The sequence below is a fragment of the Nuphar pumila genome, chromosome 5 (assembly GCF_984573655.1).
Source record: "Nuphar pumila chromosome 5, dmNupPumi1.hap1.1, whole genome shotgun sequence".
In the NCBI taxonomy this organism is placed as follows: Eukaryota; Viridiplantae; Streptophyta; class Magnoliopsida; order Nymphaeales; family Nymphaeaceae; genus Nuphar; species Nuphar pumila.
In genome coordinates, this window is record NC_143253.1 from 48,278,489 (window position 1) to 48,345,678 (window position 67,190).

The 67,190-nt window shown below is 35.6% G+C and overlaps 1 protein-coding gene across 1 annotated transcript; it reads right to left on the reverse strand.

Moving 5' to 3' along the window:
• Positions 1-22,631: 22,631 nt before the first annotated feature.
• On the reverse strand, positions 22,632-57,306 carry LOC149837530 (uncharacterized). Its single transcript, XM_090007410.1, has 2 exons — positions 55,964-57,306; positions 22,632-23,021 (listed from the first exon to the last, which is right to left on the reverse strand). The coding sequence occupies exons 1-2, from the start codon at positions 57,302-57,304 to the stop codon at positions 22,992-22,994; spliced, it is 1,371 nt and encodes a 456-aa protein (XP_089863536.1). The 5' UTR covers positions 57,305-57,306; the 3' UTR covers positions 22,632-22,991.
• Positions 57,307-67,190: the final 9,884 nt, after the last annotated feature.

Below are 67,190 nucleotides of genomic sequence, written 5' to 3' on the forward strand. Positions count from 1 at the left end.
CAGACACAAAACAGATGTAAAAATCTACTACGACATGTGAAACTTAACCAAATTACTATTAAAAACAGAAACTACACAGTGAAATCAAAGCCATTAAAAATGATGAACAGGAACTAAAAGATGCATAGAGCAGGAAATGAAGGAACGATGTAAAAATCCAAATTCTATTTATACTTTCTTTTATTTTTCTTTTTTAAAACTAATTACACTAATCTAAACTGCAACATCAAAGAGAAGAAAATAGAAGAGAAGAAGAGGTTAAGAAGAAGAGGAAGAAGGATCTTACTCCTTGCTTTGGTTGAGAAGAGAGGTTGGAATCCTCTCTCTTGCTTCAGCCATTGCCGAAATTCTCCATCGGGAAGAGGATGAGAAAAAGAGGGGAAAAGAGGGAGAAGGAGAAGAAAAGGCAAGAAGAGGTGGAGAGTAAGGGGAAGAAGAGAAGGCTTAGTCAAGAAAGAGAAGACAAGCTTTTCTTCCCCCTACGTAGCCTATTTATAAATTTGAACTTTTGTCCATAAGTCCATCTTCTTTTTAAAATTGCATTTCAAAATCTCTCTTCAAAAAGTTATTTACAAAATAACTCAAAATGACTATGTTTTAGAAAATACAAAACTAAGTTTATTTTAACTCTAATTTTTTTATTATTTTCAAAAACTAAACTACTACAATTATGTCAAAAACTAAAATATGCATTAAAATGTAAAATAAAGTTATTTTCATATATTTTCTATTTTTAAATAATTTTAGCTCATTTACTCAAAACTAGCATAAAATTTGGTTTTTAAATTATTTTCTCATGAAATCATGCATATTTTTATCTGAAATATCCCTAAAATATATTCATGATTAATTAGTTTGTTAGATTCTTGTTTCTTGTTTTAGATTTGACTAACATTAGATTTTGGTATAGTTTATGTGGTTTGTTTTGTTTTGTCTTTTTGTGATTGCAGGGAATGGTTGTGTTTGTGATAAGCTCTCAAAAATACCCTCAAAGGTCCCCTAAAGGTCCCTAAAGAGAGCCCTTATCAAGTGAGCAAAGAGTACCAGAGCCTACAGATCAAAAGCTAGTAGTTCTGGGTTTTAGGGGCATTTTTAATTAATTGGGTTTATAATAAGGCTTGTTTATTATTTTTTATCCCTCTGTTAAAGGATAACTCATTGTAATTAGTTAGTTATTTTTATTTTTATTTTAAGGCAATAAAGATTGCATTCCTATATAATACAAAGTTGTTTCATTCTGTTCCCTGAGTTTGACCCGAATCTCACCTTAATGTGAGCCAGTTTTTATTATTTGTGTTTGGCTTTCACAAAACATTTTTATCAAAATATATCTTTAAAATTCATTTCATAAAACTTACACCAAGATGCATTCTTTAGTTCCCTCTCTCTTTCTCTCTCCGCCAACATTTTTAAGTTTCATCATTTCTCTCAACTCAAGTATAGTACGGGGTACCTTAGAGGGACTCCATCCTACACAAGTGTGGTAGTAGAATGTGTTTTTGAGAGATCAAGCTCCACTACAACAAAGAAAAAAAATGTAAGTTAATCTCTATTTATTGTATATTGAGTTTTATTTAAAGCTTCTCTCCTTCCATTCCATATAAAAATGCATTCTTGTAATGCATGTTGGTATGAACAAGGATTCTCATGGATGAAACCACGAATATGTATATATTCTATATGATTTTTTTTATTTTTGATAGAAATGCATAGTTGATGGAGATGTATACCAATACTAATGGTGTTTTAGCATTTTGACCCATGATTCATGTTAGAAACATGGTTCATATGTGATTCATGTTGCTTTACCATGTTTAAAATATTGTTTGTGCATAATGTAGGGTGTGTTGTCATTTTTGAAATACATTCATTGTTGAAAACCTTGTTTATGCAAAACGCATGGTGTGTTGTCATTTTTGAAACACATCTATTGTTAAAAAACTTTGTTTGTGCAAAATGTATGGTGTATTATCATTTTTGAAAAACATTAATAGTTGAATACCATGTTTATGCAAAATGTATGGTATGTTGTCATTTTTAAAATACATTCATGGTTGAAAACCTTGTTTATAAAAAAGGTATGGTGTGTTATCATTTCTAAAACACATTCATGATCAAAAACCTTGTTTATGCAAACGTATGGTGTGCTATCATTTTTTGAACACCTTCATGGTTAAATGTCATGTTTATGCATTATTGATAGTGTGTTGTCATTTTTGAAATACATTCATGGTTGAATATCTTGTCTATGAAATTTAGATAATGTGTTGTCATTTTTTAAATACATTCACAGTTAAATATCATGTTTATGCATTATTGATAATGTGTTGTTTTTTTAGAAACACATTCGTGGTTGAATATCTTGTCTATGCAATATGGATATTATGTTGTTATTTTTTAAACACATTTATGGTTAAATATCATGTTTATGCATTATTGATAGTGTTGTCATATTTAAAACATATTCATGGTTGAATATCTTGTTTATGCATTATGGATAATGTGTTATCGTTTTTTGAAACATATTCATGGTCAATATCTTGCTTATGCATTAATTGATAATGTGTTATCATTTTAGAAATACATTCATGGTTAAATAGTTTGTCTATGCATTTTGAGTAATATGTGAGCATTCATCTTTAAAACTTTGTTTATGTATTATACATCAAATGTTACCATTTTTTAAACCCCTTCATGGTTCAAAAACTTGATTCATACATAAGACATGGTTTTCTCAACTATGATTTAGAGACAAAGAAAACTTTCAAAACAAAAACTGGTTTTTGACATGAAGCAAGGGCTCACCTTGTTGGCCAAACCGACCTAAACCATGCCACGATTCAAACCTGGTCTGGACCAACCTAGCTAGGTCTACTGTGCCACGGTTCAGACCAAGTCTTTGGTTAGGCCAAGGCCGGCCTGAACCAACACACTCGGTTCATGCTCGGCTTGCGCCTAACCGGTGTTAGACCAGCCTAAATCGAGGACCTCGGTTTGGCCTGGGTCAGAACCTAGTCACATGGTTGGTTTGTCCCAGACCAGGGTTGTGTTGGCTGGGGCAAACCGATTAGTCGACCCTACTACTACCTGCAAAAAAAAGAGAAGTTAAACAGTCACTGAAAAAGGGTTTAGAAAAAAATACACATGCTTATAAATAATTTCAATCTATGCTTACATGAATATAGATTTTCTTACCTACTCGCAAGAGTTCATTTCATGGGGCGCAGGTAATGAATGAGGAAGCAGTGCGAGGGCGCGATGTGGCGGTAAGTCTGAGAACCATTCTTCTAACCATCTTAGTGATCCTATGAACTATTTAGGGATATCTTAATTTATTTGAGACGTTTTTAAAGTATCTTGCAAAAACTTGTACTTACAGTTCTAAACTTTATTATGGATTTGGAATGAACTTGTTCTTTTTCTTATTGTGTGATTAGGGATGGATCCGGTTATAATGGAATGGGGTCCAGATCACTTTCATTTACTTTATTTCTGTAACCTAATAAAATTGTCCAACTTTTAATCTCAACTATAAATGTTGTGCTATTTCTAAAACTCATATTTCAAAAAAAAAAATTGGGTGAAATTTTCATATATTCTAAGTTGGGAATTTTGGGGCGTTACATAAACACAATAGTATACTCATCATGTGCCAATATGTGTAGTTAATCATATACATCGTAATAACAATTTAAATAATACAATCACATAATTTTCACAAATATAATGCACTAGCACACAATCTCAATAGGCCCACGTTGTTCACCAACATGCCATAATTCATATTTGTGCACTTATGACACCTCATTGGTTATGATAAACCACAAGTTCATTCATGAGCATTCATATGTGCATGCGTGGATTTTATGTCTTAAGCATATCATAACATCATGTTGCATATCATATCATACTGCATATCATAACATCATGTTTTATATAATCACATCATGTTGCATATCATCACATCATGTTTCATATTGACACATCATGCAACCCATTATAGCATTATGATATAAATTTATAATATAGCATTAAAAATATGTTTACAAATGATGGGACAACTTTAGAGCCTCATTAGGCCTATATACAAATCACCAACAAGTCATGTGTCTATCTGGTTCATCTCTAAAATCAAGTCATGTTCATTTTGTTCACTTTTAAAACCATGATACATGCATTCAAACACAAGTTCTCAATTCGAAATTATTATGATAAAATTTCTCAATCATTAGAAATTTCATCATAAATTATATAAAAAGATTTTGGCTTTGATATTTTTACTATAAATTCATATGCATGTTAGTTGTGTACATAAAAAAACTCAGACCTAAACTTATTCTATATCAGGAAATAAAAATTCTGAGAACACCAAATATTTTTTGTTCCTATAACACTCCAGGCTGATTCGATCTTTCCAATAAAAAATCAGTCATACATTACATAAAATGAAATAAATTTTGGGGTTTTTATTGTAGGTGGCTTGATGTGTCTGACACAAGTCCCCAAAAAACCCAAACCTAAATTAATTTTCCATAAAAAATTAAAAAATTTATGATACAGGCTATTTATGTTATTTAATAGACTATTTTTCAAAAATTATAAGTTCTGGATCGAACTTCTATGATTTTTAATTTTCAAACGTGAAGAATCAACCTATAAAATTTTTATCGTGTGTTCTTCAATATATAAACTAACACATAAAAATCTCAGACATAAATCCTGAATATTTTGGGAGGTAAGATTTTTACAAAAGTGTGTAGCCTACAAAGATTTTTGGTTAGGATAGGAATTTGTGCCAACTTGCAGAGAGCAAACCTCCCAAACCATAGCTCCTCTAAGCATGGATTTTTTTTTTTGATTGCTTTCATATGTATGGAATATCTCTATAATTTTATAGGATTTATGGGTTCACCATTTAGGAGAACAAGATTTTTCTTTAAGGTGACTCAGAATAAATAAACAAAACAACATGCAGTTTTCAAGAAACACATTAAGAACTTTATATTTTTCATAAAAAAAAACACCAAAAACATGCATCAAATGATTTTAATCCATCAAATCATATCATATTCATGCATCTACACATTTAATCATGTTATAATCACAAAAATATAATACATGCTTATAATCTATATCTGAAATCAAATATTATCCTGTAGAGAATATATTTTCTCAAAAACAGATTTCGAAAAAAGGATTTTGGTTTATCAAAAAACCCCATGCTCAAAACCATATCAGTATTTAGGTGAATCTAGGCTGATATGCATGTACACATCTGGGAATCATTCACAGTATATTCATGTAGCTAACCCCATACACATGCAAGATTGTGGTGCACCTCCCTTGAAACCAAAAAATCTAACAGAAGCAACTTCCCTATAAGTGAAATCACCAATCAGATCCTTCTTCGTATGCACCACCAATGTGCAGCCACACTTCCAACCAGCACCTGCAAAGCAAGCTCCTCCAAAGTGGGCATGTAGGAGAAAAAAGGAAGAGAGATAGGAGGTAGAGAACAAAAAAGAGGCATGTGGGAAGAGGTAGGAAGGCCTTTTTACAGCCTCCAATGTGAAGTTTTCTAATATCCTAAGAAAACTCCCTCTAACTCTTATCTAATTTAATTTTGTTTACATTATATGTAAATTTATGAAATCCTAGGCTAATTAGGAGTCTTACTCATTATAGAAACTATTAAACTCATTAGCTAATTAGGCATATACATGAAATAAGGAAACTAATTAAATATTTTGACATAAACCAAGTAGAGGCAACATACATCTAAAGAATATCATTTACATAATATTCAACAATTCACACATATGTACTTATATCACATTTATGCATGAACAGTTAATCAATGCATGAACTTACCAGAATAATTGAAACATTTTTTTTTATACATGTGTTGTTTTTTATCTTTATTATTATATTTTTTGCTTAAATGATGCATGCAATGCTTTAACTACATGCACAACATAAGATTGTTTCTCTATCATAAACTTTTGTGGGTCTACACAGTCCTTACCGAATCAGAGGCAATAGCCCAAGGATATTTTCAAATAATTTGTGACTTATTAAACCTGACCTTGCACATCTGCACCTGTTTGGGGTGTGGGGTGACCTTTATCGAGAGAGTCCCCAACCCTCCAACCTGATATATATCAGAATTCCTTTAATTGAAGCACTATATATCACCTTGTGACTACAGTGGTAGTCTAATACTCTCTCTTTGTGGTTGGAGAAAAGCAATATTTTATACTATAAAACAAATCTCGCAGATTATAGAGTATCACTTACCCTCTTTTGGTAAACCTCAAGAGAATTAATACATATTTTATTTTTATTTAGTTAATTAGCTTAAAATTCATACATAATCACAATTAACCACTCATAGAGTTAATAGCTACCAATTTGGGCACAGGCACAGCCACCTTTTGGGCATAAACATAGCCACCTTTCGGGCACAAGCATGCATAAATTCAATTAGGCTTCATTCAACTATTAATTAGGTTCAACCGAATTCTCATAAATGCAATTCACATATGCTCATGATTTGATAGGCCACACAATAATTTCTTACACATGCAAAAATTATAAACTTCACATCAACATGTAAGTCACCTTGTGTGCATGCATTCCAGCATACATTCAATCATGCATTCAATACGCATGCATATTATCATGCTTCACATATTTCATAGCATGTTGCATAAAAGCATATCATAACATCATATTGCATACCATAACATCATGCAATCATATTAGCATATCATGCAGTCTATTTTAGCATTATAAAAAAAATACAGCATAGCAATCAAAATATGTTCGCAAGTGATGGCACAACCACACAACCTTAATACTATACACTAATAGGTTGTATACCCATCAAGTTTACCTTTGAAACCAAGTTATGTTCATCTGGTTAACTTTTAAAACCATGACAAGCATGCAATCTTGACATTCCAATTCAAGACTGTATGGACAGAATTTTCTCAGACAATAGAAATTCTGCCATGACCCATATAAAATGATTTTAGTTTTAGGATTTTTATTGTAGATTCATATATATGTTAGTTGTCTAAAGAAAAAAAAAACTAGAGTTAAACTCATTCTAGATCAAAGAATAAAAATTCCAGAACCACTGACTGTTTTTTATTCACAAAACAGTCTAAGTTCAGTTCAGTCTTTTCAAAGAAACATCAACCATGCATGACATATAATGAAATAAATTCTGAGATTTTTACTAAGAGTGACTTGATATGTCTAACACAAGTCTCCAAAAACCTTGATTAAAAATCATTACCTATAAAAAATTAAATTCATGCAATGCAGGTTATTTCTGTTATTTAACAGACTATTTTTTATAAATTATAAGTTTTGGTCTGAACTTCTGAGAATTTTAATTTTCAAAACATAAAAAATCAGACTACAAGATTTTTATCGTGTGTTATTTAATATACAAACTAACATATAAAGATATCAATCATAAATCCAGAATATATTGGGAGCTATGATTTTTATAAAAATGTATAACTACACAAATTTCCTGTTGGGATAGAAATTTTGTATTGACTTGCAGAGGTCATATCTATAAACTCGAAACTCCTTTGAACTAATTTTTTTTTATATTGTCTCCTTATGTTTGGAACATCTTTAGAATTTTTTAGGATTTATGGGCTCACCGTTTTAGAGAACCATATTTTTCTTTAAGGTTGGTCAAAATAAATAAACAAGACAACGTGTAGTTTTCAACAAAGTATATCAAAAACTTTATATTTTTCATAAAAAAATACTAAAAACATGCATCCAACGATTTTGATTCTTCAAACACCATCATAATCATGCATATACACATCTAAGTATATTTTGCATTATAAATTCAACATATAACATGCTACACACATAAATTCATAGCATACATATACTACGAATTCAAGAAATCAATTTTCATACAAAAAATGATTTTTAAGATTTTCTTTTTGTGGTTCAAAACCTTCATAGATGCAATCATATTAGATCTTCCATGGATCGTATTCTTACATGATAATCTAACCATCTAGCATACTAAGCACATAAAAAATGCAAGATTCGAAGTTGGGTTAATCCAAAATTTTAAACTACATACCTTCACGGTGTTGTTTTATATAGTCTCATAGAAAACCAATGCAAAACTCATTCACAGACTCAATCAATGGTTTTAAACCATTAACTTGAATTAAGATCTAGATTCACGTGATTTAATCCTATATCTGAACCTATTTGGTAAAGATCTCCCATACCTTTTTCGTAAAAATCCTGCGTCCTACGATTTTACACGTCTGAAACAACTCTTAAAAATAACTCATGGCCAAACTAAGGCTACAAATTCAGAAAACACCCAATCTAATTTCAAACTCAAATCTAGAACTAAGGTTGAAACTCAAAATACAAGAGATTACAACTAGGGTACTCACCTATATTGATTCAATCTCGTATTTTCTTTCGGATACACCATCAATGTGCATCCATCACAAAGACGGGCTTCCTCTTCCAAAGAGAGGAGCGTGTGGCAAAGAGAGAGAAGTAGAGAATATGGGTTAGAGGGAAATAAACTCCAAGTGGGGTGTATGGGAGGAATAGAGATAAGAGCGCTTTTATAGCTTCATGTGGGGTTTCCTAATTTCATATGAAAACTCCTTCCAAGATTACCTACTTTCAATATACCGTACATTTTATATTAATTTATGCTAATTAGGACTTATACATGTAATAGAAAACTAATGGACTTATTAGTTAATTAGGACAACTAATCTAGTTGGTTTAACTTTTGGTAAAGTAGGACTTTTAGGTAATTAGGAGGGGCCTACATAGTCCCACCTATGGCTCCTACTTTCTTAATTGATTCAAATTAATTCTTAATTAAGTCTCCAAAGTAAAATTCAATCATAATTAAATTTCAAATTCACATTCACATTTAATTAAAATCCAAATTAAATTCACATTGTAATCAAATTCAAATTAGAATTAAATCTCAAATGAAATTTAACTCTAAATTTGAGACAAAATTCATCTTTATTTATTAAATAATTATGAAGAATTTGCAGGTATTACAAGGGGTGTCTCTTATTCCTTTTATTGAAAAGAGTGAGAAGTCATGCATGAAAAAACATAAAGTCTTTATCTATGGCAAGACTTCATTTGGTTGGGTCATACGATTACCCACTTTGCATTTTTTGCATCATATTTGGAACCGAGTACACATGTTTCCTATTACATGTAATTTTATAGGAAGGCAATTTATGAGGAGAGGTTGTTTCAAGAAAGGAGATTTGAAACTCTCTTAGAGTAGATGTGCCCCACAATTGATCGTATAAACTAATTTGGAGGACGGGAGTTATACCTAGGGCGTGCTGGGTTGTTTACTTGGCATGTTTTCAGTGGTTGTTGACCCAAGATATGTTGAAGCGATTTGAGGTTAAATTTCCTAGTAGGTGCTATTTTTATTGCAAGGAGAAAGAGGACCACTCACATTTGTTCTTATCTTGTCATGTTTCACAAGTGTTGGGATTTGTTTGTATAATATTTGGGAGGACTCCTCACTCTTTCGTTATAGCGGAGCTCTAGTGGTGGGAGACAGCCTTGGGTTCAAAAATGTTGGGACCTAGTTTTTCATATTGCTTTATGGAAGCTATGGATAATAAGAAATAATATCCTTCATTATAACACAGCATACTCTAAAGATCATATTATCTGTAGTGTGTGAAATGCATGTGCCAAAGGTTTTATGATTCATCGATGGCTTGCAGAGATGATCCCAATGATCAACTTTTTTACTGTTGGTGGTCCTATGGTGCAGCCGAATGTTATAGCATATTCAAATGCTATCATGTTCAGTGTTGCTTCTTCTCATTATGGTCAATCTTCCTTGGTGGCATTTGCGGCATATAGTTCCTCTTTGATCTTCATTGGTGGCCTTAAAAGGCCTATGCATATAGACATGGCGGAGACCAAATGTCGTCAGCTTTTTATAGAATGTTTTTCAAAGGATATAGAGGCAATAATCTTGTTCAACAACAAAAAGTGGTGCACTTGCATCAAAGCTGCTTTGGATGGTCGTGGAAGGCAACAAGTTGTTCTGGGTTTTGTTTCTTGGTTCAACATTGGACTTGTTATGAATATCCAAAGTTTTGAAAACAAAAAAAAAGGGTTTTCAAGAGAAATTTTTTAAAAAGGGTCTGAACTCCGGATCTGAATTTAAGAGTTTGTGGGTTCCGTTCTTCAAGGTTGCACACATTTCCTCCGCAATTGAGCAAGGATAAGGCAAACCAAGAGCTCAAAATCTTTATTTTTGAGTATGCGACTTGTGATTATACGTACCTCATACGCAGGTTATAAAAAAATGAACTCGGTGGCATGAGCTACCAAGACTCAGGAAAAAAGTGATACAAGCACAATATACCAATATTAGAGAATTCAATACTTGTAAAAATATAATAAATAAACAAAAATAAATATCAAAATGAACTAAATCTCATTTCAGGCTTAGGTAGCCCTTTTTACATTGTTGACGAGAATGGTAGAGCATGAACGATACTTTGGCTAGGCATTGGCTTCTAAAAAGGGTGAGATAATGGATTTTGATCCTAGGCTAGACTAGGTAGGCTCAACAAGGCTAGGTCTAATTATGCTGAGATTTTGGTAGAATAGGGCTATAGATAAAGATGTGAACCATAGATCCAAAAATAGAGAGGGGGTGGAATCCTATTTATAGTTTTTCTGGCAGATCCAGACACATTTCTTGCATATTTGGGATTTGTCTTCTTGTATATGACCTTGATTAGGAGGGAAAACTCCTATTGGGTAGTTTTTGAATGAAGTGTTGTGATTAATCCAAGTTGGGTTGCCATAGATAAGGGTGGAGTTTTGGAAAAAGGTTTTGGACTTCAAATATTCCATTCCAAGTTTGAAAGGTATGCAGGCGAGAAATGCTGATGACAAACAAGTGTCGTTAGCAAAAAGAGTTGAAAACACTTCATGGGGTTGGCTAACTAAAGACGATAAACATGTGTCGTTAAAAAAACTCTAACAACAAACACAAAAAAGGCCAATTGTTGATTACAGAAAGAAAAATTACCGACAACATTGCATATATCGTCAACTCCTATCAAATTATTTTGGCCATAACTTATGATCATGATGTCAGATTGACATGTTTTTTGGTTCGTTTGAAAGTCGGCATTCTCTACTTTAATTCTCTTTTTGGTAAAAAAAAACTAAGTGATTTTAAAGGCCAAAAAGAGGATTAAAGTTAACTTTATCTTGGGAGTAAGCCAAAAACCTGAATTCTTTGGTATGTAAAATGTCTTGGTAAAAAATGAGGTGTCTACAAATGCTCCTCTTTATTGTCGAGTGTATGAAGCTCGATCGATAACAAAAAAAAAAAAAAGACACACCAATTTTATAAAAAAATGAATGGTTGGCTCTAGCAAAGTACGTTTGAAAGAGGTTTTTGTAAAAGACAAAGACATAGACGACTGACGATGCAAGATAATAACTAAAGGTGCGTATGTAGCTCAACATGAGGGCCTCTCTGTAATGCATGTCTATATAGGCAGAGAGGTCTTGCCAAACAAGGTTAGATAAAAAAAACTAAGCTAATACCTTGTTTTTCACGAGGGCTTTTCCATAAACTTTGTAAAGACAAAAACTTGTTTCAAATAGACAAACACAAAGATAAGCTTGTTTGGCAAAAAGTATCGGGAAGATGAAGACATTTTGAAAATGGTGCGTATTTCAAAGACACTCTTTTAGAGAAATGGGGTTTGGGCAAGGATGTTTTATGTGCTTGTTAAATCGGCTTCAAATTGCTCCTTCAATCCAAGGGATATCCTACAAACCTAATGTCCATCTATACTATAATTAAGACTAGGTAGGATTTTCTAAGGGTTAACTGGTTCCTGCAAAAAAACTAGTTAAAAGATGCAAAATACAATGCATAAAATGCATGGGATGTATATAAGAAATGCATGGGAAACATGAAGAAAATATTGGGAATGCATGTAATGCATGAAATGACCACTAAAGAGATTCCTTTTGGGGGGAAGAGACATCATGAGAAAACAACTGTTGATGACACATCGTGTGTCGTTAAAGACCTGTTGACAACAATCCTTGTGTAGTTAAGAAAATTTCTTCTTTTGCTAATGACACATCAGTGTGTCGTTAGAAAGACTTCCTCTTTTATTGACGACACATCAATACATTGTTAGAAAGACTTCCGCTTTTGCTGATGACCCATCATGACCTCATAGACCTCTTTAGGAATCTTTCCTTTTTATTGTTGTCTCCATACCATTAGAAAGCCTTGTTTTCTTTAAATTTTCTATTGTTTGTGCTCATTTTTTGCCTTCCACTATGGTGAAGATCGAGAAAGACAATGTTTTGCTGCACTTCGACATCTTGGGGTTGGTTCATAAGTACCACCACATTGAAGAGGGTGACTTTGGTAAAGCATGTTCCCTATCTTTTTCATTTTTTCCCTGATTTCTTGAAGTATATTGATCCCTTTTCTTTTCATGGTAGAATAAGAAGAATATCATGTCCTTCGGACCTCCTTATGATTGCTTTGTCCTTTGGCTTAGAAAGTTTGAGGCTCACCATGAAGAGTATTTAGTTGAGTATCACCTTTTCAGGCTGCTCAACTATGTGACTTTGTGGTCAACGACTATTACATAGAGGTGAAATCTAACACTAACACTTTCTGGCTTTCGATAGAAGAAATGACAATAAGTTTGGATGAATGCATCAAAATCTTGAGGTTGCTCTCTCCACCACAGAATACCTTCATTCAGAATCAATTCTTTTTTAACTACAAACCATATGACAAATAGATGGCTCTATAAAACTTAATTGGTGGGGCGCAATGGTCGAGGATGACCCATCATGAGGTCCCTTGCTTGGTTCTTAGGTCTTTGTGGGTAGGGATGGCAGTGGACCGGGGGAAAGCGGGGCCCCGCCCCGCCTCGCCCCGTTTGAATTGGGGATGGAGGCGGGGATGAAGGTTAAAATTCATCCCCGTGCGGGGATGGAGGTGGGGATGGACTGCCATGTTCCCCCGCCCCGCCCCATCCCCGCCCCCAACCCTTTATATTTTTCTCTTAATGTTTACTAACCCTAACTCCCTAAGTTCCTAACCCTGGAGCCGCCGAGCCGGGTCGTTGCCTCTCTTCCCCTTCCCCATCTCATCTGCATTATCGTTGGAGTCGAGCCGTCGCCGACCACTGTTTGCTGACACCGACCACCGTTGGCCGACACCATCTCTCCCTCCTTCCATCTCTGTCGTTGCCTTGTGCCACTGCCATGAGCCTCCTCTGTGGTGCCATCTCCTCCCTCTCTTTTTTTCCTTTCCTGCTTTGATGATTTAAACGCTTTGCGCGTTCGCCCTCTTTGCCCTATTGCAACTGTTTCATTGAGCCCTTTTGAGAAGAAGTCAGATGAGGGTAGGTTTTTATAAGGTTTGAAAATCGATAGTCTACAATATTCAATCTGAAATTTTCAGCAAAAAATGTGATCCAAGTATCGTTTTTTATCAAATCGACTATGTTGAACATGTCTGTGAGGTCAGGTGTGTGAAAACTCCCTGAAAGCCTCTGCTTGCTCACGGGTAGGCTCCTAACTTTTGTGTGGAAGCATATCTCGATAGACTTGCATATAAACATGGTTTTTATGGTCTGGCTTATTGATCTCCATTATATTGCACCTGTGGTTTTTATGGTTTGGCTTATTGATATCCATTATATTGTACACGAGCATGAATCCTCTTAAGAATTAAAGCTAAGTCCTTGTTGTGCACTAGACAATTGAACCTCATAGATTACCTCTTATCTTTGTTGGTACCAAAAGGGGTATCTAGGATAAGCTTGGCTGGGTTTTGAAATTTTAGTTGGTTCTATATCAAGGGTGGACCAGGCTCGCCCTTATTTAGATGTTGTCATCCAAAATTGGCATTGGTCTATCCAGATAACACTAAGGTTGATGATGACTTGCAGTGAAGGACCGCCATAGGTTTGCTTCCTCTTTCAGCCTCCTTATCATATCTAAGATTTGTGCATGGCATTTCTGTTTCTGTATGAAATTTTAATTATGGAGAAATTAATTAAAGTTCATATCTGATAAGCAGTCTGGAAATTTGTTGATAGTCTCTTTTTTGTGAATGTTTTGTAGATCTATAAGTTGGTGGCCAGTAATTTGATATGGAAGAGGAAGAACCAATAACCAATAAATTAAGTTCTCAACCTTCCAGTTCACATAGTATGTCTCAAGCTCTGGTTACACCAGTTGATAGCAACCATGTTTCAATGGAAGATAATGAAGATCAATCAACTGATTGAGGTAGATTTGCACTTGAACAGACAAGTAAGCATAAATCAGTTGTATGGAAACATTTCACTAGGAAAAAGATTGGTGGAACGGATAAGTCAGAGTGCAATCATTGTCATAAATGTCTTGCTGGTGGTGCCAAGGATGGAACTACTCATTTGCATGATCATATTAAGATTTGTCCTAGGCTTAAGCATAATAATATGAAGCAATATATTTTGGCTACAAACAAAGCTACAGTGAATGCCGAGAAAACAATAGAGAATTGGCAATTTATTCAAGATGCTGGAAGAAGGGATCTTGCTATGATGATTATTTTACATGAATATCCTCTTAGTATGGTTGATCATTATGGGTTTAGAAAATATTCTAATACTCTTCAACCTTTGTTCAAAATGATTACTCGAAACACTGTAAAGAAAGATATTCACAAAATTTATAATGTGGAATGAGACAAGACAATAAAGTTGTTGGAAAAAACTAAGAGTAGAATTGTCATCACTACAGACATGTGGACATCTTCCAATCAAAAGAAGGGATACATGGCTATCACTGCACACTTCATTGATAATTCTTGGAGATTGCAAAGTCGAATCATAAGGTAATTGTCAAATGTCAATCATTTTTTTTTCAATTCTTACTAACATGTTTTTGCAATATCAATATTTAATCACCTTATTAAATTATGTTCAGGTTTTTATATGTACCTTATCGACATACCAAAGAAGTTCTTGCTGAGTGTTTGATGGATTGTTTATTTGAGTGGAACCTTGATAGAAAGTTGATAAGTTTGACAATGGATAATTGCACCACTAATGATGCAATTGTAGATATTTTATTGGATAAACTTCCATTTGGTTCATTAATATTACATGGACGGTTGTTTCATATGCGTTGTTGTGCCCATATTCTCAACTTGATTGTCCAAGATGGTTTGACTGTGATTGGGAAAAGAATTGAAAGAATTTGTGATAGTGTTGCTTATTGGACATCATCTCCCATGAGAATACAAAAATTTGAAGAGTCTGCTCATCAAATGCATATTTCAATTACCAAAAAACTTGCTCTTAATGTTAAAACTCGATGGAACTCAACTTTTATCATGATTCAAACTGCTTTGCTTTATAAAGATGTTTTTACTCATTTGACATATCGAGATCCCCACTACAAGCGTTGTTCGCTGGAAGAGGATTGGGATGTAGCACAAGACAACTGTGAGAAATTAGAGTTATTTCATCGTGCAACAGAATTATTTTCAGGTACAAAGTATCCTACAGCAAATGTCTACTTTCCAACTATTTGTGGGATTAGAGTTGAGATGACTAAGTGGCTAACTGATCCAAAAGATGTGGTGAAAAACATGGTGCTTATAATGCTAGAAAATTTTAATAAGTATTGGAGTGTGATCCATGGTATTATGGGAGTGGCCATAGTTTTAGATCCAAGATACAAGTTGAGCATGTTGGAATATTATTACAAGAAGATTTATGGAGACAATGAGGCTTTAAATGAAATTATGAGGATTAAGAATCTTTGTGTGGAGTTGATTAGTGAATATGAAAAACAAGAAAACAACTTCAATGAACCTGAACTTTTTCCTCCTCCTCCTCAATCAAGTATTGGATCCAAATGTCTACTAATTGATGATCTTTCAGACTTTGATAAGTTTATACAATCTAAAGATATTGAAAAAGCATGTGGGAGATCAGAATTGGAACATTACTTAGAAGATGGGATGATGCCAAGGACTCCAGATTTTGATATACTATCATTTTGGAAGTCAAGTGGTCACAAGTATCCTCTTCTACAAATGATTGCAAAGGATATATTTGCCATTCTTGTCTCCTCAGTTGCTTCAGAGTCTGCTTTTAGTACAGGCGGAAGGGTGATCAGTCCACATCGTAGTAAACTTCTTCCAACTACAGTAGAGGCTTTGATGTGCTCTCAAAATTGGTTGTGGGCTGTAGCACGAGGTAATGAAAGTTCATTTTTTTATAATTAGTGAATGCTTATGTTATAATGTATAACTATTGCCTTATTTTTTTATTTATAGGTTCATCATCATCGAAGGATCCACAATGTTACACATTCTTAGAAGATATGGATGTGGTAAAGTTTATTCTTTTACTCACTTCTTTTATCTGCTACTATTATTTGTTAACAAAATTTATTTTGTTTGGTTCATAGGAAAGTGAAGTAGAAGATATAAATGCTATCAATGCTGATGATATTTAGAGTTTAATGAGCTAATAGTAATTCTTTGATGTTCAACAAAATCACTTAATGTTGTATTCCAGCTAATGATATAGTGCATTTGACTATTCCACAGGTCATGGTTGTAAGAAATGACTTGAAGATGGGGAAAGGGAAGATTGTTGCTCAATGCAGGTAATGTAATACTTGATCACACTCGTTCATGTAATTTTGTTGCAACATTCTAATAAATTGAAAATATATTTATTACAAGAATCATTCTATCTACTGTTATATTCAAGAATCACATTTATATTCATCAAACTTTCTCACTTATATTCATAAATATGGGAACATTTTCAAACATTCATAAAATTATTTTTCACATAGCTTTCCAAGATTGTTTGGATATCTTCTAAGAACTCTGAAAATATCCACATCACGAGCTTTGCTACCATTATTCAAACCCTGACTGACTAGGCATAATTGCACATGATCACAATAGGATACCTCCAACATATCACAAGTGATTCATAAAGTTTGCTTGCATCTCATGTGATTTGCTTGCATCTCATGTGATTTCATCTCAAGTGATTCATAAAGTTAACAGGGTGAATAAAGTTTTAGGGGCTAAAGTTCAGTTTTTGTTATTCTTTTGGCTTTAAGTAAAACTTTCCTTTTAATAAAGTTTTTGTTATTCTTTTATTTGGATTTAACCATGGACAACTGGAAATCATTTTTTTGAAAGGCAAGTTGGGGTTAGGCAGACCCCTACCAGTTATACAACTATACCATTGGGTTTTGAACCTGCAACATCCCTCATGAAGTTTGGTGACTTTCTCTAAGTTAAAATCTATGAAATACACACATTAAAATCAAATTCAGTCCCAAACTCCATGAGCAATGTAAATTTTACCCTTTTGTTTTTAAGTTGTTTTGAGTTTAGAACAATTAGCATTCTTGGAATTGAAAAAAGTTTGATGATGGATGGAACTTGCATGCTTGAAATGATTTCTTCCATTTTATATTTCTTTTGAAGTAGAAAGTAGGTGCCATTGTTCTCTTTCTGAAATTTAAAGCAGCTTATTTTTCTGGTTTCTAAATGTTATGGATGAAAATCTTTGACAGTCTTCCCTAGAAATTTCTCTATGCATGAGGTGAGGATGCCTACACCATTTGTACAATTTTCAGACCGAAACATATGCCAAATTATTTGATTCTGTGTATTTAGTGGGGCATGTGTTTATAAAATTTTGCTTGCAAAGCTATGAGAGAAAAAACTGTAAATGGGTGAAATCCTTCCTGTTAAATGTTTTAGGTTTGAGGTGTTTTGTACTTTATTGCAATTTCTTGGTAGACTGAACCATAGAATTGGAAAATAATTATAATTTAATCAATTATAGATGCAAATCATGGTAATAATCACCATCATGTCTTGCTATTCTTCCTTCGCAGTTATTATCTTCTGTCGTGTCAATCATCTTTCTTTTTTCTTTTTCTTTTTTCTTTTTCTTTTTTATCTTTTATCATTTATTAATCGCATGTGACGAACATTCATAGACTTACTTGAATATGAACTAAATCCATTAAACATATTGTTTATGCCTTTATTGAATATGTACTCAGAGGGACCACGTTTGAGCCAGGTTAACTGAACCAAACATAGAAAAGATCGAGTCGAGTCATTTCTGAAACAGGAGTTAGGTTCTCATTTATGAAAAGAATTTATCATCTTCTCCTGTCTATTGACTTTAGATTTTACATACCACAATGTTTGGTACTTTATCAATTGCATAAAAACATGAAGAAGCAAAATTTTTATCTAGTAATGTTGTATACATCAGTAATCATATCAACAAAGAATGAATAAATGTTCTACAAAAATAGCCCTTAAAAAGAATGAACTAAAAAAATAATACAGAAAAATATAACCATCTATCCCTGCTTGCCCCCATTAATTTCATATGTAGCCATTTTGTAATGGCTACATATGAAAAAGAATGAACAGAAAAATAGCTCATAAATGTTTTAAACTTTGTTGTCATGGAACTTTTCCTCCCATAAACGGTTAAATGTTTTAAACTTTTCAACTCCCATAAAGGTTGTCTTTGTTGTCATGGAACTGATCATTCTAATACCTGTAATCACTGACTGTAATTATTGATTTTGTTCTGCATTGCAGGAGGTGTCAAACTTGCATTGATAGCCCAGTACTCTTGGCAGGCTGGGCCTTACCGGCAGGTTAGGCCTGTGCTTTGTGTTGAAAGCTTAGAGCTCAACAACTTGCTTTGTGTAACTTTTGTAATGTGTTTGAACACAGATATTATCACACCATTTTATCTTTAAAAAGTGATGGTCTTTTTGTTATTGTATATTTACCGAGGGGAAACCCCAGTTCAGGTGATGGGGCTTGGGAAAGATGACACCCTGCTACATGGCCTACCTTCAAGTAGTTAAAGGTCCTCATATGCACACCAGAGACCATCATGATTTGGCCTTATGGCAGACGTGCACTTCGGGTATCGAATCAATGACATGGTTTGCTTGACTGGTGCTTGTAGAAAATTGCATGGTTTTGATTTCCTTAACCATTGCATGGCACACTTCAATCCCAAAAGACAAAATGGAAGGTTTTTTCTATTTGTTATGTTAACAAGAAGTTTGGTTCTCACCCAAATAAAAAAAATAAATGTTTGTATTACAAATTTTAAAAGTTTGTTCAAAAGAAAATGAAAAAAAACAATTCATACTTGAAAAGTAATGTGTGACTATTGCTCACAAGGGCGGGGCGGGGCGGGGATGGGGATTAGAATGTTGAGACGGGGCGGGTGGAGGTCCAAAGTCTCCCCCGTCACGGGGGTGGACCGGGGATGAAGGTTACATTTTAGAGACGGGGCAGGGGTGGAGACCTTGTCCCCCGCCCTGCCCTGGTCCACTGCCATCCCTACTTGTGGGAGGCTTAGCACGGTATCACCAATAGCCATATCTTGTCCGATCAGTCCCTGCCACACCTGAGGGGTTGTTTCTCTCTTTGCCTGGTGGCTTTTATCATTCTGGCTAAGACCCATAAGTTGATGGATCTCTATCATGTCCACCTGAAGCATTTGTTGCCATGAGAAGCGTTTTTCCTTGGGTAAGGCTGCCTTAGCTTTTCTTTATCAGTGCTTGAGATCCTTTGCTTATCATTGGGATAAGTGCCTTTTAAGGAGAAAGGTCTTGCTCAAGATCTGGTTTTGTGAACATGTTCTTAATCTTCGACTGCCGCAAGTGTTTCCAGTGGTACATCTGTAACAGAGATACAGTGGCTGCCTTGGATATCAGAAACATCGATCATTGAAGACTTGTTGGATGTTGCTGGAAGATCTCGAGGATGGTTTGATCACTTGGGACATAATGTTTGCTACTATGTACGAGAAACACAAGTTTATGAAGCCATGTCCCTGGAGAGTCCTTTGGTTGGCTAACACCTATTGCAAGGTCCCTTATCATTTTGATGGGTGCTTACGCCAATTCTCGCAAATCCAGGATACTAAACAACTCTTCAAACTATTCTCTCATGCAGAGGACAGCTCTAAATCATGGTTGAGAGTAGCTTGGCAGGCAATTCCATAAAGCCAAGGGTTAGTGTTCTAAGGAAGCAGATACTCCACAAATTGCTTGGTGGTGACTAAATTATGCACCCTTGTAGATGCAAGGCTTGTATGTATATGTCGTCTAGCAATTGTCAATCCAACCTACATGACTCACTACCACAGTAAGCAAGCCTCAGATCAAGATCTTTCACCTTCTTTTCACGAGTGTGTCACTCAACCATCTCTTAACAAGAGTGAAGTTTAGTATCGAGTTGTTGCTTGGAACTACACCAATTTTTAAGGCATCATACTACATAGTGTCAGTTGAGCTTGAAGAGTTAAAGAAACAATTGCAAGGGTTAATGGAGCGAGGATTTATTCATCCGAGTATATCTTCCTAAGATTCACCTGTATTGTTCATAAAGACAAATCGATGAGATTGTGCATTAATTACATGATGCTCAATTAGGCTATCATCAAGAACAAGTATCAATTATCATACATTAAATATTTGTTCGATCAGTTGCAAAAGGCTAAGATATTTTCGAAGATCAACCTTAGATCTAGGTACTATCAACTCATAATTAAGGACGAAAATATTCCAAAGACTGATTTTCGGATGAGGTACGTGCATTATAAGTTTGTAGTGATACTTTTCAGACACACTAATGCACCTGCAGCCTTCATGGATCTTATAAACCGAGCGTTTCGACCATACATGGATACGTTTGTGATTGTATTCATCGATGACATTAACCACGTAAAATCCTTCTTCTTTGTGTGGTTGATTTTTTCTTCTTTCCATTTTATGTTTATTCTATCTATCAATAGTGTGATCTATGATAGTGTATTGAGTTATTCCCTAACACGAACTCCTTTTACTAAAATCGCATAAGGGGTGCAGGCAGGAGGACATTCGCAAATGTATGAAGATATTCATGTGTGAAGGTCATGACATTTGCAAATATGAGAGTATTTAGTTAAAAAAGGTGTGACCCTTTTAATAAAATCACATAAGGGGCATAGGCAGGAGGACATTCGCAAATGTTTGAGAGGAAATTCACATATTTAAGAAATTTAGGAGGAAGATCACATATCTGGAGAAAATTTGCTTGTACTAAGGGTAAAAATGCCCTTTTACAGCCAAAAATTTGTGAATTTGGACATCAGGCGGATTTCGAAAATTGTACAGCATTTCAAAAAAACACCATTTTTTGTCATACATTACGGTCATTTTTTTGTTTCTTGTTCTCTGACCGAAAGAACTGGGTTCTAGCTCTGTGACATTGATTTGGATATTATAAAAATTAAATATGAAACTTCAAACGACTTTACATTTGCAAACTGAAAAGTATGCTGCCTTGAGAAAGTGGTTGAGATTTGCTTCCTCAGGACCAAGAGTAGAGAGAACTTTCATAAATACATTCTTACACCTGCTAAAGTTACCTTTTTTTAGTCATTTTGCTTCAAAAGCTGAAGATGGTTGTTAAGATGTTTATGCTGCAAGTATAATCTCTTTCTTACATGGATGCTTTTGCGCATTGTTTAAATCTTTGAAGATGCTCAAAACCATGCACAACTACAACCAAGCATGGCAAGGAATTGCTTAGACTGGTAAATCTTAACCCCGGGCTTCTCTATGCATTTTATTTGCTCCATGTTTCTTTGCATTTCAGTAGACAGTTTCGTAAAGGGAATTGTTGGTCTGCATCTTGTGGGTTGCAATGCATTAAAAGTTTGATTGTGAAATAGGAATGTGATCCTACTGCTGCTTTTGCATGATGGTTGAATCTTTTCTGTGGCATGAAATGCCAATCGGAATTTCTTACTTTTCCACTCTCAGTATGCTTACTTCACGCCCTTGAATATTGTGTAACCACAACCACATTGTTGAAATAGCCACATTCTGATGATGCACTTGTTTGTCATTGTTTTTGAGTGCGGATCAGGTGCAAAGCTCGAAGAACTTTCTCACCTAAGAAAAATGGTCGACTTTCTCATGCAACAAAATTGGTTCACAGACTTTGCAAACTGCCCTTAGGTATACTCGAGCCAATTTGTTCAAATAAAAGGATAAATTTTGCAAGAGGGACACGGAGAAGAATTGAACTCCCCATCCTGTTCTGCAAGCATACGACGTGCAAGCAAATATTTAAGTTTTCCCCTTCTGTAATCTCTACCAGTATCCTTGTTTGCAAGCAAAGATGATATGCATGTTAGTTTTATTTCCATTTTCAGGGCATGATATGAATTCTTAAGGGACATGATGCAAAAGGGATGGATTCTTAGAACAGGGCTTCACCATGTCATGGTTCAAGTGAACATGTGGTGCACAAGAGCCCAAAGACTGGCCCATCATGTCCATGCTTCCAACACTAACAGCATCTCATCAGTAACAAGGATCAAGATCAGTTTGCATGATAATCAAAGGAATCATTCTTAAAGGCTAGCAATGTTGAACTCTTAATAAAAACCCCCATGCTGTTCTACATTGACTAGTGAGAGAAATTGAAAAGAATGATGATGAAGGGCTATACTGCATATAAATTACAGATTAAATCATTAAGATATAAAATGTCAGACACTTAAGTAATACCTTGAGATGAAACACGAAAACCTAATTTACAAGGCCGACAATTCATGCTCACTAGCTTATTTGAAAATGAGAATCGATGAACATAATTATCCATCTCGAGCTTATGCTCTTGCAACATTCTTGGGGAAACTCTTCACTCAAATATAGACCTCTTTTGGATAGGCAATTGGTCACATGGAGATATAGTAAGGAATTAATTCCCAAATCTCCTGAAGTTTGTGCATGTGCCACAAACAAGCAGTGCTTTATTTTTCGAATGTAGGAATCTGTCATTACCATCGCCTTCCAGACAAAGAAATGAGCTGCAAAGGCCACAACCAGAAAGCAACTGTAAGAAATGTAGGGAAACAAATCCTTAATGAAAACACACACACAAAGAAATGAGCTGCAAGGACCAAGCCACTCTAAGCAAGATAGGAAGCAATTCTTAATGAACACCCACACATACACCAGCAACAACTTTTATTGAACATTAACTACTTCATAAGGTTCTTTTGACTCGATTATCCAAATACCATGGCATTGCCTTGTAAGAAAAAGTGTTTTAATTGAACGCATTATTATTTTGGAAAGAGAACTTAACATTACCAAAATACAACTGATCAAGGCAATTTTTTTCCGCATCTCTCTCTCTCTCATGTGCATGTGTGTGTGTGCCCACAGCCTTCAAACGACATTAACAAGTTCGCCAAAAATTTTCAACTAGAATATTTTGCAATAATGGTGGGTTATATACATTCATTATCACTATCAAGAACAAAAAGACAATTCCACACAAAGTAAAAAGGAATGCTATGAGCTTTGTGCCTTCATGCCTGGAGGCATGCACCTGAATATGCTTTGAGCCTAGAGAGCATCGCATATGCTCCATAAGCATGCCTTGCCACATAAGACAATGCATATATCAAAAACCACCAACACAACCTTTGCTGTATTAATATTTTGATGCAGACACTTATTGAGTTTTATTTTTACATTAAATTTCGTACAATTGTCACAGTTTCTGCATTTTTAATTGTTAGTAGTATAGTTTCCTTTCCACAGCCAAGACCTCGATGGTTGATACTTTCCAAGGCTAACTTGCTTTAAATTACTGCTGCCACCACACTCAAAATTTACCTTAGAACCTTATTCATTAGTTGCACTTTCAGAAAGTCAAAGGTTATTTAATTTAATGAAATGCCCTCCGTTGATAATTAATCAAATAACCAATTTGGTATTTGAAAATTTGTTAAGGAAAAAAGTATTTTGCGGACTTGTTTAACACCCACCAAAAGCTCCTATCAAAATGAAATCCATGCATGCCTATGTGTAGAAGGTTCACATATTCCTTACTTTAAGCCATTTATGCATAGCATATTTGGCAGTGCACTTGTTTTGGGTATAAAATATCATGAGTTCCAATCCGGTCATCCTTAAATTTGGCATGTAATAATCATGTCATATTTAAGTGCTAAATAATTACAATGGAAATGATAGAAGAACTGATTAATCAAAAAAGGGAAGAAGTATCTTACTGAATACATCTTTATAGGAGACCAAAATACGGTGTTAAGTCCAAAAAAAAAAGAACAAATTATCCTGTTAGAACAACTCATGTGGACTGACTTGGACAAAATCTAGAGCAACTTGCACAACCTTGACCCATCTCATTCTCATCTAGATTCAAGGAATGGATTTGACTTGAACTCAACCATAGATAATCCAGGTCCTTGCCAAATCCAAGATCAATTCATATAGACTTGACTTATGCCTAATCTGAACCCACATGTGCTTGACCTAGAACCTAGGACTAACCTAACTCCATTATATACCACTAACTTTCCTTGATTCACCACTAGGTAAGAGAATATGTATATTTAACATTTGTCTAATCTTTTTATGTTAATTTCTAAAATGGCACTATTTGAAGCTTTATAGCCCAATAACAGTTAGATCTCAAGCAGCCAAAATACAAGATACCTACATATACAATCTCATTCTTGGGAAAATCCCGCCAAGCAAAAATCTTGCAATCTTTTAAAAAATCTGGTTTTTCTCAGGAAAATATTGGTACATGAAACAATATAAAAATATATGTGTAAACATATAGATGATATAAACAAATTGCAAAAAGACCTCAGTGTGACTAACATGTTGAAAATGTGGTTTTTAGCAATGTTGTTTGTATCGTACCGTATCGTGTATCGTATCGATGCAAGAGATCGATACAATACACACTACTATCTCGATACAGGATCGATACGATACACACTCGTATCTCGATACGGGTGTGTATCATAGGTGTATCACATGTATCGTACGATACGGTGCCTGCGGACTTAAAAATGAGCAAAACCATGCTTTTATGTTTTGGGATTTTAAAGAGATTTTGACAGCCAAAACCTTCATTTGTATAGAACATACTGAAGAGCTTCTCACGCACCCTAAGAGATGTGAGACCGTTTTAACGGCCGATCTTTGCGTCGGTGAGAGGACTTTCGTGATTTCATCAAGAGTGTATTTTTACCATTTTTTCACCCAAAGAAGTGGGTTAAGGTAAAAAAATGTGCATTTCCACCATTTTTTCACTCAAGAAAATGGATTAAGGTAAATAATCTTTATTATGAGTAAAATTACAAAGCTACTAGAACACTCGAGAATCTTTGATAAATTTTTATGAGAAATAAAGATGAAATCCCAGTTTAATTCTTATTTGAATTTCAAACTGGATAGTTATAATTCTAACAAATGGATCTATGATATTCTAAATGGACCATGGATATTGTAAAAGGAATCTTACTTAACCTAATTAATTAGATGTACTATATAGTTAAATTAATTTGGAATTTAATTTAATTAGAATTGAATTCTCATAAGATTTTGAATTTCAAGGTTATTTGAATTTCAATTTGAATTACCTTAGAGCGGATGCGGGGGTAATCGGTCAGGAAAGGGCCGAATGTTGTATGGCACATGTGATAAAATGCAATGAACCCTTGCTGAAATAAAAACACCCAATAACCCATTTAGACCAGGCTTACCTTGAAGATGGTACGTGGTACAAACTCCGTTGGACCGTTATATGTTTTCAGAGCAAGGCGTCTCATTTGATTCCTAGTCCTCGGAGTTAGGAGGACGAACTACCAATGTGTCTTTAGTATGTTCATATCTTCTGCAGAAGTTTAGGACGCATTCTCGTAATCTCGGCAACTGGTGGGTTTTCTCTCAATCACGGAGCGCCATCAATGGATCTGTTTCAGTAAGTTACTCGAGGAATTAAAATATATGGCATAACAAACACTCGAGTGGTCTCCTCTGATTCGACGATTGTAATGAGTACCCAAAAGAAGGTAAAAAGAGAAACATAAGCTTTAAACTTGATCACAGTTATTCGGTGAAAACATGCCATAATAATTCAGATGCATAATCATGCACCTGTTCTTGTTTTGTGGCATGTTACATAAAAGTATTGGCTATGCATGTTCAATAGAATACTTTGTGATGATTATGTTATTGTATACATGTTTTAAATGATGTTTGATCTAATGTATGTTTATCTCTATTCACGTATGCATTGTTATTGTGTTCCAATAAAGACTTGAGGAGTTTGACCCTTATATTACTAATATTCAGGTAATGAGTAGGAAGTTGGCGTGATGGCGGGATGTTGCGGGTGGTGCCAAGAACCATTTCATTAGATCTTGGATTTGTTTTGGGAACAATTTATAAATTGTTAAGACATGTTATTTTATTTAATTAAGTTTCTGAAATGACTCAGTTAATTCATTAATAGAATTGTTATATTATCTATCGGATTCCTGACTTGGAACCGAATCATGAGTTAGACCTGGACCCAAGTCCAATACAGGAATTGGATTCAGTCCCATGTTGTGTTTAAATACTTGTAAACTGCCCAAAATTCTAACTAAAACTAAAGATAAATGTTTTTTTGTCGTATTTGTTGTTTTCTTGATAAAGGGTTTGTGTCTTTGGTGTCTCCTTCACGAACTCAATTATAATGGGCTATTAAACGCTAGCGCTTGCGCACAAGCTGACTCCCTAGAGCTTAATCCAGTTGGAGCAATATCATCGATAAGTCTTTGCATAAAAAAAATCACGTATTTTTGGGTTAAAATTTTAGGGTGTTACAAACTTGATATCAAAGCTTAGGATTTGAATTTAAATTTGGATTTAAATCTAAATTTGAATTTAAATCTGGATTTAATTTGGTAGATTGGACGCATAGGGTGGGATGCCCTTTAGGTGGGCCCCTCCTAAAGCTTGAAGTCCAATATGGGATGGAGTCAATATTGTTAAACCAACCCAAGGGGGGTGGGACGTTCCCACCTACTTTCCTTATTCAACATAGTAGTTAAGTCAACCTACCTAGTTAGTTTCCATATTATGTAAGTATCCTAACACTACAAGAAAATAGGTGATTAGCGACGGAATTTAGCGACAGAATTATTCTGTCGCTAGTTAGCGACGGATTAACGAGAGAAACACATTCGTTGCTATAATCAATGAAATTTACGAAACTAGCGACAAAATATATCTCATCGCAAAATCCGTCGCTAATTAGCGACGAATTTTGCGAGGGAATATTTTGTCATAATGGACACACCATTTAGCGATGTCTTTTGCGACGGAAAATATTCCGTCGCGATTTAGCGACGGAATTGGCGACGAAATATATTTCATCGCCATTTTCGTGTTTTGATTTACGGTGGCTTAGCGACGGAATTAATCCGTCGCTAAATGTCGCATAACCCCTAATCTCAGCCCTCTTTTTTTTCTTCTTTCGCTGCTCCCGCTCCCGCCCACCGCCCTCTCCCTCCCGTCACCCTATCCGTCCCGTCGGCCTCTCTCTGCCCCCCACCGTTCGCCGGTTGTCGATCCCCGTCAGCCTTCTGCCGCCGCCCGGAGACGCGCAGGTAATTTGTAAAACTCCGGCAGGGGGTCGACCCCCTGTAGTTCCAGCAAGGAGTCGACCCCCTGCGTTCCTGCAGGGGGTCGACCCCCCGCGTTTTCCGGCAAGGGGTCGACTCCCTGCGTTTTCCGGCAGGGGGTCGACCCCATGCGTTTCGATAGGTCATTGGGTGTTGGGCTTCTCAAGGCCTATGCAAGATGTTTTCATTTGCCTCGGGGTTTTTTTTTTCGGCAGGTGGTGACTTCATTTTAAAACAGTGTTTTTGCAGATTTCTCAACGAAACTCGCTTGTGCTCAGCCACCCGTGGTAGGTAAGTGACAAAAACAATGCAAATCGGGTAAATACCCGTGGTGAGTAAGTGATGCAAGCGCATCATATGTTATTTAATTTATTGGACGCAACACTTTATTGTTCACACACTCACTTAGTTGTTGATATCTAGGGTTGCTTTGTTGGAGTTCGGAGATCATGTTGAGCATGATTTTAATGTATGAAAATAGAAGTGTTCTTATTTTTGGAGTATGGATTCCATGCTAGGCATGGTAGTAATTAGTGGAATATTGAAGTGTGTTTGTTGCAGGTACATGTTTGACATTTCTTTGATATGAATGATTTCGATGTATAGAAATGTTTGATGTCATTGTATCTATGCTTGCATGTAATTACTTTCAATTTGATTATGGCTTTCATGTGAAATTGTATAATGAAAGCATGCTTCAAATGAATGTATCATGTCATTAATAGTTTGCACATAAAAATATTAAGTTATCAATGCATGCATCATAATTCTTGTTATTGTATGACATCATATATTGCATGATAAATTTGATATTTTTTTCATCATAGCATTCTGATGGTTCGCTTTTAACTGGTTAGGTTATTATTCGTAACATTATACGAAAATGACTGCAAACCGTGAATGGATGTACCGTAGGATAGTGGACAATGAGTTATCACATGAATATATGGATGGTGCCAAAAGTTTTATTGAATTTGCAACGGCAAGTGTCAGTACAGTGGATCCCACAGGTCGGATTAGGTGTCCTGCAAGATTTGTAAGAATAATCGATTTGTAGAACCTCATGGCGTTAGACATCACCTATACAGGAAGGGTTTTGTGAGTGATTATCATAATTGGACGTTTCATGGAGAAGAATTTAAAAATAATTTTGATGCATGGGTGAATGTGGTGCACGATAATCCATATATGGATTTGATATTTGATGCCGCAAAAACAGAACTGGGCTCTGCTATCAGTCCTAGTGATGTAAGAACTGCAGTAGATGAAGAATCACCAAACGATGCAGCTAGTAGATTTTATGATTTACTTAGATGCTGATGAGTCACTTTGGAACGGTTGCGAGAGTCACACTATCTTGTCTGCAGTTCTTCAACTAATGAATTTGAAGTCCGAGTATAATTTGAGTCAATCATGTTTTGACCGTTTGTGCATGATTGTGAATAGTATGTTGCCCAAAGATAAGAAATTGCCACAAAATTTCTATTGTGCGAAAGTTATGGTCAACGCTCTAGGTATGGGGTATAAAAAATTTGATGTTTGTTCAAATCACTGCATGTTGTATTTCAATGATCAGGAAAACAACATATCATGCCCGTTCATGCCCGTCATGTGGGCATCCTCGGTTCAAGCCAAAGACAAGAGGCAATGGTAGCACGAGATCAAAGGAAGTTTCATACAAGTCGCTCCGCTACTTTCCTATCATTCCTAGATTGCAACGATTGTATATGTCTTCAAGGATTAGTGATCGATTTCTAGGTTTTGTCGTAAACCTAATTGGTTACTTCCAATTACGTAAATCAATGGTTCAAACCGCACTCAAAGGTAGGACATTTCCCATTGATATAGGAACTTCTGTACCAGAAACAATGGTATCTCCAATTATAGACCCTTTGGGATGTAAAATATAACTCTTCTCACCATCCCCATAGTGCATGAGACAAATGTATGCATTTTGATTAGGGTCGTATTCTATGGTTACGATTCTACCAGATATGCTTTTTCATTCCGTCGAAAATCGATTTTACGATATAGACGCTTATGACCTCCCCCTCTATGCCTTGCGGTAATGATTCCTCTGGCATTACGACCTTTACCACAACGATGTTGTCCATAGATCAAATTTGTTCGTGGATTGGATTTCACTTGACTGTCTACTGCTCCTTTGTGTGTGCTAGGGGTAGAAGTTTTGTATAAATGTATCACCATGTTATTAAGTATTTATTTTTTTTTATTTAAGTTCTTTTCTCTATAAGAGGTGGAATAGAATAACCCGGTTGAAGCGTAATGATCATACGTTTGTAATGCATTGTATGTAGCATAATAGGTCTCATTCTTCTAGCCTTTCCCAGGAGTCTATGGCTATTCATAGCTACTACCTTGACACCAAAGAAGAGTTCAATCCAATGCTTTATTTCAGTCCTAGTTGATCCTGATTCGACATTAGAAGTATATTGATTGTTCCCCAATAACCGAATACTTTTTTCTGTAAATACTGCATATTTGATTCCATCCATAAATCCATTTTCTTCCCTATGAGTTCCCGTATCTATAAGAATTAGAATTCTTATCGTTTCTACCATTTCTATCTTATTCTTATAGTATGAATATACCAATTAGTTATGTATGGATGATGAGATTCCGTTGATACGGAGGCAATTCTATTATTGAACGTTCCAATTCGCGTGCATCCAGCAGGAATTGAACCTACGAATTTGCCAATTATGAGTTGGGCGCTTTAACCATTCAGCCATGGATGCTTCACGGAGACTCGTCATCAACGGGGGTTGTCTTTGTGTAAGTGGATTTCAATTGAAATATAATCTTTCGTTTAGGAGAAATCAATAAAACGACATCAATTCAAATCCTGTATTTTTGAATGGAGAGAGATCAAGAATTCTCGTTATTTCTTAGATTCATGGACCAAATTCGATTCAGTGGTGTCTTTCACTCACATTTTTTTCCACCAAGAACGTTTTGTGAAACGCCTTGGCCCCCAAACTTGAAGTGTCCTGCTTTCACATGATTCACAGGGTTCAACAAGCAATCATTTCTAGGTCCAATGGAATTCATAGGTATAGGAAGAAGCCCCATCAAATAGAGATTTTTTCTTTCGACCATATTTCGATTCAGATCAAGAATTCTCGTTATTTCTTAGATTCATGGACCAAATTCGATTCAGTGGTGTCTTTCACTCACATTTTTTTCCACCAAGAACGTTTTGTGAAACGCCTTGGCCCCCAAACTTGGAGTGTCCTGCTTTCACATGATTCACAGGGTTCAACAAGCAATCATTTCTAGGTCCAATGGAATTCATAGGTATAGGAAGAAGCCCCATCAAATAGAGATTTTTTCTTTCGACCATATTTCGATTGTTAATACGATATATAAGAACCGCTACTACATGCAGTACTACACCTTAATCTCATGTACGGTTCTGTAGAGTGACAGTAAGGGTGACTTATTTGTCAACTTTTCCACTATCACCCAAAAAAAAAAAAACTCTGCCTTACGTAAAGTTGCCAGAGTACGATTAACCTCTGGATTTGAAATCACTGCTTATATACCTGGTATTGGCTTTTAACTGGTTAGGTTATTATTCGTAACATCATACGAAAATGACTGCAAACCGTGAATGGATGTACCGTAGGATAGTGGACAATGAGTTATCACATGAATATATGGATGGTGCCGAAAGTTTTATTGAATTTGCAACGGCAAATGTCAGTACAGTGGATCCCACAGGTCGGATTAGGTGTCCTGCAAGATTTGTAAGAATAATCGATTTGTAGAACCTCATGGCGTTAGACATCACCTATACAGGAAGGGTTTTGTGAGTGATTATCATAATTGGACGTTTCATGGAGAAGAATTTAAAAATAATTTTGATGCATGGGTGAATGTGGTGCACGATAATCCATATATGGATTTGATATTTGATGCCGCAGAAACAGAACTGGATTCTGCTATCAGTCCTAGTGATGTAAGAACTGCAGTAGATGAAGAATCACCAAACGATGCAGCTAGTAGATTTTATGATTTACTTAGATTCTGATGAGTCACTTTGGAACGGTTGCGAGAGTCACACTATCTTGTCTGCAGTTCTTCAACTAATGAATTTGAAGTCCGAGTATAATTTGAGTCAATCATGTTTTGACCGTTTGTGCATGATTGTGAATAGTATGTTGCCCAAAGATGAGAAATTGCCACAAAATTTCTATCGTGCGAAAGTTATGGTCAACGCTATAGGTATGGGGTATAAAAAATTGATGGTTGTCCAAATCACTGCATGTTGTATTTCAAGGATCAGGAAAACAACATATCATGTCCGTCATGTGGGCATCATCGGTTCAAGCCAAAGACAAGAGGCAATGGTAGCACGAGATCAAAGGAAGTTTCATACAAGTCGCTCCGCTACTTTCCTATCACTCCTAGATTGAAACGATTGTATGTCTTTTAGGACAGCTAAACACATGAGATGGCATGCAAATAAAGTTCGACACGATGAAAACAAGATCACGCATCATGTTGACGCTGAAGTTTGGAAGCACTTTGATCGTACTCATCAGAACTTCGCAATGGAAGTGTGAAATGTTAAACTCGGTCTATATACAGATGGATTTAATCCATTTGGGGGTAGATCAACTTTATACTCATGTTAGCCAGTATTTGTAACTCCATACAACCTTCCACCAAGCTTGTGTATGAAACGTCCAAATCTTTTCTTGTCTCTGTTGATCCCTGGTCCGACCTCACCTGGCCAAAATCTTGATATATATTTAAGGTCATTGATTGATGAACTAAAAGTATTGTGGGATGACGGTGTTACCACGTATGATGCACATAAAAAACAAAATTTCAATATGAAGGTCGTTGTTATATGGACAATCAGTGACTTCCCTGCATATGGTATGTTATCTGGTTGGAGCACACATTGGAGGTTGGCATGTTCGTACTGCATGGAGGATTCCAAAGCTTTTAGATTAACGCATGGAAGGAATCCTTACTGGTTTGAGTGTCATCGTCGATTTCTACCCAGCGACCATCCGTTCCGACGACAAAGAAATGTGTTTAGAGCAGACACAACTGAAATGGAAGGTTCATCCACAAGATTGTCTGGCATAGAGATTCTAAGAAGATTGCGATACTTTTCAGATGTAATAACAGATGCCCGCAGTCCAACACCCTTCCGTGAATTTGGGAAGGATCACAATTGGACAAAGAAATCTATTTTTTGGGAACTACCATATTGGCTGACCCTATCGATATGACATAATTTGGATGTGATGCATGTGGAGAAAAATGTGTTTGATAATGTGTTCAATATAGTAATGAATGTTAAAGGAAAAATAAAGGATAATCCAAAAACCCGTATAGATTTAAAAGTAATATGTAAAAGACCAGAATTGGAACTCAAAGAGTATAATGGTAAAGTACTAAAATCTAAAGCAAATTACGTGTTTGGACCTGATCAAATAAAGCATGTATGTCAATAGTTGAAACAATTGAGATTTTCAGATGGATATGTATCTAACATTGCTCAGGTTGTGAAGATTGACGATGGACAGTTATATGGGTTGAAGAGTCATGATTGTCATGTCATTATGCAAAAATGTATATTTTTGACAGATGCATGTTTGACCTCAAAAAAAAGGTTTGTAATAAAGCAAGAGTAGAAGGCTCTATTTGTGAGGCATACACTTTAGAAGAGATTTCAAATTTCTCATCTATGTACTTTGAACCTCACATTCCAACACGTTACACATGCCCGCCTCGTAACGATGATGGAGAACAAGTAACTGTAGCTGACAAACTGTCGATATTTCAACCACTTGAGCATGCGTTTGGTAGTTGCCGATCAAGGCTCTTGACAGATCGAGAGCAAGACGCAGCACACATCTATATTCTTTTTAATTGCTCAGCGATCGACCCATACATCGAGTAAGTACATGTAGACGCAACACAATTATAAATTCTTTTATGTTCTATACGTATATACATGGTTCGGTAATATAAGTATTTTTAGTTTGCAGACGATTTGATCTGGAGTTGCAAAGAGAAGTTTCACATCTCACTGATGCAGAAGTACAAAAAGAACGTGAAACTAAGTTTGTGGAGTGGTTGAAACAGTTGGTAAGGACGCTAACATAAATTTTTTACTTGTAAACAACACTAAGTTACTTAATTGGTCGTGATCACAATCATTGTTTATGTCTGTACGTAGGTCCGCCATGGTGACGTTAAAGATTAATGAATATGTGATTTAGAAAATGGTCCGACCAAAGTTGTGCAATGCTACAACGGGTACATCGTAAATGGTATCGATTTCATACAAAAGATTACGGTATAAACAAATCAACGATGAATAGTGGTGTGTGTGTCAAGGGTAGCAGCTACGGTGAAAATGAACATGATTAGTACGGTGTTATAGAGGAAATAATGGAGTTGACTTACTTAGGCATAAATAATAGGGTAACTTTATTCAAGTGTCATTGGTTTGATCCAACTGTAACAAGACTCGACAAAGCCTCAGGCATTATGGAAGTGAATCATAAATCAAGGTTTGGAACATATGAACCATTCATATTAGCCTCGCAAGCTCAACAGGTTTATTATACTTCATATCCGAGTATAAAAAAGTAAGATAGAAATGAATGGTGAGCAGTTTGCAATGTGAAGTCCAAACTATACCCTGAGTATGATCAGTTACAGGAAGACAAGTTAGCTGAAGACAGTGATTACTATCAATCAGATGATATCTATGACTTCTCTTATGGTCACGATGTTACGCATGATATGCATGTCATATCTCAATTGGCCGATGAAACATTCATAGAAGAATGTGATCCAAATGATATACCAAGTGGATGGGTAAACAATAAAGAAGAAGAAGAAGAAGAAGAATATGAAAGTCAAACAAGTGACGAGGAAAAATTCTCAAGCTAGTGAGCAAAATCTTGTAATACAAACCTCTATTTGAATGCATTGCAATACTTGATGTGAATGATTTGAATTATTTGAATGTATTGTAATACTTGATGCGAATGAATGAGTTGTATTGCAATACTTGATGTGAATGATTTGAATTATTTGAATATATTGTAATACTTGATACGAATGATTTAAATGCATTGCAATACTTTATGTGAATGATTTGAATGTATTGTAATACTTGATGCGAATGAATGAGTTGTATTGCAATACTTGATGTGAATGATTTGAATTATTTGAATGTATTGTAATACTTGATGCGAATTATTTGAATGCATTGCAATATTTAACGTGAATGACTTGAATGTATTGTAATACTTGATGTGAATGACTTGAATGTATTGTAATACTTAATGTGAATGACTTAAATGTATTGTAATACTTGATGCGAATGAATGGGTTGTATTGTATTTGATGTGAATGATTTGAATTATTTGAATGTATTGTAATACTTGTGAATAATTTGAATGTATTGCAATACTTGATGCAAATGATTTGAATGTATTGTAATACTTGATGCGAATTATTTGAATGTATTGTATGACATTTGTTATTTGTTAGAATATGGTTCGTGGAGGTTACAGTGGTCGTTCATCTAGTAGTAGTCAGGCCCAGCCTTCATCTTCACGGGCTCCTGTGATAGGTATATCATTTAACTAATTGGATGTTTGATTAGTTGAAATGTGCATTTTGAGAATTTCTAACGTATTTTTTTACAGATGATGTTTCGCCTGTACACAACTCACCTACACCAGTTGATCACACAAGTCAGGAGCCATGCAGGGTTTTCTCAGTCTGGCACAAGAAGACTCATTTGAATAATGTATATCGATAATCGACCGTAAGTATTTCGTTTTCAATTATTGCATATCTTATAAATATTTTATATTGATATTTACTGTGTACAAATTCATGTGCAGCACGAGGTTTGAGCCACAAGAAGTAGTACGCGAGATTAGGAATTCACTTCTTCAACATCTACCAGGACCAGTCGCTCAATGGAAAGAGTATCCAAAAGAGGCGATAGACAGATTGTGGTCCTCATTCACGGTATACAGTTGTTTGTCATAATTAATGTGTTTCATATTTAATTTTTTTTATAATCATGTCTACAACTTTTTGAAAATATATATAGGTTTCGAATCGCTTCGCGACTACGGTGGAGGAACATGATGCAAGGAAGGTGTGGCAGAGGGTGGTTGCAAATCGATTTGCAGACATGCTGCACAATATGAAGACTGCAGCAAAAAAAATACCTGACGGAATAGATGATCCACTACAGTGGAAGGGTCAAGGCCTTATTACTATCAAGAGAGATTATTGGGAGGGAATGTGCGACAAGTGGGCGGGGGATGCATTTCAAAATCGCTCTGCGAAGGCCGCACAAAATCGAGCGAAAATGCCCGAAGCCCATCTACACACAGGTGGATCTAAGACTTTTGGGAGCCACCTGAAGAAAATGGTAACTCATCAATATATAATATCAATTTTATAAGTATTGTTGCAAACTTGTTAACTAAATCTTTTATCATTTAACTTCGCAAAAAGCAGAAAAAGAAGGCATTGTACCATATAAAGATGTGTTTGTTAAAGCACATAAACGGAAGACCACGGGAGACTTCGTATCAGAGAAGGCGAGAACGAAAACGGTATGTATTTATTCTATTAATAATCATTGCAATATGCAAGTTATCATAATGTTATCATTAATTATTAATGCATACTTTAAACATTATTTTGTAGAAGGCATATGAGCAACATATGGTAGAGCGATATGGCGATGACGTTACTCAGCATTCATCATTTGATCATACAGCATGAGTGACTGCAGCAGGTGAACCCAAAAAGGGTCGTGTGTTCGGGTTTGGGAGTAATATGAACACTTCACCTGTTATTGCTTCTTCCAGTTACGGCTCACAGACTTCTTCCGTCGACATAAGCTCCAAGCAGCATCATATTCTTTCCAGTGATGATGTACGCTAGATCGTTAAGGACACAATGTGTGACTACTTTCATGAAACCATCGCCGACGTTCTCCGAGCTGAGTTCAACAGTTTTTTCCTGAACAGGGGAACTTCGATTGCAGGTCCCTCTCAGGTATGAAAGTTTCATGCAATATATTGTATGTCGTTAGATTTCATGTAACTTTGATTGCCTTAACATATTCAGTTTTTTTGACTGCCTTAGAACACATATGAGCATGCTATAATCACATATTCAGTTTTTTTACTGTCGTAGAACACATATGAGCATGCTAGAATCACATATACATCTTTTTGTCTGCCTTAGAGCACATATGAGCATGGTAGAATCACATATAGAGTTTTTCTGACTGCCTTAGAACACATATGAGCATGCTATAATCACATATTCAGTTTTTTGACTACCGTAGAACACATATGAGCATGATCGAATCACATATATAGTTTTTTGCCTGCCTTAGAGCACATATGAGCATAGTAGAATCACATATAGAGTTTTTTTGGCTGCCTTAGAATACATATGAGCATAATATAATCACATATAGAGTTTTTTTACTGCCTTAGAACACATATCATTCATGATAGAATCACATATAGAGTTTTTTGCCTGCCTTAGAGCACATATGAGCATGATAGAATCACATATAGAGTTTTTTTACTGCCTTAGAACACATATGAGCACATGATAGAATCACATATTCAGTTTTTTGACTGCCTTAGAACACATATGAGCATGCTAGAATCACATATAGAGTTTTTTTACTGCCTTAGAACACATCATTCATGATAAAATCACATATAAAGTTTTTTGCTTTGCCTGACTTAGAGCATATATGAGCATGATAGAATCACATATAAAGTTTTTTTGACTGCCTTAGAACACATATGAGCATGATCGAATCACATATATAGTTTTTTGCCTGCCTTAGAGCACATATGAGCATAGTAGAATTACATAGTTTTTATGGCTGCCTTACAACACATATGAGCATGATATAATCACATATAGAGTTTTTTTACTGCCTTAGAACACATATCATTCATGATAGAATCACATATAGAGTTTTTTGTCTGCCTTAAAGCACATATGAGCATGATAGAATCACATATAGAGTTTTTTTCCTGCCTTAGAACACATATGAGCACATGATAGAATCACATATAGTGTATAATTTATTTCAATATATTTTGTTTATCAATACTGACTGTTCTTTTCTTGTGTAGGTTGCTAGCGATAATCAGCGTAGCGAAGCTGAAGGGACAGATCAAGGCAATGAACAAGAAGACGCACAAAATCTTGGCGATGGTTAGATTAATGTGTTGAATTTGTTCTATTTTTTTTGTTTCGAAAATGTAATTGTTGAATTGTAAATAATTAAACTTGTTAATTTTAAAGTGGAACGATTAATTATTTTAGTTTCCTTTTATATGTAATTTTATGTGTACTTTGTTTTTTATTTACAGGAAATATAAATTGTACAGGAAATATAAATTGTAGCGTTCTCGATATTTAATTTTCAAATATTTTTTTAAATTTTTTTTTCTTATTTGCGACGGATTAGCGACGGATATATTCGTCGCTATATATATAATTTAGCGACGGCTGTAAATCCGTCGCCAAGCCGAGGTCGTCGTTTAGTATCGGCGGATTTGCGACGGAATTCGTCGTTCGTTATTCTGTCGCAATTAGCGACGGAACTGGAGACGAATTTATGTCGCCGCCAGTTAGCGTCGAAAAAATCATGACGTAAGTTATCCGTCGCTACTTCGTCGTTAATCCGTCGCTAAGCCGGTTAGCGATGAATTAGCGACGGAATGAGGTTGTCGCTAATCCATTGCTTTGTTGTAGTGTAATTGGCTAGGATTACCAAATTAATTACCTAAAGCAATTAGGAGTCTACTTAGGAATTTTGAGGAAGGTTTATGGTTTTAAACATCTTTCTCTTCCTCCCACATGTTTTTGGAAAGACTCACGTAAGAAGAAACCAAATGAAATAAGGAAACTAATAAACCTCCTATTTTCTATGGCCCATAAGTAAACACCTTATAAAAGAAGCAATCCCACGTGCCCCCCCCCATCTCTTTCTCCTTTTTGTTTGTTTCTTTTTTTTTCTCTCTCTCTTCCTTCTTCCTCCCATATACCCTCTTAGGAAGAAAACCTCCCTTAGGTGTTTTTGGTGACTACTACTCCATTGGTGGTGCAACTTGTGGAAGAAACAAAACTTACAAGGAGTTTTCACTAAATCCAATGATTTTCAGTTTTGAGGTAAGGGCATACTAACCTTGGGCTATGAGGTGGTTCCCATATGCATATCAGCCTAGACATGATATTGTGCTATGTAGAAAGATTCATATAAACCCAAAATCTTTTCCGAAAATCGGTTTTGGAGAAAAATGTGTTTTTTATGTAAATACGTTGGATCTTATATTTGATTCATGGTATAAATTTGATCTCTGTGTTTTCAGCATACTTAGATGTGTATATGCATGTAATATGATATATTTATGAAGAATCAAAAACCGTTGGATGCATGCCTTCGTGTTTCTTTAAGAAAAACATGTATTTCTTTGTGTTTCTTGAAAACTACATGTCTTGTTATTTTATTCTAACTTGCCTTAAAGAAAAATATGGTTCTCTAAAACGGTGAACCCATAAATCTTAAAAATTTAGAGGGATGTTCCAGACATATGGAAGCAATCCCAAAAAAAATTTGAGTCACTCGTTGGGAGATACGACCTCTGCAATTTGACACAGATTTTTTGTCCCGACAAGAAATCGATGTATGTTGCACATTTTTGTAAAATTCATTGCTCTTAAAATATTTAGGATTTATGACTGAGATTTTTATGTGTGTTTGTTGGTATATTAAAGAACACACGATAAAAATCTTATGCATTTATTTATTATGGTTTAAAATTTTAAAATCATAAAAGTTTGAACTAGAACCTAAAATTTCTAAAACACAGTTTGTCAAAGAACAAAAATAGACTGTATTGCGTGATTTTTATTTCTCTAATTTTTTTTTTAACTTATGCCAGACACACCAAGCTAACTATAATAAAAATCCCAGAATTTATTTCATTCTATGTAATGCATGGCAGATGGTTCTTCAAAAAGACTGAACTATTCTGTGAACAGAAAACAAATTGCACTTGCAGAATTGTTATTCTCTAATCTGGAATAAGTTTGGGATTACGTTTTTGCCTGTATATAGCTAACACGTATGTGCATCTATGTGCATCTACAGTAAAAATCCTAGATTTAAATTCATTTTATACAGGTTATGGTGGAATTTCTATTGACTACAATATTATATCCATATAGTTCCAAATTTAGAACTTGTGTTTGCATGCATGTCATGGTTCAAGAAGTGAACTAGTTGCACATGATCGGGTTTCAGAGCTAAACCAGATGGACACACGACTTGTTAGAATACAGTGTGTGGACCTAATGAGGCTATATGGTTGTTCGTTCACTTGTAAACATGTGTTTATTCCTATACTGTAATTTTTTGGTATAATGCTAAAAAGACTGCATATTATGATAATATGCTTCTATGATGTTATGATATATAGCATGATGTTATATGTTGTTGCTAGGTTCTATAAGACATGAAATGCATGCATGCACATGTGAATGAATGAGCTTATGGTTCAAGGAACCAATATGGTGTCATGAGTACATGAATTTAATATATTGCATACGATTATGTTGGTATGTACTATAAGACATGAAATGCATGCATGCACATGTTGATGAATGAACTTGTGGTTCAAATGAACCAACTTGGTGCCTTGAGTGCACAAATATATATATATATATATATATATATATATATATATATATATATATATATATATATTGTGTGGCATGTGACGATGGTGTGCTATAAGGCATGAAAAGCATGCATGTACACGGGATTGCTCATGATTGAGTAAGGGATTGAAAGAACCCATTGGGTGTTAAAAGTGCATCAAGTTGTTGAATGAATATAATGTACACATAACATAAAGATACCTCAGAGTGGATACAAGCATATAATTGCTCAAGGTCACCTCAGAGCGGATGCGGGGGTGCATACCCAGAGCATTTTAAATGGGTTATTAACATGAATGAGTAAATAAAAATTGTGTAAATACCTCTGAACGAATGTGCTATATGGTTGCTCAAGATCACCTCAGAGCGGATGCAGGGGTGCATACCGAGGGCATTCTAAATAAATGAGCAAACAAACTGAGTAACTACCTCAGAGCGGATGGGTAGAATGTTCTTGCCAGAAAGACAATTTTGGCAAGTTGCTTTAGAGCGGATGCGGGGGACTTGGCTAAAAAAAGGACAATTATGAAAAGTTGACTCAGAACGGATGAGGGGGTATTTGGTCATGTTTGAAAATTACTTAAGAGTGGATGAGGGGGTAATAGGCCAAGAAAGGGTCGAATGTTGTATAGCACATGTGATAAAATGCAATAAACTCTTGCTGAAATAAAAAACGCACAATAACCCATTTAGATCGGGTTTACCTTGGAGAGAGTAAGTGGTACAAACTTCGTAGGACCGTTATGTGTTTTGAGAGAAAAGCGTCTCATTTGGTCCCCAGTCATCAGATTTAGGAAGTCGGACTGTCAATATGTCCTAGGTGGTATGTTCATGTCTTCTACAGAAGTTTAGGATGCATCCTCAGAATCTTTGCCACTAGTACGTTTTCTCTCGGTCACGGACCGCCCTCAATCGATCTGTTTCAGTAAGTCACTCTAGGAATTAAAATACATAGTATAATAAACACCCGAGTAGTCTCCTCTTATTCGACAATTGTACTACGAGTATCCGCAAGAGGGTAGAAAGAGAAACATAAGCCTTAAATTTTATCACAATTATTCGGTAAGATGCCCTAATAATTCATATGCATCTTTATTCACATATGCATTGTTATTATGTTCCTATTGAGACTTGATGAGTCTGGCCCCTATATTACTAATACTCAAGTAATGAGTAGGAAGCTGGCACGATGGCGGGATGTTGCGGGAACCATTACTTTAGATCCTGGATTTATTTTGGAAACAATTTATTAAATTGTTAAAACATGTTATTTTATTTAATTATGTTTCCCAAATTATTCAGTTAATTCATGAATAGAATTGTTATATTGGATATTGAATTCCTGATTTGGAACTGAATCATGAGTTGGACTTGGACCCAAGTCCAATATGAAAATTGGATCCAGTCCCATGTTGTGTTTAAATACATGTAACCCGCTCAAAATTCTAACCAAAACTATAGATAAATATTTTTCGTTGTATTTGTTGTTTTCTTGATAAAGGGTTCGTGTCTTCAGTGTCTCCTTCGCGAACTCAGTTTTAGTGGGGTATTAAATGCTAGCACTTGCGCACAAACTGACTCCCTAGAGCTTAGTCCGTTGGAGCAATGTCATCGATAAGGCCTTGCATAAAAAAAATCACGTATTTTCGGGTTAAAATTTTGGAGCGTTACAGTTGTAATGAAATGCAAGCTTTCAATAAGAGTACAAATGTTCACAAGTGTCTATTAAAGATAGACTAACCAAAGCCCACAAAAGGGCACAAATGAGAAGGCTCAAGAATAAAATGAATAATCTTTATTTATTTCACATAAAATGCTTAAAAAACATTGATAATGAGAGGGGGATAACCCCTATTTATACACATGAGAGCTCTTAGAATAGAGCTTGAAGAGACTAAAAAAGAGTCGTTGGAGCTAGTCCAACGGCTCTATTTGTAGCCATTGGACTAGCTCCAATGGCTCTTAAACTAGTCAATAAGTCTAGTTCAAAATGAACTAGATACATTAAAAGGAAAAAATAAATAAAAAGAAAAGAAAGAAATATATAAATATATAAATATACATATATTTTATATATATATATACACTTTTTAACACTCCCCCTCAAACTTACGGTATAATGATCAAAAGTTTGTCTAGGAGGAAATGAAATCTGGGAGCGACAAGAGCTTTGCTGAAGAAGCCTGTTAATTGATATTCTGATTTAACATAAGGCAGATCAATAGTCACATGTAGATACTCTTCTTTGACGTAGTGACAATCCATTTCAACATGTTTGGTACGTTCAAGAAATGTTCGGTTGTTAGCTATGTAAATCGCACTCTTGTTGTCATAGCACATGCGTGATGCTTTTGTCACTTAAACTTACATATCAGCCAACAGCCTTCTGAGCCAAACTACCATAATCGTTGTGGTTGTCATAGCTCGATATTCAGCTTCTGTTGACGAAAGAAAGACCTTATGTTGCTTCTTGCACTGCTACGAAATCAAGGATTCACCTAAGAAAACACAAGTGTTTGTTATTGAGATCACCTCCTCAACCAGCATAAGCATAAGCATAAGCAATTAAATCAAATGAATAAGCAGAGAAGAAGCGGCATCGAGAAAGAAAAGACTTGATGTATCTAATAATACGCAAAACTGCTCTCATGTGAAGAGAAGTGAGAGTGTGCTGAAATTGACTAATTGTGTATATAACGTGTGTTATATCAGGTCTAATAATTAAGAGGTAGAAAAGTGCTACAATAAGATGACTATAAGGAGTAGGATCTTCAAGAGGTTCTCCATCATCAATTTGCATTTTGGTGTTGATAGCTTTAGGAGTATCAACTCTCTTTTCATTTGTGATTTCAAACCTAGAGGCAATATCAAAAGCAAATTAGATTGAGATAATAAATATTTTTTAGGAAAATAAGCAACTTCAATTCCTAAAAAATATCTCAATAAACCCAGACCGGTCATTTCAAAATGATTTTTAAGAAGCTTTTTAATGTTTTCAATTCCCTATTTGTCTCCTCTGATGATAATCATATTGTCCACGTAAAGGAGGAGAATAACAATATCTGCATCAAAAATCTTAACAAATAAAGCAATGTCAGTCAGACAAGTTCTTAATGCAATATCGAACATAACATAACTAAACATGTCATACTAAGCTTTTGGTGCCTGTTTAAGATCATAAAAAACTTTATCTAAACGAAGAGTTTTACCCTTAGGAATACTTATACCAGGTAGTGCTTCCATATATACTTTTTCAACTAAGTTTCTACTAAGAAAAGCATTTTTTACATCTATTTGAAATATAGTCATTTTCTAACAGAGGCTAAGGCTATTAAGGTCCTAATGGTGGTCATCCTAGCAACTAAAGCAAAAAAAATTTAGTAATCTATGTCATATTGTTGAGAATATCCCTTGTCAACTAATCGGGTTTTATACCTTTCAAGAGTTTCATCACTCTTGGTTTTAACCATATGTACCCACCTACAACCTATAAGTTTTTTTCCTTGTAGAATGTATTGAATAGTTCAAGTGTTAGCCTTTTCTAAGGCTTCTAATTCTACTCTCATATTTTTATCCATTCAATTATTTGGCTTGAGCATAAATTAAAGGTTCTACGTATGAGTGTATTAATGCAATGAATGCCTTATAGTTTGGAGAGAAAGATTTGTAGGACACAAATTTACCAAGAGGTTTAGAGATTCTAGATGACCTTCTGGTTTGTACTTAAGAATATTTTTCTAGTGCACATGGAAGATTTGGATTCTTACGCCTGAAGTATTGCAAACAATTGGTGTCCCTATGGGTTTGCTCTTCATTAATTACATTATCAAGATTATGTTCTGCATCTATCACATCTTGACCATCATCAGGGTCACATTCATAGTCGCAACTATCGCTATCATGTTTTGAAGTCAAATCTAACAGGAAGGAATACTCAGTTACTTCCTTAGCATTTTAAAAAAAAAACTTTTCTTTTCCAAGAAAGATACATTTCTTGAAACATATAATTTTTTATTTTGAAAGTCAAAACGCTTATAGCCTTTTTTATTATCTGCATAACCTAAGAAGGCACAAGGAATGGCACAGGAAGAAAGTTTATCATTCTTGTTAGTAAAAACAAAACATTTGCATCCAAAAACCCTTCATCAAGAGTTAATTTAACAAGTTTTTCAATTGGAGTTATGTTTTTCAATGAAGAATATGGCATTTTGTTAACGATATAAATAGCAATTAAGGTTGCTTCAGCCCAAAATTCTTTTGATACTTGATTTGCTATTAATAAGGTCCTAGCAATTTTCATAATGTGTCTATGTTTTCGTTCAGCCAAACTATTTTGTTGTGGTATGTAAGGACAAGATCTTTGATGTGTGATGCTATGTAAATTGAGGTAATCCTTAAATTCTTTTGACAAAAATTCTTCCCTTGAATCAATACGAAAAATGAAAATATCATTTTGAAACTTATTTTTAACCATTTTGTGAAATGTTTGAAAATGTAAAAAAAACTCAAATTTATGTTTAAGAAAGTAAATTCAAGTATGCCTAAAAAAATCATCGACAAAAATTACATAATAAGTGTATCCACCTTTTGATACGACTGGTGTCGGACCCTTAACATCTAAATGTATTAACTCAAGTAGCCTAGAGGAAATAAAAGTTCAATCATAAAATGGTAATCTCTTCATTTTACCAAGAATACAGTCTTTATAAGCAAAAATTTCAAAATTACAAAATTTTTCTAAACTTGAAAAATGTTGGATTTTAGATATATGAGAATGATCAAGTATTTTATATCACAGATCCAAATCCAGTTTCTAATCACTATAACAACAAATATCCTTGGGTAACTCCAAAAAATTCATATAGTAGAGACTTTTTTCTCTATGTCCTTCCCCAATCAGTTTCCTTGACTGACGATCCTATACCCAACAACCATCAGAAGAAAAAGAAATATTATATCCATTATCAAATTTAAATTTAACTTGAGAATATATTTAATTTTTTAGATAAAAAAAAAATAGAGTTTTGAAAATTTTTGAAATTTCTTATTTCTTTTATTTTAAGAGATATATCATTGATCGTGAAAATATTTAGTACACTTGAGTTATGACATTCGGACAAAATATTACTATTTGGAGTCATATGAAAAGAAGCACCAAAATCAAGAAATCAAGGAGCTTTACCGAGATCGAAGAAGGATGAGAGTGCAGTTCCAGTTGAGGAAGATACCCCTTTGAGAAAAGGTTGAAGTATTTTCATTAGTTGTGCCATAGATACAGGTGAATCTTGACTGCTTTGGTCTTTTGACTCTTGTGATGAGTCGACCAAAGCCACTTTCTTTTCATCTCTTCTCCTTAATTTGGGGCATTGAGGCCTATAACGTCATGGTTCATGGCAATAGTGACAAATCACTTTTTTCTTGTCATAATCATTGTCTTGCCTTCCAAAACGAGGTGGTTTATAGGTACGAATGTAATTTCTCAATCTAGAAATGGTGAAAATGGAATCATCTTCATTCTTTAAGGTATGCTTTTTTAGCCTATTCTCCTCCGTAGTCAATTCCTCAATAGTATCAACAATGGAAGAAACTTTTCCTCTACGTAGAAGGGCCAATTTGGTGGTTGCAACTTCCGGCCTCAAACCATTCACAAATTGGTAAAAGTGTTTCATATCAGGTTGTTTTTGGTGAAGCTCGAAATCTTCAGGACAATGACACTTTGGCTCAAGAAGAGTCAACTCTTCCCAAAGTTCGGACAATTCGTTATAGTATTCTCTAATACTTTTGTCACCTTGAGTCATAGTCCGCACCTTATCTTGTAGATTGCACACATGTGCGTTATCTTTAAGGGAATAAATACTTTTAAGATATTCTCAAAGCCTTATTGGCATACTCAAATTTTGCAAGACTAAAACATTTTTTTATATCTATGCTATTAATTAGCCAAAACATGATCTTGGCATGCCTTATCCTCAATTCTTTCCATATTTTCTCATATGTGGCTAATGCCTTAGTCTTCTCTCCTTTCGTGAGAGATACTTTTTTTCATTTTCTATTTTGGTGAAGATTAGTTTTGGTTCTAAATCGGAACCTTCTACTAACCCTCACAACCCCTTTCCCCAAATGTGGTGGTTCATAATTGAAGCCCACATTACATAATTAGTATCATTTAATTTTATGGGCATGATAGTGAGTTTATCATTGTCATTCATTCTTATAAGGGTTGGAGAGAGAGAGAGAAGATGAGAGACAAAGAAAAATATGAGAAAGGGAGAAAGAACAAGAGCACAATCACAGTTCCATGATCTTTAAGTAGAGTCAATGATTACACGAGCCAACGAACCACTTCTTTCTTCAAATACTCAAGCACAAGAACACTTGAATCACCAAAAAGGAGAAGAGTTTTCTTCTTGCTTCAATGGTGTAAAAATCGAGGCAACTCTCCAAAGATCCAAGAGCTACCAAGCTCTCATACCATGTAATGAAATGCAAGCCTTCAATAAGAGCACAAGTGTTTATTTAAGACGCATTAACTAAAACCCACAAAAGGGCACAAATGAGAAGGCTCAAGAATAAAATGAATAATCTTTATTTAATTCACAGAAAATGCTTAAAAAGCATTTATACAATGAGAGGGGGATAACCCCTATCCATACACATGAGAGGGCTCTTATAATAGAACTTGAAGAGACTCAAAAAGAGTCATTGAAGCTAGTCCAACGGCTCTATTTGTAGTCGTTGGAGCTAGTCCAACGGCTCTTAAACTAGTCAACAATATGTTGACTAGTTCAAGTCTAGTTCAAATGAACTAGATATATTAAAAGGAAAAAGTAAATAAAAATAAAAGAAAGAATATGATAACTATATATATACCTACACTTTTTAATAACAGTTACTCCAAAAAAATCCGCATCAAGGGGCGCTGCCCCCCTACAACCCCCCGTCAACTTACCGTGAAGTTGGATCAGTGAAAATTAATATTTATATCAAAGTAGAAATCAAGCTCCACACTCCTCCAATAAATATGGCATCAGATGATCCGGCATGGCAATGGGGCACTAAAGTAATGAGTGGAAACTGATTGAAAATCAAGTGCAACTATTGCCAAAATATTTTTGTTTATTTAATATGAAAGTATGAGTCTTGTAGCATGTTTCTTAATTGCAAGATATTTAATATTTTGAATTGTGCTTGTGTTTGAATTGTGCTTGTGAGATAGTTGATGTTTGAAGCTCATAGAGACATAAATGCTTAATATGTGATTTTATGGTTGCATTTTGTGCATTTCATCATTGTTTTGAGTGCTATGACTTTTTACAATTTTTGCTAATTTTCTGATTTTTTTTAGTTTTTTTAGATTTTTTTTAGTTTTTTCAAAATTTCTGATTTTTTACAATAAGATACGATATGTATCTTATTTTGGGCCAGACCAATGCGGGTTACGATACGATACTTACAACCTTGGTTTTTAGAATATGAAAGTTTTTTAAAATATCACATTTTTAGTAGCAAAATAATGGCCATTGAAAGTATCGTGTTAAATTCATGATATTTTCAAAATATTGGCAATATTTGTTACACATACACACCTCTGACATGGAGACAGGAAAAATTTAGGAAGGGGAGATTAAATATACAAATGACTGATATAGATAAAGTACTAACATAGGAAGTCTTTTTGTATAGAACGAAGAAAGAGACTGTGAGATAGCAATCTAAATTTATATTTGATGAAAATCAAATGAGAGTGAACATATAGAGATAGGAAAACATATGATTTAAATACTTAAATGAATATTATAGGATGTCTGTGTGAGTGAGTGAGTGTGTGTGTGTGTGTGTGTGTGTGTGTGTGTGTGTGTGTGAGTGTGTATACAGAGAGAGGGCCAAGGGTGAGGGGAAAATATTAAATTTGTTCAAAATCACAATGACCTCAACAAAAAGACTTGGGAAGGATGGTCATTTTCTTCTTAATTGAGAACTAAAATTTTCATAAATACCAAATTAATAAGTCTTAAGGTAGGAGTATAGGAAACTTTAACGAAGAGCTTTCCTATACAGAGCTGATCTTTGGTTGAACATTCTCCAGATCTAAGAATTTGTATCCCTCACAATGTAATTTCTTATTTGTCTTCTGAAAATTATAGACTCAATGGATTCAATATCAATGTCATCTTGAAGGCAATGAGAATAATACAATTATATCTTAAAGCCCATATCATAACCCAAAAAAGAAAGCAAGATAGGGAGAGTTTTGAAACATTCAATGACATGGCATCCTCTCGCAAGCAAATCTGTTAAGTCCACGTTATAACTACTACTCAAACATACAACTTTTTTTTACCCATTCTTAGTTTTTTTTTCTGATATTGATGATACTTTTTTTGAATAATCCAAGAGAAAAACTACCCCATCACCGACCGCACATTGGCTGGCCTCCTGTTGGTAGAACCGTTGAGGTCCCCCCCTACCCACCAGAGAGTAGACCCAGCTTCAACCTTGCGGCAAGGGATGCCACCCGTGGGTTTCAAACTTGTGACATTCACAAGTAGCCCTACCAGATGAGCGAGAGCCCTTGTGGGCTGATGATATAGATGCTACTTTGCTCAACAATTAACATTTGTTGTGAACTGATGAAAATCCCATTTTCTAGCCTTACTATTTCTACAATTCCTAATTTTCAATCTTAAAAGACCCAAAATCCAAATGTTTAATTACAAAGCTCTCAAAGAAGTAAAACCTTTCACATGGTTAAATATTACATATACCTTATCCATCCAAATCTAACTTGATCCTTGTGCCCTACGCATAGTCAAGACCATGAGTCATGCCTGAAAGTTGGATCTAGGGATCTTGGTCCTGGCAACCTATGTAATGGATCCAGATTTATGCTCAGTACAACATTCGAGGACAAGAGTAAATCTCACTTCCAAGCCTTCATTTGAATTTTCATTCTTAAAACCATTTAGGTACCCACATTATAATGCTGATCTTCAAATTCTCAATATTGCAATTGGGATTTTACACACCTAAAGCCAATCTCTAGGATGTGCAATGTCTCTTTTTAAGGCAGCTAAGCTAGGGATAAACCCATAAGTACTACCCAGCATGGTTGGCCTTCTCAGGACTCGGCCTCGGATAGACCATGCTTGACTCGGTGACTCGGGTGAGTCAACTTGGTGACTCGGACGAGTCAAGATTTTTTATTTAATTTATTAAAAATAAATACTGAACATACATTTTATAATTATAAAAACTCCTTTTAAAGGTATCTTTATTTGAAATATGGATTTATCATATGTATATATAATTTAAATGTAATATAAATAAATATATACGTACATAGGACATGTACCTATAATTTCAAACTTTTAATGCTTTTTCAATAATAAAAAAAGAGAAGAAAACAACTTATATTTATCGGAAATAAATATGAAAAAAAGGGAAATGCCTTTTATAAGTTGAGGTTGCCAAATAAAATGATGGAACGTTAAATAGAAGAAAACGAGCTTGATTGGATGTAACGGCTTGTGTAATTCAAAAACAATGGACTCAATTAAATTTAAATAGAAAGTAAAACTACCTTAAAAATGTTGAACTGCAAGCAATAAAAAAAGGTTGAGCCATTAAAGAAGGCATGCTTGATTGGGAGTGAGGACGGTGCCTAAACTTCTTAAAAGGGAATCACTTAAGAAAAATTAAATAGAAATTAAATATACCTAAAAAATGCCAACTACATGCAAGGGGAAGTGCTAAACATGTTATCAAGAAAAGAATTTAATTAGTCATTATTAGAAGAGAAGGCAGATGAGAGTCAGCTGACTCGGCCGAGTCTCAAATAAATATTTGCTGATTCAGTCGAGTCTCGACTGACTCGGCCAAGTAAAAGCATAAACTCAGCCGAGTTTTATTTCAAACGAGTCATACCAAGATTTTAACTCGGTTACTGGTCGATACGAGACAACTCGGTTGAGTCACGAGTTGAGTTGCCAAGTTTGCCAACCATGCTACCCAGCATAATTCTTAGCTACCAATTTAAGATGGAAGTTAACTGGCAACTTGCAATTACCTTCGCATATCATGGACATATGCAAATGTAACCATTAAGAAACTAGCACCATAACATACACCACTTCACAATTAGAAGGTTGAAAGAAACTGTTAAAATGTAAAACTGTACATATATATATAATGATATTATATTATTATTATATATATATATATAAATACATTTTTCATTTCTTTCTTTTCTGTAATTTTTTTTCCTTTATTTTTATTTTTTGTCTTTATGTCATCTAGTTCAGTTTGAACTAGAATAACTGTTGTTAGTCAAGTCATGTCCAGACTTGACTAGCAATAGAGTTGTTGGACTGACACATTCCAACAGCTCTAAATAGAGTTGTTGGACTGTGTCCAACAGCTCTATTGAGTCCTCTTTCAGCTGTGTATATAAAGGGGTGCAGCCCCTCTTGTATTTTATTTCAATGCTTCTTAAGCAATTGGTTTTTCATATCAATAAAGAATACATTTTTATTTTTATTTTGTTTCCAGTTATACCCTTTTTAAAGGGTTATGCTTTAGTGTCATTCTTGACACGACCTTGTGAATCTAAGCTCGTGTTTCGAAGATCCCCATTTCATTTCATGGTATCAGAGCCGCGGAAGTACTAAATCTTAAGAAAAATCTGCCTCGGTTTTTGTGCCTATTTGCAAAAGTGTTCGCCACTTGAAGAGAAGTGTTTTATCACTTCATTGGGGAAGATTTCACATCTTGTTGTATTGTTTTCTTCTTTCTTTTTCATTTTCCTTCTTGTTTCTCTTCTATCCCTATTCTTTCTCTCATTGTAATCGATGGATGACAATGATAAAGTCACCATCATGCCTATGAAACTAAGCGATACGAACTATGTAACATGGGCTTCAATCATGAAGCACCATATACGGGGAAAAGGCCTATGGGGATTGTGGATGGTTCTGATTTGAAACCTAAGCTCTCTTACTAAAAAGGAGGGAGATAAAGAGGTCCCTTTATCGGAAGAAGAGAAAATCAAGGTTATTGCCTCATACGAGAAGAAATGGAAAGAATGAAGAATATCTCATGCAAAGATAATGTCATAGCTTATCAATAGCGTTGACATTAAAAAATGCTCAAGTCTTGCCAAATTTGATCATGCCGATAAGGCATGGGAATACCTTAAGAATATGTATTCCCTTAAAGATATTGCACACGTGTGCAACCTCCAAGAAAAAGTTTGAATGATGACACAAGGAGACAAAACTATTCGTGAATATTACAATGGGTTGTCCGAACTTTGGAAAGAACTTTCCCTTTTAGAAGCAAAGTGGCATTCTGCCGAAGACATCGAGCTTCGTCAGAAACAACTCGATGCTAAACATTTTTACCAGTTTATCACTGGATTAAGGCCGGAATTTGAAACCACTAAATCGGCCTACTTCACCGGGGAAAAAAATTTTCTATTGTTGAAACTATTGAAGAGTTAACAATGGAAGAAAATCGTCTCCGGAAAGGTTCTTTAAAAAATGAAGATGATTCCATTTTAGCCGTGTCTAGACCAGAGAATCATGTTCGATCATATAAGCCTACTCACTTTAATCGACAAAATGGTGACTATGATAAGAAGAAAGTTATTTGTCATCACTGTCATGAACCGGGACACTACAGGCCACAATGTCCCAAACTTAAGGAACTGAGAGAAAAAAGAGCTGCAATTGTTGGATCGGAGCCTAAAGATCAGGATGCACAAGTTTCCCTGGCCCAACTAATGGAGATTCTTCAGCCTCTCATCAAAGGTGCCTCTTCCTCATCTGAAGCTTCAACCGGCACAGCAGCCTCATCTTTTTCTGATCTAGGTAAAATTTCTTGGCTCCTTGACTCTGGTGCATCTTTTCATATGACCCCAAATAATCAAAGTCTATCCAAATGTGTTAAAAATAAAACAAGTGTGTCAAAGGTTTTTACTGCTGATGGGACTTCTCTTGAAATAGAAAGAATAGAAAATTTTAAAAAAATTTATAAAACAAAGAAATTTTCTATTCCAGAAATTAGACATGTTCCAAAATTAAATTTAATTTTTTTATCTGTATCTCAAATTTCTGATTATGGGTGTAATATTTCTTTTTCTTCTCATGGTTGTTGGGTACAGGATCGTCAGTTAGGCAAGCTGATTGGGGAAGGCCATAGAGAAGGAGGATTCTATTACATGGATTTTTTGGAAATGCCGAAAAAAACTTTTTGTTATAATATTCAAAAAATAGAGTTGGAACTGTGGCATAAGAGACTTTGTCACCCACATATAGTCAAAATCCAACATTTTGCAAATCTAGGGAAATTTTGTAACTCTGAATCATTTGATTGTAAAGATTGTATTCTCGGCAAAATGAAAAGATTATCATTTCAGAACAGAACCTTTTTCTCTTCAAGACCACTTGAATTAATACACTCGGATGTTTGGGGTCCTGCTCCAGTAATTTCTAAAGGAGGATTTGTTTACTATGTTATTTTTGTCGATGATTTCTCCCGACATACGTGGATGTACTTTCTCAAACATAAGTCTGAAGTATTTTCATACTTTCAAACTTTTCATAATATGGTTAAAAACAAGTTTCAAAATGATATTACTATTTTTCGCACAGATTCAGGGAGAGAGTTTTTATCCACAGATTTTCAAAATTATCTTAAATTGCATGGCATCACACATCAAAGATCTTGTCCTTATACACCTCAACAAAATGGACTGGCAGAACGAAAACATCGCCATATTATAGAAACCACTAGGACTTTATTAATAGCAAATCAAGTCTTGAAAGACTTTTGGGCAGAAGCTGTCTTAACTGCTACCTGTCTCATTAATAGAATGTCATCTTCTTCGTTACAAAATATCACTCCCATTGAAAAACTTATGAACATTTCTCCAGACTACTCTAGACTAAGAATATTTGGGTGCAAATGTTTCACATTTACTGACAAAAATGATAAACTTTCCCCTCGTGTGATTCCCTGTGCCTTTTTAGGATATGCTGAAAACCAAAAAGGTTATAGATGTTTTGACTTCAAAAATAATAAACTATATGTGTCTAGAAATGTTTCCTTTCTTAAAAAGGAGAGCTTCTTTGATTTTAGAAAATTAAAAGACGTCACTGAGTACTCCTTTTTGCTAGATCTAACATCAACATCTGATGAATATGACCTTGACTGTAACTTTGATGATGATCAAAGAATTATTTATTTTAGTGTTGAAAATGAAGTTCATAGAGATACTAGTATTCAATATTCCAGGCGACAAGAGTCTAACCCTCCATGTGCACTTGAAAAATATTCTAACATTCCAACTATACAATCATCCCGAGTCTCGAGGTCTCCAGGAAAGTTTGTATCATACGAGTCTTTCTCACCCACATATAGGGCAGTTATTGCATTAATTCACTCATATGAAGAACCATCCACATATTTTCAAGCAAAAAATGATATCAAATGGATAGAAGCCATAAAAGCTGAATTAGATGCACTTGAAAAGGCTTCTACATGGAATATTCAAGATCTTCCTCCAAGGAAGAAAACTATAGGATGTCGATGAGTTTATAAAATTAAAACCAAGAGTGATGGTACTCTTGAAAGATATAAAGCTCGTTTAGTATTCAAAGGTTATGCCCAAGAATATGGGATTGAATATGAAGAAGCCTTTGCTCCGGTGGCTCGTATGACAATTGTCTGAAACTTAATTGCCTTAGCTTCTATCAAAAAATGGTTTATTTTTCAAATGGATGTCAAAATGTTTTTTTAAATGGAAAGCTAGTTGAAGAAGTATACATGGAACCCTCTCCTAGTCTAAGTATTCCTAAGGGTAAAGTCCTTCGCTTAGAAAAAGCTCTTTATGGACTTAAACAAGCACCAAAAGCTTGGTATAATAGGTTTAGTCGTGTTATGATTGATATTGGTTTTCAATTCTGTTTAACTGACACTACTTTGTTTATTAAGAATTCTGATGCAGGGATTATTGTGCTTCTTCTCTATGTGGATGATATGATCATCACCGGAAGCGATAAACAGGAAGTTGAAACAATCAAAACACTTCTTAAATCTCATTTTGAAATGACTGATTTGGGCTTGTTGAGATATTTTTTAGACGTTGAAGTTGTTTATTCTCCTAGAGGATATTTATTATCTCAGACTAAATTTGCTTTTGATATTGTTTTCAGGTCTGGTATTAATGATGATAAGAAAGTTGACACTCCAGAAGTTGTTAATGTTAAAATGAAGATTGATGATGGAGAACTTCTTACAGACCCTACTCCTTACAGACAGCTTGTCGGGGCACTTTCCTATCTATCCATTACCAGACTAGATATAGCACATGTTGTTCACACAACAAGTCAATTTCAACATGCTCCTACTTCTGTTCATATGGGAGCAGTCATGCGTATTATCAGATATATCAAGTCCTCTCTTTCACGAGGACTTTTCTTATCTTCCTCTTCTCTTGATTTAATTGCATATACTGATGTTGATTGGGGAGGTGATCCCAATAACAGACACTCAAGCACTGGCTTTTATGTCTTTTTAGGGGAATCATTGATCTCGTGGAGGTGTAAAAAGCAGCAGAAGGTATCTCTCTCATCCACCGAAGCTGAATACAGAGTCATGGCAACCACGACCATGGAAGTAGTTTGGCTCTGACGACTGCTTTCTAACATGGGAGCTGAAGCAACAAAGGCTTCACAAATGTGTTGTGACAACAAAAGTGCGATCTACATTGTCAATAACAGAACATTCCACGAACGCACCAAACACATCGAAATGGATTGTCACTACGTCAGAGAGGAATATCTACACGGGATAATTGATCTGCCATATGTCACTTCAGAATATCAATTAGCAGAATTCTTTACAAAGCCTCTCGCTGCTCCCCGATTTCACTTTCTCTTAGACAAACTTTCGCTCATTGTACTGTAAGTTTGAGGGAGAGTATTAAAATTTAAAATTGTACATATATATATAATAATATTATATTATATATATATATAAATACATTTTTCATTTCTTTCTTTTCTGTAATTTTTTTCCTTTATTTTTATTTTTTGTCTTTATGTCATCTAGTTCAGTTTGAACTAGAATAACGGTTACTAGTCAAGTCTTGTCCAGACTTTACTAGCAATAGAGTTGTTGGAGTTGTTGGACCGACACATTCCAATAGCTCTAAATAGAGTTGTTGGACACAAGCTCTATTGAGTCCTCTTTCAGCTGTGTATATAAAGGAGTGCAGCCCCTCTTGAATTTTATTCCAATGCTTCTTAAGCAATTGGTTTTTCATATCAATAAAGAATACATTTTTATTTTTATTTTGTTTCCTTAAGGGTTATGCTTTAGTGTTATTCTTGACACTTGCCCTTGTGAATCTAAGCTCGTGTTTCGAAGATCCCCATTTCATTTCAGAAACCACAACAACAAAGGAAAAAAACCTAGTGAAGAGATAATAACTAATACAGTCAATGCAAAAGAAATTCACTAACCTGACGAGCAACTTGTACCAACCTCCTGCTGTCCCTAGATGACTCCACCGTGCCAAAGTTACATGGTTTGTGCATGATAGGGCGTCTTCTAGCTGTCCTCTTCTTTGAACATGGCTTCTCCTCAACAATATTTTCAGTCTTGTTAGACAAAACATCCCTTTTACGTTTCCTATGGAACGTATACTTCAGAAGCTTATCATTCACAGGCCGAACAGGAGCAATAACAGATTCATGTTTTTCATTCACATCAGAATTCTGTAATAAAGCATCAGAAGTATTGATGATCTCCTTACTAACAGCAACATCTAGACCATTTGCAACTTCAGAATCTTGCTTGGTGGATGCTAGATCATTACTAATTTCCTGTTCTTGTGCATTGCTGTGAATATCTCCAGTTTCATCCACCGCAATCTCTTCTCCAGTTTCATCCACCGGATTCTCTTCACTGTTATCTTCACATTTAATACTTCCATTGTGACTGGTAACATTTGAAGCTAAGGACAAGGAAATTTCATCATGTCCACCATTTTGGGAACCAATAGCAGAACATCCAGAGGTATGCTCTTGCAGAACTTTATCCTCCTTTGTAAGAAATTTAGAATCAGAGCATTCAACAGCTGTGGTCAGATTATCCAATTGCATAACCTTAATCTCGCCCATGCTCCCAGAGCAATCATCACCTGACAATACCCCCACATGCTCATTACACCCTTTAGGGGCTTGTTTATTACTTTCAGCAGATATCGGTTGTAAATTAGACTCAGATTTATTATCAAACTCTTCTGCAACGTTTGTCAAAATATTTTCATCTGATGCAGACATACTAGCACTTGGTATGGTTTGAGAAACTGGTTTACTGTTGCAAAGACAGGCAACCAAAAGTTGATCAAAAGGATTCCAATTGTTAACCTTGTTATTCTGACAGAAAATCTTTCTTTTCCTTGAAGAGTAACTCTTAAATGACTTATCAGCTTGTCTCTTGACAGTGTTGCCATCAACATAGGACATGCCCTTAGGACATGTCGGATTTACATCCTTGACTTCTGTGCCATTGTGTTTGTTCATGGCAGATGGAATAACAGAAGGTTGTTCTGCAGCACTAGTTGCATCAAACTCATTCTTCAGAAAGGAGCACCTGTTACTATTTCTTCCAGGATGAGGACAATGCTCAGTTAGTAAGTTCTGTTCAAATGCATGAATTTGTTGAGTACATCCATTCCTATATGATTCTGTTTCTTTACGTCTCATAATTATTGAGGCTAAGTCTGGGTTATGTGCATTAAAGTTCTCCAAAGATGCATTGTTCTCTGGAACACTCTGCAATCCTGAGTTTCCGAACATATGTGGATGTTGGAGACCATTTGAAGATCTTGAATTCATGTCCATGCCCTTGACTTCAGAATCCACAGGTGGTTCACATTGGGGAGGAATAGAATCAAATGATTTAAATTTGTCTCCGTTACATGCTGCTTGAAGGAAAGGGGTGTTCTCTCTTAAAATTTTCTTATTTGATGCCTCCAATATGTCATTTCTCTTGTCGAACTCTCCTGAGGCTCTCCTCAATTCAGATCTAAGGTTCTTGATTGTGTCTTCTGCTACCGTGAGCTGAGACTCAAGATCCTTAATCCTTCGGCTTTGAACTAATGATGCCTTTTCTGCTTCAGCGATCTGAAAGCACAATGATCTTACCTACATAACTATGCTTTATGCAAATTATCAGGAAAACTTTCACAGAGAACCATATTGAAATTTAAGTAATAAGCTTTCATGTTATTAATTACAGCTTATTCATTTTTAGTCACTGCTGATAATTCTGTAGTCTGATTTAATGCATCATGCTCTTTAAATTTTTTGAATAGTAAACGCTGAAAAACTTACAGGAAATCATAGTATGTTATCATAGATTTGTTATTTTCTGAAAACATGGCTATTCTACAAGGCGTTAATGGGGGCACTGATCATCATGGTGCACCTACACATGCTCAAACAAACTTGAGGTTTTATTTAGGACCAAGAAGCCACCAATATTTAAGAATAGTTTCGGAACGCGAGGGATAAGGTATATAAGGGGTTTATGACAAGTTGGATACCAAAGAGGGCAAGAAGGATATTTATAGGCTTGCAAAGATGAGAGATAGGAAATCGAGGGATCTGGGTATGGTTAGATGTATCAAAGATGAAACGCAAAGGGTTTTAGTCAAAGATGAGGAAATTAAGGAGAGATGGAAAGATTATTTTGATAAGCTATTTAATGAAAGTCATGCTCAAAATCTTGGAGACTTCTCCATTCCTTTTCATGAGATGAATCGTGACTTCATGCGCAAGATTCAAAAGAAATTGCAGAGGCTTTGAAGAAAACGAAATCAAGAAGGGCAGTTGGCCCAGATGGTATTCCTATCGAGGCTTGGAAATACTTGGGAGAGAAAGGTTTAGAATGGTTGACAATCTTTTTAACAAGATTTGGCGGACAAATAAAATGCCTAATGAGTGGAGGAAGAGTACTTTGGTGCCTCTATATAAGAATAAGGGTGATATACAAGATTGCACAAACTATCGTGGTATAAAACTCATGAGTCATACTATGAAACTTTGGGAGAGGGTGATTGAGTCTAGGTTGAGGAAGGTTGTCATGATATCGGAGAATCGATTTGGTTTTATGCCTGAAAGATCAACTATGGAAGCTATACATCTTCTTAGACAACTTATTGAGAGAAATAAAGAGAGGAACAAAGATTTGCATATGGTTTTTATTGATTTGGAGAAGGCATACGATAGAGTACCTAGGAACGTTCTCTGGTGGACAATGATGAAGAAAGGTGTTTCTCTCAAGTACATTAGTATAATTAAAGATATGTATGAAGGAGTAGTAACCAATGTCCGCACTTGTGGAGGGGTGACAACCAATTTTCCTATAACGGTTGGGTTACATCAAGGATCTGCTTTAAGCCCTTTCCTATTTGCTATAGTGATGGATGAGCTTACGAGATCAATTCAAGGAAATGTGCCGTGGTGTATGTTGTTTGCTGATGATATTGTTTTGATTGATGAGTCTAGAGCTGGGATTAATGCTAAGTTAGAATTATGGAGACAAATATTGGAAGCAAGAGGTTTTAAGTTGAGTAAGAGTAAGACAGAATACATGGAATGTCGATTTAGTAAGCAACGAAGTAGTGATGGGAGTGTAGCGAAGCTTGGTGAGCAAGAAATACCGGTGGATGATTGTTTCAAATATTTGGGATCTATCATTCAAAAGTATGGAGAAATTGATGGAGATGTAAATCATAGGATAAAGGTTGGGTGGATGAAATGGAAGAGTGCAACTGGAGTGTTGTGCGATCGTAGAATGTCATTGCGGTTGAAGGGAAAGTTTTATAGGACGACTATTAAGCCCGCTTTACTATATGGTACGAAATGTTAGGCTGCCAAGAGACATCATATTCAAAAAATGAGTGTAGCTGAGATGCGTATGCTGAGATGGATGTGTGGAAATACAATAAAAGATAAGATTCAGAACGAGGAGATACGTAAGAAGGTAGGTGTTGCACCCATTGAAAATAAGATGAGAGAGAATCGTTTAGGGTGGTTTGGACATTCAGCGAAGGCCTAATGATGCTCCAGTTAGAAGGATGGAGAAATGGAAAATATATATTAGTTAAAAGAGGTCGGGGTAGGCCTAGGAAGACATGGATGGAGGTAATAGGAAAGGATATGAATGCTTTGAACCTCACCGAGGACATGGCATTGGATAGAAATGATTGGAGGAGAAGGATTCATGTGGAAGACCCAGAATGATTTTTTTTTGGTTTGTATCGCCGACCCCAATTGTTTTGGGATGAAGGCGTAGTTGTTGTTGTTGTTGTTGTTGTTGTTTCAAGATGAATAAAAGAAAATTAAAGTCGTGCCCATGTGTGAGTGGGTGGGTGGGAGGTGGAGGTTGGGGGTAAAGTGGGAAGTGGTGCAGGGATGTGAAAAGAAGGAAACTGGTAAGAGAAAGATTGTTGGCATGGAAGGTAAACTTCCTGAAAATGAAGCATGAAATTTAATATGAAATGACTAATTAGTTAAGCAATAAAAAATTGTCCAATAAAAGAGGGGTAAGAGAATTTAACTGAAGATCAGTCATGATAATACAAGAAGTACATCAAAAGTGGGCATAGGCATTCTAAGATAAGGGATCTTGAAGAAGTGATATATTTAAGTGGATAACCCATAATAGAAATATTGATGCAAAATGCTTGATGCAAAAGGCTTAACAAGAATAACATGGATGATACATAAAGCATACATATTTGGCAGCAATAGCATAGTATCTTCCAAAGAAACAGGTACATAAGTAGGAGCCTATGGATGCAGGAGCGAGACACGATGCAGATTCACTTGGTATGATTCAAAGAATTCCAATAATTAGGACATGGGAACACAGATGTACACACACATCGGTGGATCTATGTGTGTGTGTGTATAAAACAACAATTCTAAATCACTATAATTAGGAACATCAAATAGTGAAAGTAAATTGAAATTGAAATGTAATATAATTGATGAAAAATAAAAATAAAAAAGAATTCAAGTGAATATGAAATATGTAAATAATATGATAAAAGAAAATAGATTAAGTTAATGACACAATGTTGACTGTGTGAAGCTGGTTTGACTGTGCCCATGAAGTGTCATGTGGTGTCCATGAAGTGCCCGAGTGTCGTATCGTGTCGATACAGGATATGCATGCTAACTGCTAAGTGAAGTGCCTGTGCGACATAGGTAAAAGTAAGACTCTTGCTACAGCAAGCAATCTTGCAATAGAATCAAGAATAACGAGAATATGTAAACTATACAAAAATTTCCTTTTTGACTTACAAGAGTAATCATTACCCAATCACCAACAATAGAAATTCATAATCATCACTAAATGAAAATCTCATTCTTCAGTATTATTGGGATAATCTAAAATTCTACAGATCTCCAAAGATACAGCTGATTTTTGCTAAAATGACAGATAAGAATGTAAAGGAACATGAATTAAGAATCAAAAACATAATAACAGAAAGTTTGGACACACTTTAACACCATTCAAACTCTAGAATAGAAAACAATTTACCCAGTCAATAGACATTAAAAAAAAAGAATCTAGAAGCCTAGAAAACTGATCAGGCACAATCTCTGTAGAAAATATGGCAACACAGATGGAACCAAACCATATATTGAGCACAGAACAATCTCATAATCAGATGGGCAACAAATCCAAATGATAAGCAGATCAAGCTGAGGCATTTACCATGGCTGAATAATAGCAAGTAAAACAGATTGCATAACCATGAAGCAAAAAAGGATTAAGCAAGACAGAGTACATATTGCAATGCTACAGAAACGTATAGTGACATGTATAGACAACAGCAGCATTAGATCATTGTCTCTTATCCATAGAAATTTCTCTGATCCATTCAAATGACAGCAAAGATGGTTGACAGAAATCTAGCACTTGAACAGGCATAAGAACATACAAATTCATTGTGAATATACAATTGTAATTGTACAAAGTTCTGCAGAGTGCAGGCTTCATAGATTTCTCCCAGGCATCATACTTAAACCAGCAAGCTTCATCATGTATAAATCATCCCTTTGTCATTCTTAGGTCATCATAGAGGCATATTTGTCTCTACTAACATTTTACTCATACTATTAAGCTGTATAACATGAAGAGTAGCGGCTCAAAAGGTTGGCTGCTTCATGTTGATCAGCTAAATATATAAAGATATTTTCTGTGCTTGCTTTCATTTCTAGACAAGCTAAAAGAGTGTCCCTCCTCAAGGTGCATTACAGATGGGAATATGTTTCACTGTTTTGCCAGAAATATTTCGAATGTGAATTTCTTGTCTACACCATGGCACCGCACTTCAGCATTCTTAAGCCATGAGTCTCCACATTCTATCATTTTAGGTCCATCTAACCACAACAACAATGATACCTTAAAAGATCTTTCCAGATCACTATTTACCTAGCATTCATATACAGAAAGGTGAAAATAATCTTATGATTATTTATTTTTATCCTAAGTTGCTTCTCAGGTTCATCCATTGAAATCTCACAGTGCACACAGCCATTCCATGGTACCAATATTCACCGATAGAAATGTTATCTTGCATTGTGGTTCGTGTCTTCAGTAAAACCTTGAGCACCAGGATTAATCAATATCATCATCGCTCATTCTAATGAAAGCATAACAAGAATGGACAAACATGATTGTTTCACAACTATTGACTTGCATTCAGAATCCAAAATCCACAGTCCACATTCCATGATGCATTATTTTCACCCTCAATCAAAGTACTTGTATTAAATTTGCTGTCACTACGTATTTCCACCAAAAGTAGCATGAATATCATACCAAAAGCAACGTAATCCACCCAAGATCGAAAATTGGCAAACTATTACCGTCCCGATTTAGCACAACAGATTTTACGATACAAACACCAGACCATCCATTATCAACAATCAGGAAACAAAAACTCTCAAGAACAAACCTTTATGAGCAATGCAACAGATAATGGTAAACAACAAAGATAGATCCGCAGAACTATCCAATATCAGAAAAAAAAAAACTTTCAAGACCAAAGCTTTATGTAAAATACAACAGATAACTGTGAACAACAAAGAAAGAAAGAGAAAACCAATCAAACATCCGATAGATCAAGTCCCATCGCTAACCACCAAAATCTCACTCTGAAAAAACACACCACCCAAAGAAAAAGAGACAGATAACATTCCTGGTTGCTCACAACAACAATTCTGTTCATCACAGAAGTCAAAATCCCACACCAAAAAATCATGAAAGAAAGACAAAAAAACAATACATTATCAACCAAAAACAAACCCATGAAAAACAAGAAGAAGAAGGCAAAAAAAAAAAAACACCAACATTCTCAATTTTCGCAAAAAGACTCACAAACAACTCCACAACTCATCTTTTCTTTCAAAAAAACTCCACAACCCACCTGCCAAAAACACACCGCACCAATCGAAGAAAGAAAAACAGCACAAAAAACCCAATTCCGAGAAAACCAACCATCTCTCACCTTCAAATCCATCATTTGCTTCAACCGAACCAGCATCACGACAGCCTCCTCCTTCAGAGCTGCCGCATCCTGCTGGAACCGAACCGCCTTGCGCTCAGCGACCAGAATCCTTGCCGCGGCGTCTCTGGTGACGCTCTGGACGGTCTCTGCGGAAACCCATCTTGGAGGAAGCTTCATATGGTGATAATCCATCGCTGGTGATGCAGAAATGGTGGGTTGCAGAGGAACCATCACCTACAAGAGCTTAGAGAGAGAAAGCGGATGAGAGAGAAAGTGAAGGCAACCCTAAGACTAAGGCAATGAAGGGATAGAAATCCGAGTGAAGTGGAGAAAATATGAAAAGGGTGTCTCTCTTACAGATGATAGAGAGAGAAAGTTGGGAGATTTTTATTAGCTTACCTCTGCTTCCTCCATTGCAGTGGAAGAGAGAGAACTAAGGGAGAGGCTGCTTCAGTTCTCAGACCAAGCTGTGAAATGGGTTCGGCGGTTGCATCTTTTGCTGCTGTTATGCAATTGAAGTGAATTTACTCAAACACCCTCCCTCATGTACTGAAGTAACCGTCACCAGGGTTCCAATGGGCCACTGCGTCTGGTTAGGTTATCAGTGAGTGTTTTGGTTTTGGTTGGGACTCATAGTCGACTATGTCCCAAAGATACGGGTATGACCCGACTCGGGACACTGGTTCAGTATCTTTTTCAAAGGGAGGACACAAAGACACGGAAATGTTTGAACTTTTTATAAAAAACTGTTTTTTTAATGTCTCAATTTAACATTTTCAGTTGAACTAGAATTAAAAAGCATTAAAAATTTATTGAAATTACTAAATTGATATCAACATGTCATTGTCCATGTCAGCACGTCCGATCATGCATGTTCGAAGACAGACAAGTATTCGAAGATAATAAATTAAAGAATGTGACACATTGTAAATAATGCATATTTGATTAATAAAGGGCTAAGAATCAGTTCATTTTACCACACGAGACAATTTTAGCATAAAACTTATAATGGTGAACGAACAACCAAGTCATAAAGTTGAAACTCTCAAATAGATATGATCACAAGACCTCGACTCACTAAGCTAATAGGCCAAGGTCACAAAAGATCCATTGTTTGAACCCGAGTTAGTATGTGGGACCCTACGGCTACAATGCTTGTTGCCTAACTGTGGACTTGGTGGGTCTCGAAACCAAACTTCTAATGATGCTCTTAAATTAAGATTTAGCTTTTAAAAGCATTGTTTAAATATGTGGCGTTTAGAGATTTAGAACTTTCCTGAATATTAAATTAGAACACAAGCACAGACCATGGAGTCTAATAAAGTGGGCAAGACTAGAGCAGAGGAGGTTATATGTTACCCCCGAACAGGGTCGGTAGCTCCATCTCATGTTCGGGGGTTCCCAAAGAGCGTCACTTATAGGATGTCGAGCGCCACGTATAAGATGCAGACTGGCTAGTATCCTCATGTGTGTCCGCATCACATGGCATCGTAATTTGGTGTCGTCGCAAAGACTTAAGTACCCTTTACCGCCATTCTCTTCCTCTTCTTGGAATGGACATAAATGCCCTCCATCTAGAAAACTGAGTCGGCGGTTCATGAAAACGACAAAACTGCCCTTCATCGTTATCGCGGCAAAATTTTCAGCAAAGTTTGTGTATGTAACAAATTGTATGTTGTAGGATTTAAATAGTTCAAAACAATTCATTCTCGCCTTAAGCAGAAAACTCTACCGGAGCATACTTTGCATTCATCTGTTGTCGTCGGATCAGTCGTTGCCTTCTTCTGTTGCCGCCGGAGCATCCTTTCATTTGCTCTGCTACTGTCAGAGCATCCGTTTTCGTCTTACGCGCAGTCGCAGCATCGTTGCCACCATCTGTTGCGTATACGTTCTTACTGTTTCTTACTCTACAGTTAGAATATCCAAAATCCTATCGTTTTGATGAGTTTCGTGTAAGGTTTCATTATGCAATCTGAAGGTTGCTTCTTATACAACGATTTGTAAGTTTGAATCGGCGACGCTTTATACATTCAAAGCAATAGCGATGTGTGTTTATTAAGATACCTCGATTTGTACATAAGTTTGCTAAATCTTACAACGATGTGTACTTATAAAGCCAAATATTGCGACGATTTGTAATCATGATGCTCGTTTAATGTGTTGTGCAGGTTAGCAATATTTGTGGCTCATCAGAGAAGAGATACCCCGTCGTTCTATGGGTTGTGTATTAGAGAAGTGATCTCACAGTCCCATCTATCTAAGGTTTTTGAAAGGTATCAAAATATACTTAAGATTGAGAATGATAAAGATAGGGAAAAAGCGTTGAAATTGTATTATGCGGAGGATTATCCATCAGATATCGAGGCAGCGGACTAAATGAAGAATGTTGAAGAACTAAAGATGCAGAAGAAGGATGACCAAGAGAAGGCAAAACAAAGAAATAAGGAGGAGAATGAAAAGAAAAGGAAAAGGAAAAGGAAGAAGGCAGAGGAGAGGGAAAGGCAAAAAAAGAATGATGAGGAGAGGGAAAGGAAATTTAACAATCTAGTGGAGGATGCTAAGACAGAAACGCACAAGTTGTTGTTGGAGCATATAGCAATGCGAAACAGGGTAAAGCTACTGAAGGAGGCGGAGGAGAGGCGAAGACAATTGAATAAGGAGGAGGAAGAGAAGGAACGGAATAAGCTTCAGGATGAAAAAGAAAAGAAAAGGCGAAGAAGGGAGAAGGAGTTTGAGGAAGGGAAGGAAATGCAAAGGAAGGAGAAGAATGATGAGGAAAAGAAAGAAAGAGAAATGAAGGAGGAGGAGGAAGAAAAGGAAAGAGAAAGGAAGAAGCAGGAGGAGGAAGTGGAGGAAAGACGGAAACAACTTAAGAGAAAGAAAGGCGGTGGAAGGAGAAGGAGGACGAGAAAAAGAAGGAAATATGAAGGAAGGAGAAGGTGGAGGAGGAAGAGAATGGAAGGGAAAGGCAGTGGGAGGCAGTGGACCAACGAGAAAGGCCTAGGTTGGAGGGATTGGTTGAACAAGAGAAAAGTGCGACCAAAGTAAATAAATTCATCCTGTCTGTGAAGATTTAATAATATGTTTAGTGATTTTTGTATAGCGATTATTGTGTTAGGTATTAATATATATAGTGATTATTGTGATATTTGTGTGTGCAACCAATATTATTTATAGCGATTAGTAGAATATTATTTATAAGTACAAATGGTACTAATTTACAATTGGTAGGAATAATATGTTATTGTGTGTTACAGGGAGGTCACATGAGAAGTAGAGCACCAGGTGAAAAGCTCGGAGGTCGGTGTCAATAGCCTGTAGTTCTGTCGTGGTATGGTCAGCTGAGTGCATATCAGAATGACCGATTATGAAATATGCACTTCAGTGGCTTTTTTGACCAGCAATATTTTGAGACTTGCTGGAATACCATGACCCACCTGGTAATTAAGTTGAATGATAAGACGAACACATTTCAGTTTGATTATTTTGAGATCATCATGACTCTAGAAGATGTGGCGAGGATCACTGGTTTTAAGTGCGATGGCAGTGCTGTCCAATTACGACATTCAAACTATAACGCAAGGAAAAAATGCACGGCCCTTCTAGGAATGTCGATGGACGAATGGAGTCAATGTATTTCTGGTGGAATCAATTCCACATCAATGAAAGTCTCATCTTTTCGTAATAAATGGGAAGGCCACTCTGCTACTTGTGCATCTGAAATAGCTGACCAAGAGTTGCGCGGCTTCCTTTTTATTTTTTTGGTCTTACTTTATTTTTCGATTGTTCTGGTTCGAGAATAAGTTACATGTGGCTGCAGTACCTAGAAGACTTAGACGAAGTCGACAACTATGCATGGGGTGTCGCTATGCTCACACACTTGTACAGTCAACTCTACCGTGCGAGTAAGGGTACGAAAACAGTTGGGGGATTTTGGCCATTTGTTCAGGTATTTGTTTATTACATACTTAGTAATTATAGACTAAGCTCATTGAAGGTTATAGTGTTACTAATATATTGTTTTTGTTAGGCTTGAGCGTGGGAACATATTATCTCATTGCGTCCACATTGTGGCCCTGCGATTTGTGGTTTCCAAAGATCGGTCGCTAGGCTAGAATAAATGTCACAGTTCATAATGCTAAGTCCATTTTAGA

Coding starts and splice junctions, on each gene's coding strand:
- LOC149837530 (XM_090007410.1), bottom strand. CDS start 57,304: ATGTTCGGAAACTCAGGATTGCAGAGTGTTCCAGAGAACAATGCATCT. Junction 23,022..55,963: donor TGGTACAAGTTGCTCGTCAG/GTTAGTGAATTT, acceptor TGGCCTTTGCAG/CTCATTTCTTTGTCTGGAAG.